General features: G+C 42.1%; 2 protein-coding genes across 5 annotated transcripts; both read right to left on the bottom strand.

The window, feature by feature from the left end:
- Positions 1 to 26,845: 26,845 nt before the first annotated feature.
- Positions 26,846 to 53,039, bottom strand: MAPK9 (mitogen-activated protein kinase 9). Of its 4 annotated transcripts, none has more exons than XM_040077876.1 (12): positions 52,948 to 53,039; positions 48,985 to 49,159; positions 45,328 to 45,457; positions 44,101 to 44,159; positions 43,050 to 43,188; positions 42,656 to 42,821; positions 41,603 to 41,674; positions 37,335 to 37,517; positions 36,719 to 36,843; positions 36,133 to 36,196; positions 34,532 to 34,603; positions 26,846 to 33,791 (listed from the first exon to the last, which is right to left on the bottom strand). In XM_040077876.1, exons 2-12 carry the CDS (start codon positions 49,104 to 49,106, stop codon positions 33,649 to 33,651), a joined length of 1,275 nt encoding a protein of 424 aa, XP_039933810.1. In that variant the 5' UTR covers positions 49,107 to 49,159; positions 52,948 to 53,039; the 3' UTR covers positions 26,846 to 33,648. The 4 variants fall into 4 exon arrangements, with proteins under 4 accessions (XP_039933810.1, XP_039933811.1, XP_039933809.1 ...); XM_040077877.1 differs by lacking the exon at positions 41,603 to 41,674 and adding an exon at positions 41,309 to 41,380 and having other exon boundaries at positions 26,846 to 33,796; XM_040077875.1 differs by lacking the exon at positions 41,603 to 41,674 and adding an exon at positions 41,309 to 41,380.
- Positions 53,040 to 54,460: 1,421 nt separating this feature from the next.
- GFPT2 (glutamine-fructose-6-phosphate transaminase 2) lies at positions 54,461 to 71,247 on the bottom strand. The gene is made up of 19 exons (XM_040078501.1): positions 71,150 to 71,247; positions 66,751 to 66,858; positions 66,032 to 66,130; positions 65,223 to 65,348; positions 64,592 to 64,650; positions 63,955 to 64,089; positions 62,456 to 62,517; positions 61,151 to 61,230; positions 60,751 to 60,868; positions 59,909 to 60,072; positions 59,290 to 59,385; positions 59,087 to 59,184; positions 58,627 to 58,747; positions 58,299 to 58,456; positions 58,047 to 58,161; positions 57,314 to 57,441; positions 56,500 to 56,667; positions 55,922 to 56,083; positions 54,461 to 55,319 (listed from the first exon to the last, which is right to left on the bottom strand). The coding sequence occupies exons 1-19, from the start codon at positions 71,154 to 71,156 to the stop codon at positions 55,275 to 55,277; spliced, it is 2,049 nt and encodes a 682-aa protein (XP_039934435.1). The 5' UTR covers positions 71,157 to 71,247; the 3' UTR covers positions 54,461 to 55,274.
- Positions 71,248 to 71,679: the final 432 nt, after the last annotated feature.

Genomic DNA, 71,679 nt, shown 5'->3' with positions numbered 1-71,679 from the left:
AGGTCTTGGGTTTAAGAACAGACCAAACTGTTCTATCCAGGGTAGAAAAATTTAATATGCTGGAAATAAATATAAAAATAGACTGGGGTCTGCAGTCCAAACAGAGCATATATTTAGTAGTTGTGAATGGGAAAGAGCAGAACATTCCTGGAAACCATTCAAAAAGCATCCAAGCAAGATTACAAGATTTCCAAGCAGAGATTCTGAAGGCAGGTTGCTATGGATGCTGGGACGGGTGTTAGTCTCTGACCCTCATAACAAAATATATTTCCCAAGAGTCATTTCTTCCAGGAACCGCAAGGAGGACTTTTAATTCTGGAAACCTCCGAAAAAACCAAGTAGTTTGGAACACAGCACCCTGACACAGCACAGGACCTTCAGCACTGGTGACAAATAACCCTGGGAAGGACCAGGAGAAGTGACCTAACCTTTTCATTGGGCTGTCAGGGAAAACACTTCTGACTAAACTTATCCAGCTGTTCTTAAGAGTTTCTGGAAATGGAGAATCTCCCATATAACCAAAGAAATCAAGTCCCTGCCTACACTTCTAATGCCCAAAACATGCTCCAGGTGCTACAGCTGAACTCCCCTGTTCCCTGCCTCTCCCACCAAGGGTAAGAAAACCAACATACATCTAGTAGGTAAAATGGATTTTTTTTTCAGGATTACAGCAGCAGGAGACTAATCTCCTGTGAAAATGACACCAGTAAGGATAATAATTTCCTTGCAATTTTTTCCCTGTCTCACATGTCCTAAGAAGATCAAGTTTTGTAGCACCTGCTGCTTTGACAGCTCCTGGGCTGCTGAAGACAGGACCTGTGAGAGAAAGGCCTAGCAAGTCTCAGAGCCTATCAAAACCTGTTGGTGTCCAGGCTCTTGCCTATACAGACAAAGTTTCCTGTGACATAGAATTACAGAACAGTTTGGGTTGGAAGAAACCTTCAAGATCACCTTGGGCTCAGGACATGCTGCCATGAGCAATGATACTTTTCTCTAGACTAGGTTGATCAAACCCCTGTCCAACCATTTCAGGAATAAACAACCTGCTGATGTGTGCCCCAGCTGAGAAGTCCAAGAGGTGTTTGCAGAAATGAGTACTGCAATATTAAAAGATTAGTGACAAAAATGTTGGTGGCAGGCCACGTGTCACTCTGGGCTGCACGAGAACAAGTAAATGCATGGCAAGTTTGCTGCTTTATCCCAGGCAGTGCCTGGGCACTGGTGGCACTTGCTGTAGAGCTGTTTGAGCTCTTCATGCTCCATCAAGCTTGGATCTGAGATAAAACTGGCATGACAAGAAAACTTCTGTGTTGCAACCAAAGAAAATTAGACATTAAGGACAACATTCTTGGGGAGAAAGCATGAATTTATTGTCATGAAGTGATCCTCTGTGGTAAATGTTTCATGAACAGGAATACCTGTTACACCAAGTACCCCAGAAAACAGCTTATAGGCAGAGAGGCAAAATAAAGTTTTGTTCTTATAGCCCAAGGAGTGAAAAATCAGCCACTACAGGAAGCAGCCCAAAGCTGATGTTTATAGAAGTGCATGTGCCTTTTTGACCAGAGTGCTCCCACAGGAATTCGTCCTGGATGTAAAAGCAATGATCACTGTCACCTGGTTTAGGGGTTTAGACTATTTGTAATTTAATAGAACCTCACAGAGATTTCTGGCTGATTGATTTTGCCTAATGGAACAAGCTCGTTTCCTAGAGGCACTGTGTGCGTACTCCACTCTGCACAATGCAGGGCGGGAGAGCACCTCCACCCCTGTTCTAGTAGGCTATCAGCATTTAATTAATCCAGGAGCTGCAGGGCAAATTCTTAGTGCAAAATAAAAAAAGAAGCAAAGACAAAACATCAATTTATGCTCTGAATGCCCCTGTGCATTATGATTGTACTCTTGGAGCATTTTTTACTGGAGGCTACAAGGCCGGACTGCTTGTAGCACTTGAGTGCCTGTCAGATTTCCCCTCTCTAAGGCCTCTGCCAGATACTCTTTATCCTTTATAACATCAAATGGTTTCAGTAGGAGGCTCTCTTTGATGCTGATTCTCTCTCTGATTCTCCAGGCATGGATAAATGAAGGTTTCCTTTATATTTGGAAGCGTAATGAAAGCCCTTGGCATTTCACTACCTGCATTCACACAGAGCACAACAGAGCTGAGCAGGTTCTTTGGGAGCATCCCATTGCACACCAGTGGATCAGCCCCGTATATCAGCACCCTGTGGATACACAGTTGTCATCCCTGAGCACAAACACAACCTGTGTGGGTGAGCTGGTGCAGAAGATCATGAACATCTCTTTTGGATTAACGCACATTTTTCCCTGCCTGTGAGATCACTGACCAGTTGTATCATCTGCCCATCTTCTTTTAGCATCTTTGAAGTTAAGTTTACAATACTAACCTCTAAAAATTACTTATGCTTTGGTTTTGGTTCAAGGTTTCACTCCCTGTCATACTACACACTGTCAACTGCTCTGCCACTCCTGTCTTCCTCCTTTTCTTCCCAGCCCTGAAAATAAGTCCTGTCCACGTGGATGCCACTGGTAAACACTTGTTTGGTTCTCTGCAGGTCAGCCAGATAAAACGCATTTTTTAAAAGAAAATATTTTATAAGCTGTAATAGCTTATCCAAGCCAGAGCAAAGCCAGCGCCTCCATACACTGCCAGGAAACCACGTAGATCAGGCCAGTGTTCTGCAAACTGTCCAGCAATTTGAGGTCCTTGGGAGCTCCCTCACAGATGCACAGAGCTCTTGGCAAGGAGTGTCAGCCAACAGAATGGCAAAAACCCTGTCAGGGACACTGTGCTGCTTTCTGTCAGTCTGAGCACAGGGTATACGGAAAACAGCAGACAACCACCTTTGGCAAGGAATTAACCAAAAGGGGAAAAAGCCCTGTCCATACAGTTGTGGTTTCAGTCTCCAAGACTTGACAAGGCATATATAATTAAGGGCCACGTCCAGGAAACAAGTGATTTTGCAGCCTGACATGGCATACTCCAAGTTTAGGTGACAACGAGCCTTTTCTGGCACAAAACACAGACCAGAATTTGACACCAGTAGTTGACTCACTGTGAAAAATGGGCATTGATTGCCTTGGCTTCTTCCAAACACACTGCTAACCAGAGATTAAAGAATACATGGTGAGGATGTACAAAAACTGCTGAATTTTATGGGAGCACCTCTCAGCTGCCAAGCAACAAAACTAAAATCACTGCCTTTAGTGTTTTCAAACTTGTACGCGCATTTCTAGACTTTCAGAAATCAGGAGGCTGGGAAGGGGTTAGGGGTTTTTTTTAAGTGTGAAAGCAAATCCTAACCCTGCATGGTTGCAGGGAGTTCAAAAGATGGTTGCTTTGGTATATCTGCAAGCTGAATTCTCCTTTTTCTGGGACTCTGTCATCTCTGCACATTCACCCACAGAAAATCTTCATCCTTCTTTGGCATTGGATGAAATAGGGCAGAATGGGGACTCACATACAGGAAAAGGCAGAAACCCAACACTCAAGTACAGTCTGTGCCATTAAGAAAATTTGGGGTTCAAGACTTGTGTTTGTTTTCCTTGCTGTTTAGGGAGAAGCTTAATGGGACTGTAAGGGCTTACTTGGGCTAAATCCTCAGCCTAAGCGGTGACTGATGGACAGTGAGAGAACCATGCTAGGGTCACCAATTGCCATTAATTGTTGCTATATTATGTGAGCTTTTGTGAGATGTTTACAGCTCTGCAGCTGAATTCTCACTACATGTACTGTAAACATCATGTTTTTCACATTCCCTTCTGATGAGAGTCAACTGATTGACTTCTAGCCTGGCCAGTGGGATGGAGAGGTGGTAACCTTGTTCTCCAATCCCTGGTCATTCTTCAAAACCTATAAAAGTGAGGTATTTGTAAATAATAAAATCTTCTTCAGCCTTCATCTCTTGGAGTCAGAGAGTGTGTATCATTTTCTATGTGTTCTCTAGCAACAATTAATAGCTCCTCTGTGGGAGCTCAAGGATGATCAAACTACTCCTCCAAAGGTTAGTTTGTGTTGTGCCTCTTTTAAATGCTTGTGTCCACAAAATACTGACCTTGACCAGGAGGCAAAAAAGATCTTGAACATCATGGGAGAATGAGCCAGGATCTTTGTCTCCTGACCACTGGTTTGGGACAGGCTGCTTCCCTTTCTGCCCTGTTTGATGAAACAGCAAGAACCTGCACACTCCAGAGAAGCAGATGGACAACTGAGACACCTCAGCCAGAGCAGACACGATGCCCAACAGGGCTGCCACCATCCCAGTTAAAATATCACAAAGCAGCAAGGAGTTCCTGGTGTACCCAAACCCCTCCTGCTCTATAACCCCTGCTGCCCATCACCAGAACTGGTGGAATGGTTAAAACAGAGTATTGGGTGCCTGATCCTTAGTTTTACATTAAAAGTGGATGCAGCAAGGGAGGAAGTGTGTAGGAAAGTGCCCCACCCTAAGCAAGTTCTTTGCCATCCATCTGCCTTCCCACGAGTTAAATCCCAGAGACACCACCAGCGTGCAGATAACTGGCTATTGGACAGGAGCCAGCCCTACACAAGTAAAGGCACATTCAGGCCCAAGATGTTTTCTGGCATCAGTATCAAGCTTCCTTTCTAGCAACCAAAGATGCTTAAAGGGCGTTAAAATAGCTGCCTGAATATCAGAGACCCTCCCATCACTGTTTGATTTCCTTGTGCAATAATAACTCGTGGTCAGATTCACACAAGGTTTGCAAAGGATCAGATCTGCTCTTTTCAAAGACAGCTGGGAATACCCCTGGAAAAATGTGAAAAACACAGCATGTGTTGGGACCGGTGCCTCTCCCTCATTATTCCATGTAAATACAAGCAATCTGACCCCTCTAAAGAGACTTTGCATTTCTCAGAAAATGACCATCTGTCAGGCAACAAAGGGCGCTCATTATTTAAATTAAGAATCTATTCCCTGCTGCCATTTTCACTCACTTCTCATTACAGCAGTCTCAAACACCCCATTCCCTTAGCTCAGGGAGCTGAGATCACAACTTACCCCCCCTTCTTCAGCAGCCATCACCCATAAACACCCAGCTAAAGGATACCACGGTCTGTTGGCCAAGAGAGCCCCGGATTTGCCATCCAGAGGAGTCATGCAAATCAGAAAATATACACAAAGGGCACCATAAACTGACAGTAACAGTGACTTTTAAGCACATTATTATGAAAATCTTATTTTCCTTGAGTGGTGGGACCATAGAGATCCATCCTCAGGCTGGTTATGGCAGGGGCTGCTCCTCAACATTCCCAAATAACCTGCACTGTGCCGGGGAAAGGAGTAAGGCCACAAAAATATTGCATCTTTAAATCATCATGTGTGACCCACAGCAACACCTGCCATGGAGCTGCAGGAACAGAGATGGAGGAAGCTCAGCAGAGCCCCAGCTCTCCTGCACAGCTTTCTTGCTTTTGCCAGTATTTGCTGATGAAGAAAAGAGCTTTTCTTGCTAGTTCTTGTTAATCAAGAGGCTTCCTCCTCCCCACCCCCTCCCATCAAGCCAGAAGAATCATATCAACAAATTCTCAGTTTGACATGATTTGCTAAATGTCACTTGTCACAGGGACTCACAACTCAGGGAAACGCGAGCAAGAAGTCGGAGCAGGGATGAGCCCACAGGGCCAGCGCACTTCCGTGGCTTTCTGCCTCTCTTGAGCAGCCCCCTCCTCTCTCTGGGCCTCAATCCCCAGCTGGACAAGAGCAAACATGGAAAAACCTCCTGTCCTGTGGTCTGGGGGAGGTAAGCAAATGAACAGCTATGACATACACGGATACTTCTGTGGTGTAAATAAATGAGGCTGCTCTTGGAAATACCCAAAACCTGCTTGGTTTGCGGAGTAGCTCCAGCTTCTAATGGGCTGCTGTCCCCATCAGGAAATTCCCGGAGAGTCAGTGGGTATGGAAACGTCTGACTTCCCCACGGCTCGAGCAGCAGCAGGGCCAGCTCGTGCCAGCTGCGATTAGAGCGCGCTGGGCTGGGCTTGACAACTGCACATGGTCGGGAGGTGCTTTGTGAATTAACAACTCTCTTTGCTGGAGGCAACTCGCATGGCCAGACACCAGAAAGGATCGTGGAGTACTCATATTCTCTGCTGGAAAGAGCCTTGGGAGTGCAAGCTATTTATTAAACAATAAAACCCATCAAACTGCTTTTAATATTTTATGTGAGGGGAAATGCATTTCTGTTATTTGTAATAAGGCAAGGTTTAAACATCTTTGGAGGAAAAGGAAAGGATCTATTCAAAATAAGGGTAGATTCTCCACAAACAATCCCAGCCTGTGTTTATTACGGTTATTGTCACATTTCAAGATGCAAAAATAAGACCCAACAAAGCACAGCCTGTTGTGTCAAATTGCTTTATAATCTTTTAAAAAAAGCGAAAAGGGAGGGAAAGCTTTAGGAATGATGCAATGACATCAGTTCTTCTCCTGATCAAAATCAAGACTGAACAAGTAGAAGTATGCAATCTTTCCCAGGGCTGGATCCTAGTGACCCCATACCAGGAAATTCTGAGAGCTTGGACTCTGAGTGTCCTAGACTGAGCCTGACATCTCCCAAGGATACACAAACATTCAGAGACCGTATGGAGGTTGGCTGGAGCCAGTAAAAGGTGACCATGAATGCTGGTCGAACTCCAGCATTGCTGAGCAGCTCAAAAGCATGGGAAGAAATCCCATTAAATGTGACTAATCAAAGATTTGGAGGGAATGGTCTAGCAGTGCCTGTTGTTTGCCTCCAGCTTGTTTTTTTCATGCTGCTGGATGCTTTTGAAGATCTGTAGCCTGGTCATTTGTGTGTTCAGTGTCTGGCCACAAAAGCACCCTCTGCATGAGCTTGCTCCTGCTGCTGCCAGCTACCTTCTGGGGGAAAACAAGCAAGCAAACAAAAAAACCCTCTGGTACAAATTCAGATCTGGACAAAAATAAATCACCGAGCTCATCTCTGGAGAAGTCTTCAAAAGAAATTAGTTGAAAGTAAATCAAAGGTTCTCATCCAAAAACAGCAATGGAAAAATGTTATAGAGACACAACTCAAGCAGTTGCTTCAAGAGATGGGCAAATATTGGCAGGAGAATATGGCACTGTGTGCCTTCCCTCTGGAAGGCTTTGTTTCTGTCACAAGATGCTTTGCCCCAGGGCCTGCCTCTAGGAACCAGCTGTGGAAGATTCCCAAAAGCCCCAACTGCACACACAAACAAGGTTTGCTTCTCAACAGCCCAGACTGCCCCCACCAGCAATGTCGCAGATGAAGCTCTGCTGAAAACATGGGCTTTCTATTGCCAGAACATAACCTTCCCAAAGGGATCTTCCTTCTGCTTTGCACTGGAAGAAGCTCAGCTCAGTTACTGTGTCCAGCTGGGCATGACACAGCAAAGCCCAATCAGGTCCAGGGGAAAACAAAACCTTCCTGAAAAACTCATGGAAAAAAGAGTGACCAAAATGGGATCATTTAGGTGGGGGGAAAAAAGAGCAACCAAGGAACATGTTTCAAATGCTTCCCTGCTAAGATGGAAAATAGGACCTAATTTCCAGGTTTAAATTGCTAAGGAACATTTAATAGAACAATGGAATGATTTGGGCTGGGAGGGACTTAAAGCTCATCCATTTCCAACCCACTGCCATGGGCAGGGACACCTTCCACTAGACCAGGTTGCTCCAAGCCCCATCCAGCCTGGCCTTGAACATTTCCAGGGATGAGACACTTTGCAGCTTCTCTGGGCACCCTGTGCCAGTGTCTCAGCACTCTCACAGAAGGAATTTCTTCAGCTTAAAGCCCTTCCCCTTTGTATCCACATTTTCCCATGTAAATCTGCGCTTTTCCAGAAAATGCTGGAAAGCTGAAGAGTAAGATGTGCAAAAGGGATCGGATGTGACAGAGTGGGGGCTCAGCAGCGTCCACCCTGCAGCTCACAAGACCAGGGGACATCCACAGTCACACACAGCCCTGCAAGGAGCTGTGCCCAGCCTCTGGCACCAGTGTCACTGTGCAGGGGACAAGGGAGCTTTGACATCTTACAGCACAAGAACTGCTTCCACCCATCTCATGGCCACCATCTGCTGGGCACAGCTCCTATTTCCCCATGGGAGTGGAGCGGAATGTCTGGGCCAATCCATATCTGTGTCTCTCGAGGACTTGCAGGTTTCTCCTACTTCTCTTTCCAGCTCACATTTGAAGCAGCAACACATCTCCCAGCTCAGCACAGCACCTTCACTACCGAATTGGTGGTTAAATGAAAATTCAAAGGAACATTTAAAAATTTCATCAATGCCACTTGGACATATGCCTTCAGGTTGTTTATCTTTAAATGAGATGTCACATGTAATTTAGTGGCTATATTAAGTATTGTTTTTCACTTTTAGCTGCATTGCTGTGGGCAGCCGTGTATCAGTGCACACCTTCATTCTTCATTAGGGGAGATAAATGAAAATGGCACCATTTTTCTGAATTAAAGTCCAAATACCTGACATGTCAATACCATCTAATGGAACAAAGCACTACAGATTCCTAGAGCAGGTGTTTGATTTGCATGTTATTACTGACAAGCAAGATTAATGCTTTGCTAAATACTTACGCTGCAGTAACCAGAAAAGCAGAGGGAGGCTATACTTAAAACTGCAAACAAGGACAAAACATTGTCTCTCCAAGTTATTCAGCCTTTATAACAAAATTATAGCTTTGTATTTGTTTCTACCTCCGTGGTGCATATTGTGCATTTGTGGGTTGTGCCACCCAGAAGTGTCACAAGTTCTCCCTACAAGCCAAAGCTATGGAACGGCAGCGATGCTCTCAGTGGGAGCAGGGATGCTACCTGCTGCTCCTCTGCCCCATCCCTTCCTTCAGGGAAGGGCTTGGGAGAACTTGTGAAGAAACTGAGTTTAAACCTTATCCCAGAGACACTGAGGCCCCCAGGACATTTCTTTTTGCACCATACGCTTGTTCTTGCCAGACTGTTGCCTATTTATGCATTTAATAGCAGAACAGCACAGGAGTCCAAGTTGCTTCTGGAATAATAACAATAAAAAAAAAATCAGAACTTTAATTAAATTACAGCTCAGGGCCATTTGCTGCACAGGAACTCTTTGCTCTGCAAAGACTTGCTGTTAAGATTCATCTTGTTATGAGTAACACCATGTGAAATTGGAGCCTCTGCCACTCTTCTGGAGAGATATTCTGAATTTGCCCTACCATCACTGTTCTGACAAGGATAGTGGGAACTTGCTTTCAATTTTTAAATTTTACACTAGAAATTTCAAATTTGTTTAAGTTTATACGTGTTGTGTACCCAGATCCTTTTTACCCCTGACCAAGCTAGAAGATTTATGCAACATCAGATGTGGGAAATCCTACAGGACAGGGCTTGTGTTGAAAATCTGCCATTTTACAGTGAACACAGCATTTATCAACCAAACCATACAGCACCCCCAGGTAATCAGTGCACAAAGAAAGTGGGAATTTCTCAAACACCAACCCAGCTACGTCCTGTCCTAGAGCAAACCCAAAAGAGTCGGTCAGACTCTTGCCTTGACACAGGCAAAGCTCTGCTGTCTTCAGCTGGGATTAAGAGCAGGTCCTTGGTTTCTCAGTGCCTCACCACAGTGCTCCTGCGGGAGTTTAATAACCTGATCCATTCATTTTCCAGAAAAGAATGTCTACTGTTTTGAAAACAACAAAATAAAGGCTACTGCTCACTGGCTGTCAGGTTAATGGCTCAGAACAGGTCTGCACGCATTGAAAAAAACCAAGAGTTCAAGGCACAAACCAGCATTAATTGCAAATAAAAAAAGCAAGAGTGATGTTCACATCCATCAGCTGCTCTGTCAATAGTGCAGTGATATTTCAGCACGGCTGGGAACCATCACCCCCACCAAGCAAGTCCAGCCCAGCAGGCTGGCACACAGCACACCTGACAGGGCTCACAGGGGGACACCAACCAAGCTCTACCCCAAAAATGAGACACAAGGGAACAAAGCAGCAGGGCCTGATGGACCTCAGCACAGAGAGGGAGGCTCTGAGCTGCCACCTGCAACAGAGTCCTTCCAAGGTTTCTGAAAGCCTGTGACAGCAACAGCATCATTTGGCCACTTCCCCCCTTTCCCGTGCCAAATAGTTCCAAAAAGCACCCAACCCCTCAGCTCCATGGCGGCTTCAAGCTTTAGGGAAGGCTCCCAAACTTTCAGAATATGCCAGCACTTCCCCCAGAGCTGGCGCCAGCTCCCTCAGAGCAGTCACTTGCAGCAGAGCAAACCACACACAGCGAACCCCTCCAAGAGCTCTCCCTGAGGATATGGGACAGGGAATGCTGTCAGGACACCGGGGCAGGGATCAGGGGCTGCTGAGGACACCACTCCTTACAGCTGTCCCCAGGACACATCCTGTGTGCATCCCACTCTGAATGTTTCACCATGTGGCCACCAGCCCAGGGGGACTCTGGGCCCCCACCTGAGCCATCATTCTCACAAGGGAGATGCTCACCCCACACACGAGCCTGCACAAGACTCATTTAAATGAGTGAGGCATTTAAATACCTGTAGCTCCTCTGTAGTTCCTTTGTTAAAAACCTTCATTTCTCTTACCTGGCATTTCCTTTTAGGCAGCTTAAGGGTCCAACTCAGCAGCTCCACAGTCCTTCCAAACTTGCAGTCAAGACAAAAATCTTTACTTGCACGTCACAAACTCAGCACACCTCCAACTACAGCCACACTGCAAACCTTGGAGTTCAAGGGCTGTCCCTTATTTATACCCACCCCAGGGCCATCAGGTGGAGTGCGAAATTGTAGCAAGCTCATCCCTGTTTCTGGGCAACTAATGGCAAATTGGGCAAAGGATTTATTGGCCCTGAAGTGATTAATGCAGCTGAGAGCGCTCCTGGGCCAGAGGGTGCAGAGAAGATCCAGCCCCACCTGTCCCTAATGTGTTCCATGGAAGGCTGCTCGAGGGAAGGCGTCCCTGTTAGCACCACCTTACCCCATGGTTAGCATTCTGTCAAAACCTCCTAGTCCTGGGAAGAAGATTCAGTCAAAAACCAACTCCTTCAGCTCCTTCAGCTGCTGCTCTGCCACAGCCACTGCCTCGCAGCCCGAGGGCTGGCAGGGAGCTGCTGCATTCACAGTCATTAAATAAAGTAGAAACCTGTGTTCCTGGGCTCCTGCTGCATTGCATACCAGAGAAAAAACAGTAAGAAAAGCACTACATTAATGGCTGTTGGCTTAAATAAACGTGTTTCTGTCTCCTGATGGCAGCAGCCAGTGGCCGGTGGCACGGGTGCCCCTTCTCAGGAGCTGCTCCAGCAGAGCTTCCCAGGGGCTCAGCAGAACCTGGAGACAAATGGGGCATTCCAGCCTCTCAGCCCTAATGAAAACAGCTCATTACCGTGATCAAAAACTCCAGCGTCTTCAGCCTGTTCCTATCCTGAACGTGTGCTTTCAGTGATTGCTTTAATGTTTGGGAAAGTGAAGAAGGATTTTACTAAAAGCCCGTCTGGGTTGTGGCACCGATTTCTCCCTGGAGCTCCCGTGTCAGGGCGCTGGTGGCTGAAGGAAGCACTGTTGCCATCAGTCATTTACACTGTTTTATTATCCTGGAGGAGCAAAAATAGCATGGTAACTAATTCTGCTGCTTCAGTTGTGGTTTTGCTTTTATTTTATTTATACGTAATTACAGACTGAGAAAAATGAAAGATAGCACGTGGACTCTATCTAAATAACTCCTTTGCCCATCACTGCACCCATGCTATAATCTGCAGGCCTGTCTGCCCTCTCAGTAAACTCTTTAAAGATTTAATCAAACAAATTAATCCCCTAACTCGCCTGTTTCCTCATAGCTGTCATTCAGGAGGCAGCTTATTTTCTGATTTCTAAGAGCCTGATTTCTGCCAAGTGCAATTTTAAATGACACAGTCCTTAAAAAATGCCCAGATAAAAGATTTGCTCTGAAACCCCCAGTTTATATCCTGGAGTTTGCTGTAAATGAAATTGAGCTCCATTTAAATTCCACCCCATGCCCCTGAGCTCTTTGAAAGGCAGGGGCTGCTCAGAGCTGTGGGAGGAGGTGATGGGATTTAGCAGGACTGGATCTCCTCCCAGCCCCACTGCCGGCTGCTCTGACCTTGGCCAAATCATTTAAACTCTCTACGCTGTTTAGTCATCTGTAAAATTAGTATATTCCTATTTACCTACCTCCAAGAGATAAAGTGAAGGTCACCATTTGTGAAATACTTGGAGACCTTTGGGGGAACAGAGCTCAGGTTGTGTCTGCTGGTTCCCACACAGCACCCTGAGCCAAACCCTGCAAACCCGGGGTCTGTGGCTGATCTGAGCCAAGAGATCCCAGTGCCACGGGGTGAGCAGCGTCTGGGAGAGGGCCAGCAGCTGGGATGGGTGTTTGTCAGGCCTAGCACCAAATTGTTTCTTTCCTGTTAGTTCAGGACACTAACCTGGATCAGGTCTGCAAAGAGCGCTAAGGTTTAAATCATGAATCCAACTATTTTCACTTGAAATGACAAAATAAACAGTTCAGTGCCTGCTGAAACTCTGCAGTGCTCATCATCCAAACAGGAATGAGCCTGGAAAACCTTTAATTGGTTCTGCTAGCCATTTTCCCTGGAAACATGTCCCATCCTACAGACTGCACAGGCACTGCTTGAATCTCTGATGAAAATGACCTTGGAATCTGATGTACCTGGTGGCTGCTGAGCCATGTCATAGCTTCACCTTTTTACCCAGATGTTAAGGATGCAAAGAGATGCTAATACCTGCTAATAGGCAACTTTATATAGGAAATGTAAATTTAAATCTTCATGCTTCAGTGTCTTTCAGCCTTTTCTTCATAGCTGCACCCAAAAGTGATGCTCAAAGAGATGAGCTGGAGTCAGATGCCTTGGGTCTAATGCTGTGCCCAGGTCAGTCCTCTTAAACAGTTTTTTACCAGTGTTGAGGTGAAGTTTTTGTCAGACAAGTAAGGACTCTTCTGGATCAGATTTAGGGGCTGGAGTGCTGGGTTGGGATTGAACCAAATAGAAACAAACACATGGCATATGATAAATAAAAGAAAAAACACCCTCATGCTGCACTGATGGGCACTGCAGTGAGCCCAGCCTGCCGAGGACTCTCCGTTATCTCCAGAGGGCATGGATGGAGAACAAGCTCCTGGAGAGGGAGGTGAACTGAGGCACTGCTGGTTTCACATCTCTGGCCCTTTCTTCCAGGCTTTGCAGTCCTGTCCTTGAGTCCCCTGGGTATCTACAGGAAGAGCATTGCACCAGTACAGTACATTGTCCATCCAGCCTCTCCGGAAGCTGGGCGAGAATGAGCAGACTTCCTAGGTCCAGAAATCCTGAGAATACCGTTAAAAGCAAGCCCAGTGACAGAGGCACCTGCACACACAGAGCCCTCTGTGTCCAGCTCCGTGGGGCTTTAGCAGGAGCTGCTCTATCGGACACACGGAGCTTCCCTCAGAAATCGCTATATCATTAACCTGAGCTTGGCTTTGAACCAGGGCTCTGAGAGTTTATACAAGCAGTAGCTAAAAGGCATTTAATAGTGCACTACAGACAGTAAGCAATGAATTATTTAGAATATTTTACTAAGAATGATTGCTGTTTTTAAAGAGATTTTTTTCCCCCCACATCTTCCCTGGGGCCTGGAAATGCTTTCATGGTAGTAATAGCAAGTAAGAAAAAAAATCCCCAAAATACAAAGCCACCTAATAGAGACTGCCTGGGATCAGCTAAACCATGATGCAGAGGAGGAAGAGTATCTCAAATGTGGTTTCAGCATTTGTTTCTTAATTAAAGTAAATGCACAACCACAGACAATAAAGCAGAGTGCCAAGAGCCAGGCTCACAGCCCAGCCAGTTCAGACAGGACTGTGTACACTCTCACACACTTAGAGTCATTGTAACTCCCCTAAAATGCTAAGACAAAATAAATCTTGCTGAGATCCTCACACTCAGCCTGAGATCCAGTGGGTTCTCCCCAGCACAAAGCCGTGAGCAGTCTCTGCCCTGCCCTGGCACAGCTTCACCTCGGCAGAGCCACGACACCCCTGTCCCTAAACACACTTGCTGCATTCTGCCTTCATTTTAGCTCACAGAACTGTCAAAAATAAGCAAAATAATTGGATTTTTGGCAGTTAATGGTGTACTTTCCTCGCTGCCAATCTATAGCTGCTCTTTACAGTGGTGGGCTGGGGGTTCTGGAGCTGAGTTTTGGCACAGAGCAATTTCCCAATGGTCAGGGAGGAGCAGCCAAAGGCCACAGCACCAACCCTGCCCTGGATGGTGCCATGAGCTGGGGATGGCATGGTGCCACAGCCTGGGGACAGCTGGGGGGACAAGGCTTTTTCCTGGGGTCCAATGCAGGTTACTGGAATTACATGGAAGCCAAGGTTGGTGCTCACCAACTTGGCTCTGGTCCTGCCCAGGCCAGGGCTGAGGCTTCCAGCAGCACTTGGAGAAGGCTCTGCCTGCCCAGAGCCCCCTCTCCGGGAAATCCATCAGCTGCTGTTGCAAAAACAACAGAAACGTTTGTTATTTGTGTGCTACACCAGGCTGTGAGTGGCACTGGGGAAAGGGTGCAAGAGAGGAGGATCAGAGGCTCACTGCCCAGAGATTTGAGAGGGGTCAAGTTCAAGCAGAGCTGTCTCTGGCTTTTGTTCCCGTGTTTTGGAAAGTCGTCCTTTCCCATAATTCCAGGTGAGAAAACTCTTTCTTCAGAACACAGGTGGGAAGGAGACCCTTCACTCAGGACACTGAGGAGTCAGAAGTGAGAGGGAAAACAAACCCACCTCCAAAAACTCAGTTAAAAGAAAAATCTGAGGATTTTCCACATGCCAGTCATTTCCCGTGGACTGCAAATGCTTCCTCTAATTAATAGTGCTCTGTTCTGTAAGTGTCTGCTAATGATAAGCTCCAAGCAAAAGACCCAGAGCAGAGAGCTCTCCATTGATCCTGGTATTGATTTTTTTATCTTTTTCCCTGTTGTAATTGTACATGCAAATGGCTGGTAATGACTCAACATTACGACCACTCTCTTCAAGTTACATTTAGGAAAAAATGATTGAATCAGAGGGTCTAATATGCTGCTGTCCCTCTCTGTCCCCTGTGCTGGCCCCCCCTGGCAGCATCAGAGCAGGGCAGGGCTCACTCACTCTGAGTTATCTTTATTCTCACAAAAATGTTGCCCTCATGTGGGCTGAACCAGGCACCCTGGTTCCTCATGCTCTCCTCCAGCCATGAAAACCCTCCACGGATGGGGAGTGAGGTGAGAGGAAGGGTCTGACCCACCCTCAGCATCCCCGACCCTGCAGGCAGGGTCCCGAGCTGAGGGGAGATTTTGACTCTGCAATGAAGCACAAAACTTCAGCCCTGGGTGCAGAGAAGTGCAAAGTCATGCTCACAGGGCAGTGATTACACAGGAGCCACTTTCAGTCATGTGCCTTCAAACCACTAAATTGTCAGGGCTTCTTGGGGCCATGATTTTAAGCCCCCTAAAGAGCTCACTCCCAGTATTTTTAATATGCATTTTACTTATCAGTTTGAATAAGAACATGGATTTATTCCTCCCACTGTTTTCTGCTACTTGCTTGCTTTGCCTAGGAAAAATAACACATTAAGTGACACATTTCTTTCCTTCCATCTTTCTTCAGTACCTTTGCTTGGGACTAGTGAATTTTGTGCTGTATTTTCCAAAAATGGTAGCAAAGAACTGCTAGTTTGCCATAAGCCTCACCGTTTTCTTGCTGCCTTTTTCCCTGTAACATGCGAACAATGAAGCTGTGTATCCAGCCCAACATGTTCCTGTCAACACAAACCAGAAGACTAAAAAACCCAGGAGCACCAAATGAATTTTGTTGAATCTTGTTAAAAGAAGAAACCTTTGAGAAGTGCCAGGTCTGGGTGTTGGAGGAGAGGCAGGACACCTGCAGTCTCTGGTGCTCCTCCATCCCAGACAGCTCTAGAGTCCAGCTGGAAAGTCAAAAACTACAGATACTCTTGAGAAATTCCTGACATTTTCTCCCTCTGGATGAGCCAGAAGTTATCGTGAAAGCAGACTTTCCTCTGATGTTTTGGTATTTCTTTTTTGGGAACCTCCTCAGTGCAGGCAGAGCCAAGTTTTCCGGTGGCATCCATCGCCCACAGCTCAGCTGGTCACAAGGGATGGCAGAAAACGCACTTAAATCCCTGGCTTTGCACTCAGCACTGGGGTTTTTCCCCCCAAATTTTGTCATGTTTTACAAATTGAATCCTGCAACTGGTAGATGATTTATTCTTGCCCCAAAGAGCAGCCTGGCTCAGGAGGTGGTGGGGACACTTGACTCAGAAATGGTCCCTGGCAGAATGAGCTGCCCCATCTTGGGGTATCCCAGCACAGCAGTTTTTGGAGCAGATGGAAGAGCAGTTTGTGGCTGGAGAAAATGTTTTGGGTGGGGTCATGTGAACGTGATACGCAGAGCAATCACACGAGAGATGAGAAGTTTCGCAGGGCAGAGACTTTCTCCGATCCCGCTCAAGCTGAGTCAGGGCGGAGAGAGAGCCTCCTTGTTTATTTCTTACTTTTTATACATTTATGGGTCTGGCTAAAGATTGGCTTCTGGGGTTAAACACTCTTCAGCCTCAGTGGCCAGACCAACTGTCAGTTACAATTGTTTTCAGGTTAGAAATATGCAAACAAAGGACAGAGAATGAAAAACAAAGGATTTGTTTATGTTACATCCGTGAGAAAAAGGTAGAAACTGCTTCTAATATTGTACAGTAGCTAAAAGGTCTGACTCCATTTTATGAAAATTCAAAAGGCTTTTAGAAACTCAGAAAAACCAGGGTGACAGGGTCAGACCTTGGCTTTGTTCCTTCACCACCCTGAGGAAAGGCCGGGCACGCTGGAGGTGTCCGACCTCCTGACGGCGTCCCCGCAGCTCCCACAGCCTCAGCCCTTCCCACGGCCACAGCGCTCGGCCAAAACGAAGCCACCACAGCCCTGCCCAACCCGGGAGCGTTTGCAAAAACCCCCGAGGTCTGGGCAAAGTGGCAGCGAGGTTAATGACACTAAAAGAAACTCCTCCTCACATGCTGTGCCTCACTGGAGAGGTGTCCCCTGGCACGCCGAGCCAGGCAGGAGAGAAGGCAGGAGGTGAGAAGAGGGACAGGGGACAGCAGGAGCCCTGAGGAGCTGTGCCGATCCCGATCCCGGGAGGAAAGCTCCTTTCCCAGCTGCCTTGAAGACACGCAGAGCTGTAAATGCCTCACGCACATCACATTAGTCTGATGACTCTCTGAGATGTCTAGACTGCTGTTGGAGCTGATAGCGAGCTGGCATCATCCGAGCTCTTCGAGCCTTTCTTGGGGTTGTTTTTTTTTTTTTTTTTTTTTTTTCTTTTTTTTTTTTTTTTTAACTGGTAATAAGATTCTTTTCATATTATGCACTGCTGGAAAGTCCCGTTCGCATGCAGACAGCTGCTGTGTTTATAGACACCATCCAAAATGCAGCTAAACACGACAGCTCGCTTCCAGCCGAGCAGCAGGCATTTGTTACAGCGATCATTTCCAGAGGGATCGCGGGAGCTCTCAGCATTTCCCCTATTTTAAAGTCAAAGCCTCGCCCTTATGCAAAGAAGAAAGTCCCACATGGAAACACGCCTTGGGAAGAACCTGAAAGGGAAGTAAAAATCCTTAAAACTGAATGACAGGCTGAACACCAGCAGCTCCCATTAGTGTTTAGCAGAAGTACAAATGCTGAACTAAACAGGCTGTTCCCTGTGAGGGTTTGAGGGTCATTCTGAGAGCACAAGAAAGTCTCGAGCTTGCCTTCAGTGCTGAACAAACCCAACACTTGAAATCCTTCCTTGCAGATCTGTAGAACTAAAATAAAACTAAAGTAGGGAATTGCATGAAAAGTGACTCCCTGAAAAGCCAAGTCCATGAGATATGCAGTTTGGGAGGGTTCCTTCCAAGCAATTTCCCCCCCATCATAACACAACAGGAGTTATTTTACAGGAGAAAACAATGGATAAGAGAGTTAATTTGAATACATATTTCCAGTGAAACTCCATTTCCCCCAGATGGAAACCCTGCATTAAAGCAAAGAGGTAAATCATGGTTACGATACACAATACAAAGCAATACATACAATAGTTGCTGAGGGAGAAAAGCATCCCAAATTAAAGGTATTTGCATTTGTTTGGTGAGGATGCTTTCGTTGCAGAGTGATGCAGGTGCTGCCCCTGATGAAGCCTTGTTTCCCACCTCCCCACGCTGGCTTTGCCTTCATCCCAGCCCAGTCCCCAGCAGCCCCTGTAACCCAGGTGCAGAGCAGGTTTAACCCAAACCAGCGCGGTGCGGGAAGAGGAGCGGGAGCTTTGTCCTCGGAGCTTTTGCCCGCGGCACGGGGCTGGTCACACCTCAGGGGCAGTGGGTTCCTGCTCCGCGGCTGCCCAGCTTTCCACCTAAAATGCACTCATCCCGCCTGCCTTCCCTCGGATATAGCCAAGTACACAGTGCCCTCTCCTGCCAGGAGCCCGCGCTTTTGCAAATATTCCCCCACACTCAGGGTTTTTTTCCCCCTTTTTAAGGAACGTAAATAATTTTGTGGCTTGTTTTTATAAGATGCTGGTTACAAACTGTCACAGAGCTTGAAAAAAGGATGGGATTTTTCCTCTCCGGGCGTTTTGTCTCCAGCAGCCCCAGCCGTGACATCTAGCGGGAGACGGGCTGAGCGCTGCTGCGGGCTGAGCGCTGCTCCTCTGCGGAGAGAACAGAGCAAAGGTCATTTTGGCACACATCCCCGGCAGTGTGACGGCTGTCCCGGCCCCACGGAGCCGGCACCGGGGCGGGATGAGGGCGATGCCACCCTCGGCTCCAGCCTGCAGCGAGCAGAGGAGCTGAAACGTGCTCAGGGCTCTGTGCTGGGGTCACAGGAAGGAGACCCCAGCTCTATTTTTCAAGCAGCCTCCAGCTGCCCAAAGGCAAGCACCCGTATTTTCTGTGATGCTGCCTGGCTGCAGCCCCAGACCTTTATTTATGCACAAAATCATTCTGTTATGCAGATGGGCAATATCCAACATTCCTGATAAGCCCCAGAGCTTAAAGAGCTCAGGTCCTTATGGCATCAAGCCACACACACCTGTTCCTCCTCTACTGGAATGTGGCAGCATATTTGTATAGGAACGTGCACCGTAAAAAGGCAAACTGAGATTCAAATTGTAATCAGATTTCAAAATCAAGGTGGGAACTTTTGCTTTTTATTGTTTTGTTTCTGTTTCTTTTTGTAAAAATACTGCTAACAAACAATACAAGATTGCTGCCAGGAGTTTAACAGAGGTCAGACCCGGGACATGGGCAGGTGCCTGGGTCCAGAGCCTGTCCCAGCCAGGGCTGGTCCACCCTGATTCCCTTTCTGCAGGTGCACAGAGATAATTTTCTTTGTTTCTATTTATTTACCATATTTACCACAACAAATAATTTGTTTAGTGTTAAACCCCAAGTGGGATATGGAGGGAAAAAAAAAAAAAAAAAAAAAAAAAAAAAGGCAAGAACAAAACTTTCAATTCATTAATGGTAAACCAAGAGCGCATTAAAGTCATTCATTCCACACACAGCTCTGACTGCATCCTGCAGAAGAGGGCAGCAGTGTTTCCCCATACCAGGACATGTTCTCCACCCCAGTTGCACAAGGGGCTCATGGAGAACAGGCTGATTTGGATGCACAGTGGTGGGTTCAGGTCATGCCAAGCTCTGCCACTCCGGTGCACACCTGGGAGAGCACTTTGAGCAGCTCTTGGCTACCTGCACAAACCACATGGCTACTCTAACAAACTGGAAGGGCTGAGCCTGGCACAAGGAGGTGCCCTGCCAGCTGTGTGCACTTCTCTCTGCTTTCTCCCTTGCTGGCAGATGAGCTCAGCTCTAGCCCCACGCTGAAGACAAGAAAATGCTGATTTACGCAGTTTACAACACTCTAATGGTGTGGCTGAGTGGGACTTGGACAACAGCAGGTGCTAACTGGACAAGAGGGAATGGCTTCAAACTGGCAAAGGGTGGGCAGATTTTACATATTAGGAAGAAATTCTTCCCTGTGAGGGTGGTGAGGCCCTGGCAAAGGTTGCCCAGAGAAGCTGTGGCTGCCCCATGCCTGGAAGTGTTTAAAGCCAGGCTGAACCAAGCTTGGATCAACCTGGGATAGTGGAAGGTGCCTCTGCCCATGGCAGGGGTTGAAACTGGAATACCTTCGAATCCCAGCTGTTCCATGACTCTCTAACTCTGTCATCAGTTTTTGTGTGAAGGAAGTTGTGAGCTTTTATCCAGACAGTGACCTCACACATGCACAGTCCTGGCGCTGATCGACGTCCCTTTTGGAACAGCCACATCTCCTCTCTGTGTGCAGTGCAAATGACACCCACAAAAGGCAAAGCCAGGGGACTCTGGTCTCTCTTCTAGAGCTCAGAAGCAATTCCAGGGAACAGGCAGCTGGCACAGGGCCAGAACCGAGGGAGGCTGGGTCCCACAGCTCGCCTGGAGGAACTATTTCAAGCATGTTAAATTTTAACCACACATGGCAGCATCTCTGCGCTCCAGGGAGAGGTCACAGCAGAGAATCACAAGCTCCATCCCAAGTCAGTCCAAAATAAGAAACAATTTTTCAAAACATCCCAGCTCTTTGCAAGCTGAGAGTCTGGAACAGAGCTCTTCCTCTGCCTCAGGGCGAAAAAACCCAAACCCACAGCTCTTTTCATTGCTGACCTTTACATTGTCAGGAAACTAGTACAAGCTTCTTGGAGAAACCATAGGGAAGGTGAACGGAGAACATGGCATATGAATAAATGCAAATCCAGAGGGGTGTGGGGGAGGAAATCAACATTGTATGGTGTTGTGCCTCATCAAGATCCTAACTGGGAGAGGAAGCAGAGAGTAGATGAGATCCCAGCTGTGACGCACCATGGATGTTGCTCTGGGGTACTTCGAGTTCCTAACCCAGAGCTCGGCAGCCATCCTGTCAAAGAGGCACAGGACTAAGTGTTGCTTGTCCCCAGGTCCCAGCCTCCTGTGCTGCAAACCTGCTGCCTCCAATGGCTCTCCCCATGTGACGCAGTTCCAGTCATACACGGGCTCGGGGACCAAGAGCAGAGGTCAGCTCTCCGAATTTCCCATTGAACTCCCTGATTTCACCCACATCTTGTTTTAACGTGTGACTGCAATGGGGACCATGAGGCCAGACTGCTCCCAGTGCCTCAGCTCTCGAATGGGGACCCCTTGTCTGCCCTGCATCTCCATCCTGCCCTGGCAGGGACTCCAGGTCACCTCCCTCCCAGCCGGGATCGCTCCTCGCCAGGCAGGCAGATGTGGAAATCAGGTCTGTGCAGGAGACTGGAAATCAGCTGGTCGGCACAGCTGTGCCTGTCCTTTGGGGCAGGGAGAAAACAGATTAATCAATGAAACCAAATCCAGTTCATCAGAAACTACAGCCATCTGTCAGCTTATTAATAGGCACAGAACTCCTCTAAAGCACTGCCATTAATGCTCCGGGAAGATCTTTGTTTGGAGGAAAAAGTTTAGCTTGCAGCAACTGCAGCATTGGTTGGGGAAGGGTGGTTGACGGTGGAATTTAAACCAGTTTATTATTTCACTTCTGCAAAATCAAATTAGTGGATTTCTCCCCACCTCCCTCCAGTACAGCATTTTCCCCCTCACACAGCTAAAGCCTTACTTACTGGGTTTTTACATATTACACCCCAGGCCTTCTTTAGATTCCCAAAACACTCACATGCCTGCTCATTTCTAAGGACTCTCCCTACTGAAGGGAGTGCAGGTTAAGATGGGAAAACATCTCAATAACCTCCCAGACCCAGTTTCTGCTAGGAACATATCCCAGCTTTGTCAGGTGGGCAGAGGGAAACCTGAAGAGGTAAAACACTCGCAGAGACACAGCAGTACTTAGAACAGCTCATTTTAATTTCTTATGAGACTGAACATGTGGGGATGAAGGAAACATGTTTCCAGATTATTTTAAACCATCTCCATTATTTCTGACACATGCATTTAAACTGCAAGGGTTGCTCTTCCTCTAGTTAGAACGGAGTTATTTTTGTGCTGTGCTTGATTCTCTTGTGAGAACAGGCAGCTAAAATAAACACTCTGTATCTATTCACATCAAAGTTTTTACCAGAGGAATTGAAATATCGCTGATGTGGCCTATTTTTCCTTAACCTCCAGCTTCTTGTCCTTGAAGCATCGTGACCGGAGGAGTCTCCTCCCTTGCTCCACCGCTGCGATTTGCTCGCTCTGAAGCCGACGCAGTGGATGCTCCAGGGATGAGCAGCAGGAGCCATTTCACAGCCGTGCCATTTTTCCCTGCCTCACAGGCTGGATACAGCACAGCCAAAACACACGTTACAGGTCTCACTCCTGAAGTGTGGGGAGAGGAATGCAAGGAGCTGTGTCCCTGATGCCTGCAAAAGGGGGGTCCCTGCTCCCCCCCAGCGCAGCCCTGGGATTGGGACAGTGCTGCAGAATTCCCCTGCCAGCCAGGGAATTGAACCATTTAAGGGTGCTCAGCTCTCAAATGTGCCACTTGTGGGTGTCAGACAACCTAGAGCCAAAAGAGCTGGAGCAGGAAAGCAGCAGGAGCTCCTGGAGGTGACAATAAAGCAGCCATGGTGACAATGGGAGCAGGCAGCAAATGGGTACAGCGGCTCAAAGACCTCAACCTGCTGTGCACAAAAAGCAAAGCTGGAGGCTGAGATAAGATCCCAGCTCTGGCAAAATGGACCCTTTCCAAGTACTTGAAAAGCTCCAAACAGCTGTGGGGAGGAAGAAAACTCTCAGGACCTGTGGCAAGGTAGAGCAAGGCACACACAAAATTCCCTCTTGAGCCTAAGAGGCACCGAGCGGGTGACAGCACTGGAGGGCCTGGGGACAGCAAGATGGGCAGCTCACAGGCTCCTTCCTGAGGAACCACAACTGAGGAAAACTCTCAGGATATCTGATAAAGCTTGCCTGGCCAGAAGACTCCCAAGAAACCAAGACAGCTCTAAGTCATGGTTTGTGGGATCAGAGGCAGACAGGACAGGTCCCAGGGGATGGCAGTGACAGCTTCGCTTGCCCTGGGGAATTGCCAGCAAACCCTCACAGCACCACCTGGCAGCTCTGAGGATGCTGATGCCAGACAAAAGGCTGAGTACGAGTCTGTCATTGCAAGTACAGGATTTTAAATGCTATGAGGCTTCAGGGAAGGCATCCCTTCCCTCTGTGTGTAACCAGGAGCAGGGTCTGGGGTGCCGCTGCAGTCAATGCCTCCCTGTACCATGGCAATGCCACCAGGAGCCAGCATTACAGCATTAGGTAGGCAATTATTCAGTCATCCAAACTCATTTTCATGTAAGGTGCTTGAGGAACTCCAGAGCATCTAAAAGATTTTTTGCAGGGCTGCACAGAGCTCTTGAAAGGCCTCTGGTCTATTGTGTATTTTTCCCTTTTTGCCTTAATCCAATATCAAGCATTTCTCCAGGGAATAATGTGCAGGCTGCTCAGCAGCATTAGCAGTAAGTCATTATTCTTTACAAATTGCAAGTCATGAATTTTAACAGCTCTGAGGAAAGTGTTCATTAGTATTTTCCCAATTTCTATGATTAGAAATTGAATGGAGATTTACCCATAGCTTGTTATCAAAGCCAAAAGGCTGCAACATTTCCAGGCTTCACTTTCCAAAGAGTGCTGCTCTGCTATTGTGTAGTTAAAAGGAATCAATGTTTTAAATATAACATTGTTAATTAGTTAAAAGTTACAAGTATGTCACCCAAATTGACATAAACCAGAAAATACCTCAACATGCTGCATTTCAACAGATGGCAAGTGGGAAATGTCAAATTACACTTTGCCTCATGTAAAGAAAAAGATCAATTTAATCTTTAATTTCTTGAAGTAGTCCTCAATTTCTTCATAGCAAAGGAACTATTTGTAGGATTTTATCTGCTTTTTTTTTTTTTTTTAAATATCTTAGCTGTAGTCTTCTATTTTCCCCTGCAACACAAGGGAACTGCAATTTAAGCAGAATCACCAGTGTCTCCTAAAATACGTTGCATTGCCATTTGCTGTTACACTACTGGAGTATTCCACTACGAAAACAAAACCCTAAAAAAACCCAATCAACCCACAAACTGACTCCTTTGGCCATATGGTTATTTATACTTATTAGAAATTAGGATATCTAAAAATTGCAGCTTTTAATGTATAACACCAAAGACTGGAAATGTATCAGGGGTGCCAATACTTGTATTTATGGGAACATATGTTTAAAAAGGCTAACTTTAAAAGACTAGAGCTTTTCTAAGGGGGAAAATTAATCTTGTGCTTTACAGTATTTGTGTTTCTACCAGCCTGGAGCAGAACAGAGTGCTGCAGTTGGGGTTTCAGGGGATGCTTTGGAAACTGGGCCAGCAGCCTAAGTGGTACAGGCTGGGGAAGATGGGGATGAGAAACGCAGAGAGAGCAAAGAAGATGCAGAGAGAAGAAATGAAATGCTCAGAAATGAAATTTCTCAGAAAGAGAAACTGAGTTTTTGGAACCTTTGGAGAAATGCACAGGTGGAAACAAACAGGAGTGTGTCACTTGGAAGTGGAGGTAGGCTCAGGGAAAAAGGCAGTCACAGGGTCAGCACATGCTCCTGTTGAGATCAAAGAGGAAACCTTGGCTGTTAATTGTGCAGTGAGCAATTGTTACAAACACGATGTGAGCCCCAGCTTTGTACTACCCTGCTAATGCCAGGGACACCTTCTCTAACCACTGGAAAAATCTTTGGGACTTTTGGCACTCCCCCCTCCCAAGCCAGCCTGTGCAGTGCACTGGAGCAGCACTCTGGTGTTTTTTGGTTGGCCTCGAGTGATGCTCTAAATGCTCAAGTGGTTTTAATCTCAGTGTGTCTCACCTGCTGGAGTGTTTCAGCAGCCATCCCAGGGGTGCCATAGGTATCCCCTGGGCTTTAGGAGAGAGCTGAGCTCCTACTGCATCCCAAAGCAGCTGTTTGAGATAGAGACAAACACAGAAACAAGGAGCCAGCACTGCACCTCCCTACAGCTCCCACCTGCACTGTGCCAGGGATCACAGCTGCTGTCCCTCTCACTGAAGGGATATTCTTCATTCATGGAGAGCAAGGAGGTCTCTTACAAAGCCATTTGCTCCTCTGGATTATAATCAGCTTCCCTAAAGCACTCCCATAAGAAGTCTTAAGAAATACAGTAACTATCTTCAACACACACAGTTAAGTATCAACAAAATGACCACTGTTCCTTTAACCCACTGCACAACTTTCACATAAACAAATACCATGCTACTGACACCTGTACCAATTTAAAACTATACTTTGCACCATAAAAACGTGGTTTGTTATCTGCTCCTCCAGCCAGATTAAAAGCAAGAATGGCCACCTACCTGAGAGCTGAGTGTCACCAAGGCTCAAAGTGATGGTGTGTCAGCAGGAACCACACAGATGTTTTTCTTCTTCCCCAGAGAAGAGCAAGCAGATTGTTTTAAGATCAAATATGAATGACTCAAAACCCCAGAGTCTTACCCCACAAGGCTCATGGAATGAGACAGCCCTGCTCTGTTCCAAGCCCCAAGGCAGCATTGCAGCTCTCCCTTCCCAAGTGCCTCCTGGCCAACCCCTTGCACACGCTCATGTGAGTGCATCACTGAACAAGAGCCTGTTTCATTGCCATCTTCACCAAGCAATCACAAATGAACAGGTTTTTAATTTGAATCCCAGCACTTGCATTCTTTTTTCTACTCTCTTTTTTAGATCTCATTAGTATAAGAAAAATCAGCTTCTGAAGGCCCTCTTTCCTCAAAAAATATTTGACTTTTGTTTAATCACATCACTCCTTCCTTACTTTTTAAAAACTGTCCTGCCAGCCAAGAACTTGCAGGAAATATAAAGAAAAGGTATTGCATAAGTGAGGAATGTTCTTGGGTAATGTTTTGCAAAGCACTTCCCTGCTCACACATCATCATCCTGCCTAATATTTTTGTTGCTGTTGGTGTGTACTTAATGGATTTGATCTTCCTTGTAGATCAAACAGCAACCTGAAAACATCCCATCATCTAATACAGGGACGCTTCAGGATGTACTGGGCATCCCTGCTTTATCCAGATACTCTGCTGCAAAGCCTTGTAGATAAGAGGTTAAACTTCCGTGCTCTCCACACAAGAAAGAAACATCGCTGTAAAAATAATTTCAGACTGTCCCAGGTGAAGCTTTCACAACATCAAATGCTGGCTGAGAGCCCTCAGCCTGGATCTGGGAAGGCAGCTGTTAATCCTCCCTTTAATATCAGAAACCCTTCATTAAATCCCATAGATCAAAGCAGCAGTTCAGTTTTACTTCCCATTCCCTGGGGTCACAGCAGACAGCTCTGCAAGGTGCCTGGAAACCTCATCAGTGTCTGCAAAAATACTCACATTGTCTCAAAAGAAGCACAGTGGAACTATTTTTCTCAAGCTTCTGTAATTAAACAACACCCCCTCCGCCCCCCCCAAATAAGTTTCAAAACACACTTGGTAGTAAAACCAAGTGCTGTTAATGTGTCCAAATGTTCCAGTTGTTCAGGAAGAAGCTGCTCCAATCAATTTCTAAAGGTTTTTTTCATTCATTTTTCATGCCAACACCTATGTTTCAGTTAACTGGAAGCTAAAGCGGTAACTGAAAATTCATGTTTTGAAAGAAGTAATCTATACATCAAGCACTGGTTACAAAAAACATTATACTTCAACAGAGGAAGAACCAACAAAAAATACAGTAAATACGACAGACTGCTCAAATCTTTTATGTATACATATTTATTTGTAATTTTACAGTGGCTTTAGTACTGTTTTACGATAACGTTTTTGGAAAGAAAAAAAAACAAACAAACAACCAAAAAGCTTCAGAACAAGGCTTTAACTAGAACCACAGAACTAGTTATTGACAGTTTTCCTTATGAAATTCTATTTTCCTAAAGAGTATCAGTCCAAAAAACCAACAAAGCGTGACTGCTGTCCAGTAAAAAAAAAACAAAAACAAACAAACCCAAGAAAACTTTCTAGTCATCCTGAAACCAAAGTCCAGCATCAGACAAAATAGCCACTGCATTGAGAGGAATATGTTCCTATTGCACAAGCATCGAGAATGAGATATGACAATCAAAGCCTAATTCCATAGGCAGAAGAGGCCACATGTATCTATAGTTAGACTTCAAAGCACATCTTTCTTCTGAAATTATAAACCAGACTATAACTAATGTTAAGGCCATAAAACCAGAACACTGTAACAAGTGATAGGGCTTGATGCTACTTTTGGTGACATTTGGTCAACAGAAGGTGGGAAAGAGGACCAAACATACAAAGGATTCTGAGGGGAGTTAAACTTGAAGGCATTCAAAAGAAATTCTCAAAGAACTACATTTTGCAGGGGGTTTGAGTCATTGGATAAAACTGGATTTCATAACTAATCACTCAATGAGCCTATTACACTGTTTAATAGCCCGTGTTCTGTAATACATTAAACAATATATTTTCTGGAATTTACATTTAATTTATACAAAAACAGTTAATTATTTCTGCTTGTTATTCCCTCTTTAAAATAGATGAAGATTTGTATAAGCTTTATAAATTACCTTAACAACCAAGTAAGGCTTCAATGTACTGAGTTAACTGCACACAGGTATCTCTAATTTGCTCTTAATTAGGCATCTCGATCACACTAAACTGCTAAAACCACCTGGGGGACCACGTTGTGATTTAAAGAAAGGGATAGTTAGGTATTGCTGCCCTAATTGTGTTCATTTGATTAGTGTATAAAACACCTGAAGGCAATGGCTCCAAAAGAAGCAGTAACTACCATGGAAGTTTAAACATTTTACTTTAGGAAAATCTGGGAATCTGGTGAAGCTGAAAATGCACATTAGTCAATTTATAAAGTTTGGCTTGCTACCAGTTAAGAAAATATAGGTATCAAAACCAGACAAATACAGTGCTAACCATCTGTTACATTTTCTTTTAAAAAATTAGCACCAATTTAAGCATCTGAATTAATAGAAAAGCTTGTGACACACTTGGATTTTCAAAAAAATGTTTCCCCCATTAGAACACAAGACAACAGCACATGCTCAGGGGTATAAGGAGCTTTGTGATCAGCAACAAACACAATCCCTGCTCCAGGCAGTGAGCACCAAATGCTCTTCAAATGAACCTGACTCCTTTCTCCTCTGCTTTTGTTATCCTAAGGAGCCTGTGGAGTGCTGAGCTACTGCCCAGCTGGGGAAAGAAACACAGGGAGCTGCTCAGGGACACCCCACAAATACCAGGGCTTTGGTATTTGGAGCATTGCAGAGCAGGGACAGTGTCTCCCCGTGACAGTCACAGAGCATCTGCTGCAGGGAGTCCCACAAAGCAGCTGTCCTGGCTGTCCTAGCACAGCACATACAACTTGATGATGCATAGCCAGGAGTTAAGAAAAGTTCATTTGTTTAAAAAAAGAATCCCAGTGCTCACAGTGAGCTGCCCTTGCTACAGGAACAGACATTGCTGGGTCTTTATCCAATAGATGGCCAGGTAGTCACATTGCCAATCAAGTCACCCCCTCAGAAGGTACTTCTCAAATCATCTCTTACCATGTGTTAAATTTCAGCCTCCAAAAGGTTTCTAATTTCTAATCTCTGAAAATAGGTTTAAAGAAACATGGTGATCAAATCTATCAGTCTAGCAAAGGCTACAACCAAAATTTAAGCACATTAAGCATGTTATGTCATTCCTTTTCACACCATATATGATTGTATTCATAAGAATCCTAAAGTGCTTCAAACCCAGCAATTAATAAAATTGATTTCTTTTGTGCAAAACTGCAAGCACCTTTAAAAAAAATAAGCAGCAGCATCAAGGAATAAACTTAAACAGTTAAATGTATTTTCTCTATTTTGTTTTGAATTCTTGGACCAAAATTATTTGCCATGTTTTCAGTAACAAATTGCAGAAGAGTGCATTTTATTAGTTTAATTTTATACTGGACTTGTTACACATATGTTTGAAATAGCGGACCCAGGAAATTTATATCCACAAAGCAACACTGTGAGATTGAAATCCAACTGAAATTTTAGCTGCAAAAATAATCATTTTATAAAACACAAACAGAAAAACATGGTTATGTCTCCATTTTCCTCCAAAGCTAGTATGAGAAAAGGTGGTTGACTTAAAACATGATTTTAGCTCCAGACATTATTTTAGCATGCAGAGCGGGCAAAAACCAAAACTGATTTGACAACTTGTGTAAGAAGCTTTTCGAACATCACTCATGTACCAAGACAATCTAAAATATGTAAAATAATGAGCCAGAATACACTTTTTTTGTCATATTTCAACACGTTAAAAAAAATAATTCAAGACACTCTGGAAAAGCAAAAGAAATCAGGAGATTCATTATAGAGCTCACGTCCAAATTCTGCATCTGGATGCAGGTGTCCCTGGCTCAAAATCAGTTTTGAGCAGGAATGACACAACACACATCCCAGGCAAGAACCTGGCTCCCAGTATATGGTCTCACTACGTTTAGCATCAAGCCCTGCTGGAATCCATGACACAGGTAGAAGAGGCAGAGAAATGCAGTTCAGCATTTACCCCAAACACTCTGTGCTGCTGCAAGGCTCAACCCACGCTCCCCAACCACCACAAAGGTTTGTCTGCACCTGGAGCTGTGACCTCCCAGCTGGAGGGTGGCCCCTGTGACAACACAAGGCTCACCCATCCAGTCCTTGGAGACTCTGTGCATCAGCTGTGTTTGGAATAGCTAAACCCTACTTCATTCATAAAATTATAATTTTAAGGAAAGCGATTTAGTATTTAAGGTCCTTCCTTTAAGAAAGAAAAATTAAACATATGGAATCGCTTTTTTTCTTTTAATTAATTTGGAATAAACACATACGCTCTGTTAGGATGTAAAAAAATACAAAACCTCAAGAGCCCTCTGGTTCCTAACAGCTTCTGAAACTCTCCAACCAACTAGTTAATTTCTAGTCAAGGTTGAGTTTTTCATTATTTTGACAAGAAAATGTAAGCCCTTGCTGGAAACGTTACAAAACTTCAAAGGCTGTTTGCAGACTGTAGTTTCCAGTCCTAAGACTAGTTTAGTTTGTATGATCCATGCAGACAAAGCCTTAATTTTGACATTCGTTTCTCATCTTTTTCCATAAAGACCTAGACTTGTCATATCACAGTATTTCCTCAAAGTATGCTTACAGGCTGCTTACCCAGATTGCAAAATGCCAAGCTTCTCTTTCTAAGGCTTGAGGAAAAATGCTATGAGCACAGATGAAATGAACTATTTAAAACATACTCCATTTCTGCAATGCCATTCAGCTACTCAGTGTTCAGATGTTTAACAAGTTTCTTGTAAAGTATCTATTGACAGCCAAAGATCCCTTTCTTTTTCAGGTGAGCAGTTAACATTACAGATTGTGTCTACGTTCACCACCATTTATTTTAGTCATAGTTCATAAATTGTCTATTTATGCTGCAGTAGTGTTAACACTATACAAAGTCTCTCAAAGGAAAGTAACATTCACGTTTACAAAACTGAGCTGTTTTCTTCATATATATGTTCGCACACACATATTCCTAATCTTTAAATACATATAAATATTTATAAAGGCCAAAGTGCAAAAAAAATGGTCAATTGCATCACTTTACAGACATAATTTTAGTATTAGGAATAAAAGTGATTATATTGCACACCACACTCTCCTAACTTTTAAACCCCTGTCAAGTTACATTGGATTTTGTTTTCCACCAGCGAGGAGGTTCTCGTGGCACTGATAACCGTGTCACAAACCCAGCACTGAATTCCCCCTGCAGTCAGGAGCAGTGGGATGGGGAGAAGCTGCATGCAGTGCATTGAGAGCCTCCACGCTGGTTCAGCCTGGGACCTGCAGCATGCACCTGGCTGGGTTTGGTGGGTATGGTCTGCGTATGTGCCCTCTGCAGATCCATATGCATTTGCACTATGGTTTTGAATTAAACTGGAGTCAAAGTCCACAATAATCACAGACATTTCATGCATGCTCTGAAGGTGTTCTGTAATTAAGCTTCAGTGTATGCCATAGCAAGAAGACATCAAAAAAATTAGGTATGAGACAGCTTTTCCTACAAGATTTACAAATAAACTCATTTAATCTCAAGGTTGGGGGTTCTTTTCTTGTTCCAAGAGTGTATGTTCAAGCTAACAGTATGCAGTAGGAGAAGGTCAGATACCAGTTCAAGTCCTGTCTTCATGACAGTTTTGTTCAAAAAATTAAAAGACAATTTGAATCACAAAAAAAATTTAGGTTGGAATAGACCTGGAGGTCATCTGGTCCAACCCTCCGTTGTGCTGAGCAGCCCAAGTCCAACAGAAAAAATTCAACTCCGCGAGTATTCAAATCACATGGGGAAAAAGAAATAAATCTTAAAGTCTTCTAAAGCAGAAACTGTTAAAATGAACACAGCACAGTGCAACTTCAGCTGAAAAATTTAAAAGTCTTAAAAAATGAAATTCAGCAGATGACTTTCATAATGAATCACTAATTGCTCATACAGTGAATAGGTGTCTTCAGCTACTTTAACATACACAAATAACATGGACTAAAAAAAGCAGAAGAACAGCAAAGTGTACTGTTCTGCTATATGGCGAATAAGTATTTTTAAATGTTTTTCCAGTGACAAGAATGCACTAAAAGCATCTCACATATACCGTCAGTATCCAAAGATAAAAGTAACTTATCCATTGGTTGAAAACCAAACAATAACAAAAAACACAAGCCCCAAATATTTTGCAATTCAATTAAACTGAATTTTAAAAATCAGAGATGCCAGAATACAATTCAAGTTAACATTAACTACTTTGGTAATTTTTTTTTTAATCTTCTGGGACACTAAAATCTTGGTATTTTTATCATAGCAAATTAAGCTATTAAAAAGGGCCAAAATCTTAATATAAAAGCAATGTTTGCATAAGGAGAAAGCGTTGCTTTTCGAATCATAAGGTCTGGAACAATGGACAATTGTGTTTTACAAGAGAAGTATGTCAGTAATGCAGTGGCTGTCTGGGTCAGTATATTTTACAGGTTCTATTTATATATTCAAGACAAGAGTATCTGATCAACAGCTAAATACAGTGCCCTTAAGAAAGTGGTGTTTTATCTCATCTTGTACACATCAATTACTCTTACAGTTCTATAGTTCAGTCACACACATGCACACATGAGATCCTTTAGCAAAATTTCACACCTGAGCAGTCCAAAGTGAACATGCACGAAGTCACAAGTGTATGTTATAAAGCAACTTAAGCCCTACTCTACTGCAAATGCATTTTCAAATTCAACAGATTGTGCAATGTAACAGGTAATTTTGTATTATCTGATTCTGAAAACTGTATTGATAAATCTGTATGGAAACAGCAAATAACGTCCTCCTCTTTTCTGACGCTGCATTTAGAAAATTTGTATTAAATCTGTTTTACTTCTCACTACCAATAGAGAGACTTTCCTAAGGTGAGAATAGAGCTAAGCTCTGTTAACTAAATGCTTAATTTACAAGTGACTCAGAACTACTGTACTTTTATTTCTTTAATTACTCACTAGATAGAGTGGACCCATTAAAAAAAATGGAAAATATTTATGCAGCTTTTTGAGTCTGCAAGTATCTCCAAGCCATCTCTCCTTTTATCAGAGTTTGCAGTGAATGAAGAGCATCACAGATAAAACTTCTTTTTCTGTTTACGTTTGTTAAAGGATGAGTATCAGGAGCTAGAAAATACAGAACATTTTAGTACGCTCTCCTCTTCTAACCAGGCACTGCTTCACAGAAAAGTCACTCATCCTTCCTCAAGATTTATTTAAGCCACTGTATCTTTCATCCACATTTAAAAGACTGAAAAAGTTAGAGACACTCAGTAAAATACAATACAAAGTAATGGATTTATGCTTTAAACTACACATTTATCTCTTCTACAAGAAGAGAGAATTGCTGAAAAGTGAAGATAGAAAGGGTTTGATTGAAAAAAATAGAAAAAAAAGTGCTGTGTGGAAGAAAAACTGCCCTTTAAACACAGTACTGAGAGCGTTCCACATGTGAGCTCACACTTACACACAACACTCTGGTCGTTAAATAAAGCAAACCGCCACAGTCACACAGTAAAACAAACTTCATAGGGACTATACATTCAAAAACCTACTAATGAGCAATACTGTACTCAAATGTAAACAACCACTGTGTCACAGAAGCCTGCCAGCTGGGACTGGAGATTGATGAACCCACTTAAGAGGAGTTATTGGCTAAAAGTCTATTATAACTGCTCACCTGAAATAGGCTGAAACAAAGAAAAGCCTATAATAGTGTCTAAATTGATTTTTTTTTTTTCTTTAGACATTGATTTGTTTCCATTCTACAACATTAAGCAGGCAATTTCATAACAACTGAGTAAAAAAAACAACAGGCATTACTTTAGCAGAACATGCAGAACATGGAGTTTTTCTACTTGGTTCCATTAACTTACAAGCAATTCAGGCCCAATGGAAACAAGAGTTCTTTTCCAAAGTCAAGTCTGCAATCATGGCTGATCATCGACATCCTTCGAGGGGTCCTGTCAAGGCATCCAGGCTGCTGTCTGTGTCTGAGGCCAATGTTTGCTCTGTTGACATGGATGAAATGTCATTGATAGATGATGACTGGGAAGGACTGGTGTTGCTATTCACTGCTGCATCTGTGCTAAGAAAACCAAACATAATAAAATCTGAGGCGAGACAATATTACAGTCACAAATAGACAAGCTTCTGGGCTGTGAGCAGCACTTTCTCCACAGAAATCCTTAGAAAATCAAGGAATTAATAAAAAAGGAGAAAAGCGAGCACTAAGGGGCCTAGCACTCAAAAGCCAGGGTGACCTTTTAAGTGATTTTTATTTTTCTCCCTCTCTGTGGAGGAAAGGAAGGAAAAAATAACAGTGCATAGTGTGAATAGTGACTTGAGTGTCAAGATATCTAACAGATATAGTTAACAGAAGACAGTACAATATTCTGATTACTGAGCTGTGAGAACAGCAGCAAACACAAGGATTCCATCATGGGCACAAAGAGTTAGCACTGTTAAGTATCCTGAGGGAGCCCTAATCAGTTTAACCCTGAGGAAAGGGGTCCATGCTGAGCCTCAGAACAGCACTCAGCACAGTTACCTGAGCACCAGGTGAGGTTACCTGGTGCCGATCATTCCATTTGATGACTGAGCCCTTTGGGGACAGGGCAGGTCAGGGCGTGGGACACACAAGACCAGTGAAGTTTTTCTACAAGTTCAGAAGGATTTAAAACAGAGCACATGGATCTCCAAAGGCAGATCAGTCTCACGAGTTCCAGACAAGAAAAGCTCTGCCTACCTGGATTATTGAGCAGATTTCTTCATTCACAGCACTACATGTGACAGTTACAGAACTACTGAAACAATGACTAACCTGAGGGCTGATCTTTTACCACACCATTCTTGTTCCTTTCTTCCCAATCCATTACTTCTTTGTATATTAATTCTTATGAGAAAACAGTGGGACAAAAGAAAAAAAGAGACAGAAAAAGCACTGTAAGACCACAGAGAATTTGTATACAATTCACATTTGTATCAAGGTACAAGGAAATGCTTAAAAGGGTCAGTCTGGAAGTAGAACTGTAGAGGTATTTATTTGCCCTCTTTCCAGCCCTATGGCACTGATAAGAGAATTATACAGATTTTCTCAAGCATCACAGAAGGACATTAGCACCTGTACCAAAATCAACATATCATATAAATAGCATAGCTGTCCACTTAAAAGTAACAAATATCCCACCACAAAATTTTATGTATACCTACAATGCACTAAAAAAAAAAAAATAAAAAAATAAAAAAATAAAAAAAATAAAAAAAAACACCACAGATTTGGATTCGAAATCTGATTTTATGTAAACCTCCTGGGAAATTTCACTTTGATAACAGAATTATACACAAATATTTATTCTTGAAGAAGCACCTCCATGGGTGTATTGAGGAAAGTCTGGATATTTTGAAGAAAGGTTAACAGTTAAAATATTGTATGAAAACCCTCATTTACTAATCAAGGACAAATTAGGATACAGTCACCTGAACAACACCTAGAAAAATCCAGAGCTGTAGCTTAAATCACAGAAGCTTGTCTCTGTACCCACAGTCTTAATGTACCTCAGACAGCAGTATCTAAATAGATTAAGGACTCTTCAATTCTGAGTAACAATGTTTACAAATGCATTCAATTACATTTAGCAGACCCATTTTATTTTTCCACCTTGCAGTAATCAAAGATGATTTGAAGCCTACCTGTGCAGGCATGCCCGACGGATAATGTATGTACAGATCAGCCAGAATCAATATCTGAAATTTATAAAGCTGTTCTACAAAAGCAAGCAGCTTTCAAAGTAGTCATAAAAGATGTCTATTACCCTTGGTCTTGTGATGGCAGATGTAAAAATTTTAACTGCCTCACCATTCAATGGTTTTGACTAAAGCTGTAAGGTGGAATTGATTTTAATACCAGAGTGCTGTTTATTCTTTTGTTTAAGTCAACAGTTAAATCTATTTGGTCAATAAATAAGCAATGAGATTAGAAGAAAAAAAAAATACACCAAAGGACTCTCCTGCTATTTAAGGTTTCTATAACAAATGAACTAGTAAATATTGTCAAGAGATATGGCTTAAATAATGCACACTGAGAAGAGGCATGTTTCTTTTTCAGAGAACTCTCTATCAAGGAAAAAACTATGCAGGTTACAAGCACTTAACAAAAAGAGAAGGAAAAAAAGAAAACTGCAGCACTTTGTTGAACAGACTTCAGAATGCTCCATGTATGTATGAGCATTCACACACGTAGGTATGTATTCACTCCACACACAACGTGTTTCCATCACTGATTTCTTTTCCTGTTGCCACAGGCAGCACTGCTTATTTGGAATAGTGAGTTCCAGTCTGTCCCACAATCCAGCACACCCTGCAAACACTCATTAATAACACAAGATACTGCAATAAATGTAATTTGTCATGCTCACTTCTTACCTTTCCATTCTTCAATTGCATGTTCTCTTTCTTCCAATTGTGCATCATAGATTTGAGGTGGAGGCTACAAAGAAAAGAAAAGTCTATAGTGCCTGCGAATTCTGGTTAACACGCCCAATCTTAACTAAAAAAGCTAAAAATCGCAACTTTTTTAGCATTTTTAACCTTCATTGCTAGCAGTTTATTCCCTAGATCTCAAAGACACATTCATTGTACAATTCTAGAATCTGCTTTTAAGTCCTGCCTCACACTGAAAGGCTGTTTAAAAGCATCAACCAAAATTAAATTCTTTATAAGGCTTTAGAGGGCCTTAGACCAAGTCCCTGTTTCAAAAAGCCCAGGATTGCCACCAAACAGGTACCTCTTTCTGTAAGTAAAATGAAATATTAACAACCACTTCCAAAATTATATCAACTCCCCACCAGCAGCTGTTCTTCAGGTGATTTTTCCCCTAATGTTCATCTGAAGGTTTCCTGTGTGACTCCTGTTAGCCAGTGAGTTCAAAGCATGCTCTTGACTAAAATTAAAGGTATTTTTACAGTTATTAAATTGGAATCTTAACAATTTATTTTAATTGCAAACTTACAGCTTCTGCTTCAGCTGGATCATACCAGACAGTAATATAAGGATGACGTAAGGCTTCATCTACAGAAATTCTCTTGTCTGGATCTACTACAAGCATTTTTGACAATAAATCTCTAGCTTGGCTGGCTAGAAAGTAAAGGTGAAAAGAACAGACATGTAAAAGAGCTGTAGAGTTTAATATCTGACTCAGGAAATAAATACTAGGAACAAAGAACTGCAAAGTTTCACTTCGGTTCTACAGAATATAATAAGGTGGTTTGTTGGTTTTGGGGTTTTTTTTTATTTTCTCAGTAATTATCTAAAGATAAAGTATAACCCACGTGCTGTATGCACTTAGAAAAAGATGATCAGCAAAAATCTCAATAAAAAAGTATTACTTTTGGAGAACATTAAGTGAGAGACATTATTCAATGGATTAAAATTAAGAGAATTAAACAGAACCCTGGGACAGGGGAAGAGTACATATTAAGTAACTACTACTATGATCTGAGAACTTGTCGTAAATGAAAGAAACAGAAGGCATGCAGCTTTTAATGTTGATACCTACTACAATAAATATTTTTATTAGGTTTTAAATTAACAAAACAGGAAAAAAGAGAGAAAAAAACCCGCCTTACTTTTTAACTTGTCACGATCAGATTCTGATGGAAATATCCAGTCTGGGAAGAGCTCTTCAAATTTAATACCGGGATATTTTGGCCTGTTTTCTACATAATTCCTCACGGTAGGCTGCAGTTTCTTCATGAAGTCTGCTGATGGTGTTCCTAATTGTTCAATAACTTTATTCCATTGATCAATATCTGCAGCGTATCTTTAGGAAAATCAGCTGAAGAATTTGAAGACTGCACTCTACAAAAATATCACTTGCAAAATCTGAGAAGTTAACAGAAACTTGAACAGAGGACACAAAGATGAACTGCACTGTAGCATCAGCAGTATTCTGAGCTGCCATGCAAAAAGCTACACTGACACAAAAAAAAGACTCAGATTTTGTATTCTGAAGGACAGGCTGGAAGTGCTGCACAATGCATTATGCTTAAGTATCTTTTCCTAATTATAATACTTTTTTAGAATCCAAAAGAAGCTTTATTTAGCAGTTGTATCCATAGCAAAACAACTCTAAGGTCAGAAAAGAAAGGCTGCTGTGGAATCTTCTGAAGTGCAATGTAACATCAGGATCACTGAAGATTCTTGAAGGTAGAGAAAAATACACAAAAAGCCCTAAAGCACAAATGCATCCCACCCAAAGGAAGGAATTTTGTACCTGTCTCGTAAGGAAATCCAACTCTGAGTTGGAGCATTTTGCAGGGGTGTAGTCAGATAGCTGAGGGCTTTTTTGGCTGGTGTTTAGGTGGGCTTGGCTTCTTTTCCTTTTACAACTTCAGAAAAGGTCCAGAGAAGTTCTGAACAGGAAATCCATATTCCAGAAGGTTCTTTAGCAGGTTCTTTTGTTTAAGTCTATCAATCATGGTAATACTCACAGATAATTCTGTTCTTATAATTTAAAATTTAAATATTTTATAAGTTTAGTATTTACAAGTCACAAATTGAAATTGGACCTCATGTTATCTCAGGACTGTCCCTTCTCCCTCTCTCAAGTGAAGGCACCATGATGTTACAGAGATACCAGAGCCTGCTCTGTACCAGGCCAGCTGGGAAAACAAAGCTCAGTTTATCACACTCAGGAGACACTGCATTAATATCCCTGATAATTAAGTCAACTCACATCTACACTTTCCAGTTTTCCCTGATAAAAAAGAATGTTCAATTCCAGCAGAGCCTATCCATTGACCTTGCAAACATTCATAGCTAAATTCACCATCTAGCACTTCAACCTATCCATTCTCATAGACTATGCAACTAAACAAATATGCTGTACTTTGAATTAAGATGTATTTAAAAAACACTGAGGTGCTTCTATTGCAGTTAGTGTGTCAAAAGTACAGTTATGAATGTATGTATAGTCACCGCTCCATGCTAAGACTTTAGACTTCTGATACAAAGATTGAAAATTTTATTTGCTTATTGAATGCACTCCAATAGAAAAGCTGTATTAAAATCAAAATTAAGAACTGAGTATTGTTAACTGTCATGCTAAAACAAAGCACAGACAAAGAGAAAATTAACATACATCAGGAAATTTTGTTCCTAGCTGAGAAACTGATTTGAGATCTCCACCAATCTAGATTCAAGAAGATGCTTTTCCTTTGAGTAATAACAGCCTGGTTAGTCAGAAAATCAAATTAAGAGTCTGGTTTATTGAGGCCTCAGAAGACTGCAGGGAAGGGCAGAAAATGTCCCATCAGAGGTAAAAATGGGCAAAAAAACAATATCTCAGTTTCAAAGCGCTTTACAGATGGTAAAAGTTGAAAAAAAAAAAATCTCAATATAGGATGGACTTAAAATAAGCCTCTTATCAGAAACCCAAGAGGGATTTCAGTATAAAGCAGGCAGAGTAAGCTCTGAGACTGACCTGGCAGCCTTGACACAAAGCCACTCTCCCCTTTCTAGAGAGTTCAGGGTCAGAGGGAACCAGGCATTTAATCCATGCCAAGTCTAGTGCCTTTTGGGACTCTGGAAGAAGAGAAGTTGAAAACAGAGTCCCACCAAGCATGACTTTTCCCAAGAAAGCACAAATACCCCTCGTGCTTTTTGCATTGGTCAGACAATGAGTTTCCTTCTCCATATGGGCAGAAAGAACATCAAAAACAAGTGGCTGCTGCCAAGCTTTTCCACTATTTCACCTTGGGTGTCTACATTCCCTGGATTTTCTCCATTTCTCATTTCCAACAGAGTAACTCAGGCCTCCCCAGCACAGCCAGGAGCAGGTTCTGTGCATCCATCACCCTGGCAATGCAGAGCATCTCATTCCACCCACAGCACTGCTGCAAGTATCCCAGAAATTCCCATCCACCACTGAGGCAAATACAAATTACTGAATCTAAGAGCAGGTTTCCTTGAAGATAGTCAAGGGCAAGCACTGGGCAATACGCTGAACTTGGCTCCCTCCTCCAAAAGCTCAAATAGTAAGACATTTTAAAATTTAATTTTAAAAAAGCCAACCAAACAAAAGAATCCATAAACACAATCAACACGAGGAAAGCTTCATGACCATGCACAGCAGCACTGCCCATAAAGCACCCTGCCAAGACAACCCTGCAGCTGAAGGTGACAACCTGACCCACGCAGTGATCACTCAGGAAAAGCCTCAACAACACAAACAGCTGTCAGTATCTCACATTGAAGAGAACTGAAACTCTTAGGAGAAGCAAAAATCCCTGTAAGCACAGATATGCACTTCTCTGTCAGGGGAGAAGACTCCTTGAAACACAGACTGGTAGAGCTTCAGTGGCCCTGAGAGAATCACAAATGGTAACTTGTATATTCAACAAGTAGGAACAAAATTTCTTTCATTTATTCATGAATAAATCAAAATAGCCCATGCTAACAACATGCAGGTGAAAGACACGTAACATCCATGAAGAATTGTGTTAGGTTGGTCTGAAGGCTTCAAAAGGTAAAATAATAAATATAGAAACGAAGAAAAAAGAAAAGAGACTTATTTAATGTTTAATCATTTTATATTAAATAATGTATGATCAACTGTTGAAGATTAGTGTCATGAAATTTAGCATTAAGACTGGAAATCCTCCTCTATAAGATACACAGGTATTTGTGAACAAGCACCTGATGTTTTAGTGGTGGTTGCTCCTTGCTGATGAGCAAAAATATTATATTGGCTTCAAAAACTTGGGAGCACAATTATGAAGACAGGCTGCTCAGAGAAGCTGTGACTGCCCCATGGAAGGGTTCAAGGCCAGGTTGGATGGGGTTTGAAGCAATCTGGGCTGGTGGAAGGTGTCCCTGCCCTTGGCAAGGGACAAGAACAAGGAACAAGATGGTTTTTAAGGCCCCTTCCAACCCAAACCGTTCTGAGATTATGGTTCTATGAAATCTTGGTAAAAACATTTTGGAGGGAGAAATGGAAAGATAATAATCTTATAGAAAAAGTACGTCCAAAATCAAATTTTCATAAAATGTGAAAAAAAAGGAATCTCCAGGAAGTTTTTCTTTTTATGGTAAATCGTAGTAATAAAAGATCTCATGCAGTGTGCTTGCCATTAGGCCACCTTTGCCCGGCAAGCGCTAATAAACAAGAAAAAAAAATCTGATTAAAACTCAAAAAACTGTGCAATTAAAAAAATCAGTCTATTGTTAAAACAAGTAATAAGCAAAATCCATGCATAGTTAAGAAGTAACTTCGTAGGCTTTTGCTTAAAACACTTATCTACAAAGAACAAGAATAAAAAAGCAGATTTTTTCTATTTTTCAAACCTAGCAGTATCTGTCTTTTAAACTACAAAAGCTCGTAACACGTTGGATTCAACCACTATAAATTACATGAAATGTAGTCTACTAAGAAAATAAAATGGAAAGCTCAACAATTTCGTTAATGACACTAATTTCAAAGAGTACAGTGGATCTAGTAAAACATATTATTGAAAATATTGTTTATGCTTTTATACAGATCTAAGTAATTGTGTTTCTGTTGGAAGTGGAACGGCATTCAAGGATGACTAGGGAAGGATACGATCAGTGCCTTGGAATATCACACAACCTTTCACCAATTCTCCCATGATGCACCCAACTGACCAGATATCAACTGAAAATAAAAGTGAAATGATCAAATTATGAAGTATCATGAACAAATGTGAGGAAAACAAACAAAACCATCTGCATCTACAGTAAAACACAACAATGTGGAAAACCAAACTGCTCACACGAATTTTCAATCATATCAACACCAACTGACTGTTCGTGAATTTTGTATTTTGTGAAACATAGTCAGTGTTTACACTTGTGAAATGACCATGAAGAAGGATACAATCTCTTCCTGGGAACAGGACTTTATGGAGGACCATTTCTGCCATAATGCACCCAACAGACCAGATATCCACTATCATATGTTAGGTGCAATAAGGACAAAAGATTAAAGAGATTTTTTTTTAAATACCACAATTATTTATTTGAAAGCTCACACTGTATTCCCACAGTCCTGCAGATAATTCATTTTTGTCCCAACCAGAACAATCTCTGCTGAAGTTCTGATCCACATCAGCACTCACTGCACAACAAGCTGCCTTCTGCTCTAAATAAAGTATTTTTTTTTTATTATCAAGAGCCCACCAAGGTCCCACAAGTTCCTTGTTTCACACAGCCAGAATTACAGATATACAAAACCACGGCATCCACAAGCCCTTGTGATAAAGCAAAGAGCACACAAGTCCAGTGCTAGCAAAAAGCAGCAGGTAAAACCCCCAATATAATGCAAGGACAACTTCCTTGGCAGCAATTTTGTTGGCTGAATGTTGAATATGTTACAGCTGTGTTGGTTTTAATACTGTAACACCCAGCCTCTTTGAGCACTATGCAGACTTAAGAGAATATAAAATATGGATTATGGTAGGGATCTGCAGCATAATTTAATAATCAGAGAGGAAAAAGGGGACACACTGTCAAAAGAAGATGTTTCAGACTAAAATTACAGGGATTAAAGGGTTTATTATTTATATATTGATCTTTTGGGTTGGGTTTTTCTTAATACCAACCAGCATCAGTGTCTCAACAGTTTTTTTGAGAATAAAAAACATGGCCAAAAAGATAACAGGTGAATATAAGATAAGATATAACTATAGCAGGGGAGAGGGAGCAGTTACTGATAAATGGAGAAAAGCACACAGAACACAAGATTATTATATTCTCAACAACAACAAAAAAAATTACACTGTAATAATTTTCATTTCCAATACCATGATTAGAATACTTTAATAACAAACTTCATGGGGGAAAACAGCCCTCATTCCTCTTTTTAAAGTAGTTATGTTCCAAGAGAGACATACTTTAGACAGAAGATTAAAGCATTACTCCAGTAACTTACCATTCTCTTTATATCCCATTCCCAGGATAACCTCTGGTGCTCTGTAATACCGTGTTACTACATATGGAGTCATCATGAAGTTCGTACATGCTGTTCTCGCCAGTCCAAAATCAAGGATTTTTAGCGTGCAATCTGATTTTACTACTATGTTGCTGGGTTTCAAATCCTAACAAGAAATTACTTCAGTTAAGGAAGGATTAACATACAGGATAATACCCACACCCCCCCCCCCCCCCCCCCCCCCCCAGTCAGGATAAGCAAAAATTTCACTTTACTAACGACTGCATTTTCTTGCCCTGGTGTGTGTGCTTATTTATACAACCCCCTCCCTTCCTCCCTGTTTCATAACAACTGTGTTCACAAAGAGTATTGTTAATGATCTACTACTACCTACTCTGTGGATGATACCAGCTGAGTGCAGATGCTTGATCCCACATAGCATTTGGTAAAGAAGATAAGACATTCTTTCATGATCCAATTCCATATGAATAACCTGGCACAAATTTGCATCCATCAGCTCCATAACCAAATATCTACAGCACAAAAAAGAAAGCATTAAGAAAACTCAAGTCTTACTTCTTATATGAGGTTTAAGCTTAGCATAAGAGATATTTAAGAAAAATCACCTCCTTTGCTAACAAAATGTCAAAAAGCCAATGATAAAACCCCCCCCATTCACGATCACTGTTACAAAGTAAAATTATCTACTCAAAAAGTCCTACTACTAAAAATGTTTAATATTCCATCAGAAAATATTAAAATTCCACTATTTTTATAAACATTAATACGGAGAATAATTCTATCTTTTTGCATCATGAAAAACTAAGACTGAGTGAAGTTGATGCAGAGATTGCATATATTGCAACATAAATGCTCTCTTTTACTGTATTTTACTCTAAAATTAAGAAAATTCAGATAATCACAGTGAAAACTAATAATCATAAAATAATTTTCAGTTGTCATCTACTTACCCTCTTCAGACATAAACACTCCCTCATTTACTCAAGCAGCCTATTCACAAACCACAACAGCACATTCACTGGAACCTAGGGACATCCCACCAACCAAATAGCCATGAATCCTTTCTAGAACCATTGATAATGCTTGAATAAAAAAGAAATATATTCAGTTCTAAACTGAGGCCAAAATACTGTTGTGTTGATGTGACTGGTACAGTAAAAAATTGCTCTCACATGATCCAGACCAAGTTATTATCCTGAGGTGATCCATGGAGCTGAACAACCATGCACACAAACCAGATGCATGTCAAAGCAAAGTATGGCAAACTGAAGAATAAAAGGTAAATACCCCCTTTTCACTGCCCACTTTAGCTTTCAGCTGCTCTTGATTTTCAAAGCGTGAAGTCTGTAGGATACTGGAAATCCATCTCTAGGACTCGGGCCAGTATTTGTCAGAGAAAGTGAAAAAAAAAATCTAATACTTACACATCCTGAAATTCTTCTAGTGACTTCTGTGGTGTAAATACATTTAATAAACTAATAATCTATAAAATAAAGACAAACATTAGAAGAAACTTCTGCATTAATTCACATAAAACTCCACTAGTGCAGAAGTTACGATGTAAAATAAAGTGCATACTGTTACTATATACACATTTTGAACATTACTTGGCTGCACTTAATTCACATATGCTGAAAAACTGCCAATTCAGAAATAGTTCCAAACTGCAGCATGTGTGCCAAGGGAACCAAGACAAAACAAAATAATTTGGGGGTTTTTTTAAGTTATATGACACCTCCTGTCTCCCTCCCCAGTGTCTGAAATATATCCCATTTTCCCCCATAAATAATAATCTCTTATTTTAAATCACATGCTGTGCAAGGAATTTTAACCAAGGCTGTCCAACACCACGTGCACAGAGGTGCCCCACGCCATCCCATTAAACTTAGACTATGATGTACTATTTCCAGAACTGCTAAAATTGCTGTATTGCCATCTTTAATAACCACCTTGCTTTTATTCTGCTACATCTGGGCCTCACCAAAAGCTTACTCAAAAAGCAACCCTGTAAGGCTAATTGACTGCAGGAAGTTTGAGATGACTGCACAACTTCAACAACCAGCAATGTTTCTCGTTCATGCTACCACCAGCACCCAGCAGTCACATGAACCTGATATTCTTGTATTTGAACGATGAAGTATTGACATCAAGGCTCACTTCAGAGAGTTTAAAGATTTCAAAATTCACAAGTATTGTCCATAGCATTTCACTTTTGTAGTCAGTGCTGCAACTCTGAAAACCTCACCAGTTAAAGACTGTATTTAATGAAAATCTTGCCTAAGCTCAGAAGATCTAAATACAGTGAAGTTACAATGGTCAAACCCACAAACTATTCCAGGGCCAAACAGGCTTTTGCTGCACATGGCTTAAAAAGGGCAAATGCAACAGAGCAAGCCCTGGTCTCTAACACTGACACTGATGGCAGCCCTGTACCAACAACACAGCAAAAACCTCCTCCCCTTGGTACCTCAGACCCCAAGCAGCTCACCCAAAAACTGAGCTATACATTCTGGAGAACTGCACTGCCCACGGCAAATCCTTCTAGCCTCTCACTACTTCCATTCCTATGGTTACTAACAGCACGTGAGAGAGCAAATCCCAAGCTTTTTTGATAACTGAGAGTAACGAGAGGAACACAAAGCCCGACTCACATTTTTGTGATTGACGCACTTTAAAAGAACGAGCTCTCTGTAGGCCCTTTTGGCGTGGGTTTGGTTCTGAAAAGGACGACTCAGCTTCTTCACAGCCACATTGATTCCCAGCACTGTATCAAACGCAGCACTAGAAGTGTTCAAAGACAAACAAGTTGAAGTCTGCTTGAGGGAGAGGAGGGGGCAAAAGGGAGGCAGGAAAGAAATCGAGATGTAAAACAATGTATATCCACTAACCTGTTGGTACTACACCTAATTTAATTCAGAGAAGAGAGACCGTTTAAAAACTACACAACCTTCAATAAATATAAGTAAGTCAAACGAAGCACTGACATTCAGAGGTCTTCCTGCTCTCCTTTTTGTCTTTACACCGAAACTGCTGACTCAAGACTCACACCCAAAATTGCAAGATCTGAAAATATTTTAGAGTTGTTTAAAATCAAGAAGCACTGCAGCTGCCTGCAGTATATTTGGAATATTTTTTAGACATTTTTGCTGACTGACAATCGTTTAGTATTTGCAGCAGAAATTTCTCTGCTAAAGGAGACTTACAACGTCTCCACAATCCCTTCTGCAGGGATCAATATTCTCCTGTACATGGATAGTTTGCAATGATAAAAAAATGTAGCACTTAGCAGAAAATTACATTCATCATCTGCTTCTGGGTGGAAAAAAATGCACTAAATTAAGAAATAAGGAAAAACTCAGACTGAAGGGAGGAATACAAGAGTTTAAAAGTGACCACGACCATTAAATTTACCCTGTTTTTCATTTGTTCCTTCCCTCTGCAGTTTGAGGTCAAAGTTTAAACTTCCTCTAATAGTTGTAAGAATCTAAAGGTAAAGTATCAGTATAAACAAAACAAGACTGAAGTGGGAATAGTCCTCATTAGTAACACAGACTATTTGGCAAAATATACGTGAATTCCTAGCACATGCTACTCAGGAGTTCCAATCTTTAAACAGTTTCAGTTTTAAATAAGGATTCCCACATTACTCTGTGTCCATTTAAAGTTACTTTCATAGGGTAGGAAAGAATTCTCATTCACAATTTTTCCAAGCACATTTAAGCTCTTTGTGAGCTCCTTTCCTCTCTCATCAAGTTATATGTGACACCAGACTGAAAAGGGCCATCACACTACAGTATTCTAACAAAAGGTACAGCTTTCCTGTGAAAACAATACTCAAATTATATCAAGTGTCCTAGCATAAAGTCACTGCTGTTCCCCCTGGAAAAAGGCACCACCACCACAAAGCAGGGCTCACCCAGGAGATGTGTTTTCTTGGGACACGCTTCCAATTTGAACCAATGTGCCACTTACACTAAAGCCTTGTTAGTATTTATTTCAGCTAAGTTCTGTGAAATGCACAAGTTATCACTGGATGTTACAATCAGTCTCTGATTTAAAGCCTTTCTGCCTGTGCAAAAGGAAACACAGAGTGGGAGGAAAGCCACTGACCAGACAGTTGGAGAAATTATTTTCCTCCCAAACATGAAAGCACTAATATTTCAGTATTCAAGGACAAGAAAGGAAAAAAAGAGATTATCAGGAAGTTAACAACAAAAGTAATTTTGATTCAGTCCTAAATAGATTACCAGACTTCAGATGTATTAATACTTAGGAACAAAGAAGTGTAGTAAGTTAAATACATGTGCTTTGCACATAAAACACAAAAAGTATATCCGGTTTCTGTCCTAACCTTTGTCCAGTGTGAGCTAGAAATATCCTCTACATGACAACTGAGTTACTTTTTCATCTTCCTCCAGCTCTCATTTACCATTTTTCCTAAGTATATATATTTAAAACTACTTATTTTCCTACATTTTAATAGCAAAGTTAAAACTACATGGAGCAATACCAACGGAGTTTCCCATCAACATCATGAGAAAAAAAGTGCAAATTTAGACCTCTCCTAACTAAAGTGACACAGGTGGTATTAAAAATTTCTCACTGAAGAAAAGAAATCCAGACAGAAAACTCAAGAAAAACTTTTCCTACACAGGATGATAAAAAACCCATCACATCTGTGTGTTACCCTAATGACAATTTTTTCAGCCTAACATAGCAGGATAGCACTCATCTTACACTGAGCTTTCCACATTTTACTTCCTATGTTTTTGTATCTTTCCCTTGCATACAGATTTTAGGAGAAACTAAGACGTTGCACCTTGTTCAACTTGAGCTATTTCACAGGAAGACGAAAATTTATGCAATGTTTCACTCTGTTGTTCCATAAATCCAGCAGATTCAAAACAAGTCAATAAATCAAACCCTTCCTTCTTCCTCCCAACATGTTGACCTTAACACTACCTACACTTCATTCTGAAGCAGAGATCCAGTCAAGGTAATTTGGCTTAAAAATGCTCTGTTTCTAATGAAAGGAGAAACACATTCAAGCAGCCCAAATTCCTGCAGGCCATCTAAACCAACTCTGAGAACACCAACTCCTGGAAAATGTCAGTACTATGCTAAATCTTTCCCAAATCCTAGTGACCAAGATCTAGGCCCCCCCCAACACTCAACCCACTGAAGAAGAATGAAATATGGTTTTCTCATTTTGATTGTTTGTCACTTATCAACAGGGCAAGAGGGGTAACTAAAAATGTTAAAATAAAGGCTTGGTCTCACGGAAATGCACTCTTTCCCTGCTTATATAACTGATTATGGTTATGGAAAGGCCAAGAAGACATGGGCAGGTGCTGTTAAGGACCTGTTCACAGTACATGAGTCATCACACTTATTCTGCAGATTTTCTAGATGAAGACAAACTGCAGGCTGGATTCAGAGCACGAACAGCCCACCATGTGTTGTGATGAAGTTAGTATCACAGAGTTCCTGAGTACATCTGTTTGCTTCCCTGTTCATGGAATGAAAACCCACATCAATAAACATTTCTGCTGTTACCAAGTTAAGTTTTGCCCAACAAAATGCGGGCTGGCACTGAGCTGTGCAGAACGGATTGCTGCAGTCTAAAAAACATTTGAAAGTGTTTACCTTTAGCTGGCCCAGAGGTGTGGTGCCATACAAGAGACTAAGGTTCAGGATCAGCCTAAGGACTCCCATGTCCTGGGCCAGTGGAGGCTGGACACAAAGCTGGGGTGACACACCAAGGGAGAGCCGGCCAGCCCAGCCCCTCACACAGCATCCCTTTCTGGTTAATCCATGGAGTGACAATGACACTGATTTGCCTCATCCTGCCAGTTAATGGCAAGGCACTGCATTGATGGCTCCTAGAAATGGACAGGAGTGATTGGGAATAAAAGAGGGGGAAGAAAGGGGGCCATGATGAAGAAACGAGTAAAACCCAGAATCTCTCACCATTGTCATACCTTACACTGCAATATCACAACTACAAGGGCAATGGGAGAACTAGAAACAGAAACATAAAGTAGTTACTGAGAAAGGAAAAAATTTGTTGGCCATTCTAATTTATGCAAGTATCCAAATAATAATTTTCCCTAAAAACAGAACAAAAAAAAATAGGTTTGCCCATGAACCATAGCAAGCAATTGGTTTAGAATTTATTTAGTCCATAACCCTGTAACAAGAGAATTTATTATCAGTGTTTTATGTTCTGGTATCTCTATCAGAAATACATGCAAACTCTGCTTTGTATTTATAGCTTTTCATATTTAAATAAAGTATTTATTACTCACCAAACAATGCCCTGTGCCCCTGATCCTATGGGCTTCAATTGCTGGTAACGTTTTAGCACAGTAAATGTTGAATCTGCAACTTGAACACTGTAAAACTGACTATCACATTTACTGTCAGTCATGGTGTAGTGTCATGTAGTTTTCTCTCTCAGGGACCTGGCAAAGTTTTCAAGATCTTCAGGAAAAAGAAAGAAAACAAATGTTCAATATCTCACTAATTTCAAGCAGACAAGATGAGAAATATTATACATATTTTAATACATATGAATTTTTCAACAGCACACCATTAAACAAACATTCTTTCAGTTTTGTGCATTACCACTGCTAATGAAAAATACTTGCAGACAGACAGTAATTACAGCTTTAAGGGAATGCATGGTCCTACTCCAACGCCTGAAACAAAAAGCATCTAAGTAAACAACTCTAAAAACAAAACCATGCAAATGCATCTCTTTACTCCTTGAAGGCTACTCCATAACTTAAAACTACTGCTATATGCTAGGACTCTCCTAATTTCTCTATTACAGAAAAAAAAAATCCCAAAAAATTATGTTATTCAAACACAGAGAACACAGATAAAAGTGACAGACATCCACGGAGTCCATGGACAGAAGGAAACATGGTTATACTGAAAGACTTGATTGAAACAGCCAAACAAGTTTAAAACAAAACCGCCCCCAAATCCCTGTGGCTACTTCAATTTCTCAAACATCCCCTTGAGCCCTGTTCACTAGGAAATTTCAAGGAGGGCTCTGCCTTCTCACCTCTGCCAGGCAACCCTTCCCTGATCCAGACCTATGGCAACGTATTCTTCTTCCCACTTTATACACTCAACAACACCCTACAGTATCAGTCAGTGTCCTTGTAGTACTACAGAATAAGACTTTTGTGCTACAGTTTAGAAGAGATTTTCCTGCCACAAGAGAGAGTAAGTTAAATTCATCTGTCAAGAATGAATTAGAGCTAAGTAACTACATCAGAGAGCACAGTAATGGACTCAACCTCTTTAGCTCTTCAGTGCTACAGTAAGGAGAGCACAGACCAACAGTTTTCCTGGGTGTCCATCCCTTTCCAAACCTTACAAGAAAATTACCTCAGTAATTACTGAAGAGCTCTCTAACATACTCTCCCCTTCATAATTTTGCATTCACTATGACAGATAGTGCCATTAGAGCCCAGAGTGATTTGCACAGGCAAATCACTTGAAACTTGTTCCTTAAAACAGGAAATGCAAGCAGCCCCTTCCCCCAGAGCAGCTGTGCTCTGTGCTGTCTGCTTTGGTTCCAGAAAGAACAGCTCGTCTCTCTCTTCACTGGCACCGCTGAATATCTGTGAGCCAACACAAAACAGAAAAGCCTCAAGAGCAACCCAGACACCCACCCTAGAAGGGCACAAAGCCACACAAATAATTTTTAGTTGCTTCAAGAATTAGAATTTGGATTTCTCTCTTCCTCAGTGCATGTAGGAGGGAGCAGCATCTTTTCCATGTTTTAAGTCAGCAGACGAACTCAAGGAATCTGCAGTGAAACAGGTGGAAGACCTCGAAGCCCTAGTAAAGAGTTTAAACCAAACTGTAATAGTCTTAAGAGATTCTCAAGAAATGTCTAGAGTCCCTTTTACCCTCTGGTTTCTCAAAATCTATGCAGCTTTTTAAAAGGCAGACATTCAACTGGGTCATCTCCAGCAGCAATTTAGACAGCCAGTTTACTTGACATTTCCTCTTAGAAGCTTTAGAAAAAATGTCGGCTACCAACTTTCTGCCTCTGTCACAGGGAGGAGAAGAAAGAAAACGTTATCTCCTACACAATTAACATTAGAGGCAGCCAAATGCAGTTCCACAGCCAGCTAGCACTAATGTGAGACCAAAAGATGCTTCAAGGGCAGCTCCCAGACTCTCCTAGTACATCCCTCTCTCCTTTCCAACCCTTTTCATTATGCCAAAGCTATGCACTCTGAGGTACCAAGTGTTTTGATGAACAGTGTTTTGTTCCTGAGCAGCTATGGTATTTTCACTGAATCTTCTATATTGGAAGAAAGGAAGAGCTGGAAGGTCAAGATCCTGCCTCTGCAAGGACTTAGAGACAAACCCAAAAAAAGTACAGGTTTTGCATAAACTGCTTATCAAGTAACAGGATATCAACTTGTTAGCTACACATGAACTATGCTGAACCTCATCAGTAGTTAATGAAACACCCCTCTGTAACAGGGATAAAGAAATATGGGAAAATGAAATTATCCTGATCCTGAAAAACTCCTCCCTTTTAGAGTCGTTGTCTACATGAAGCCAAAAAACACTTAGAGATGAAGATAAGCTCTTTAGAAAAGCCCCAAAGAGAGACATGGGGCATCAGAACACACGTTTTATGTATTTCAATGCACCTGCAATTCTGTGTGCAAAGCACCTCTCCATGACTCCTGACTTCCACTCAGGCTTCAAGCTGCTTGAATGCATCAGGACATACATTACTTCAGACATACACATAAATGTAAAACTAGGTGCCATGGGATTGTAGCTGTTCACAAGACTTCAGACAATCCATTCTGGGGGCAAGAGCCCCCAAATAAAAATAGATTTCCTGTTGTGCAAGTAAGAATTATAACTGTCAAATAAGTTTCTTAGTACTTACCTGTTATTCTCCTACTAGAAAAATAACCAACACACCAAACCTGCCAGTAGCAAGCTTATACATAATTCCAGTGAGAAATCTTCAGAAGACAACAGCAACTGCACTATAGAATACATCCTGCATTAAACAGTCACCCCCCTAAAATACATTTATTAAAATGGCAACTTATTATTAACCAGATCTGTTCTCTGGATATCTTCAAGTCAAAAGCTTATGAAACAGGCTGGGGACACATTCCCAGGGTTGTTTTGGTTACAGAAATGTTATTACTGACAACGAAATACAAGAACAAGGTGAAGCCTGGCTTGAATTTTAAGCCTTAAGCTAAAATCTAGTGCTGACAATATTAGCAGTGAAAGTGTATATATATAAACACATGCATTTATGAAAATACGTGGGAATTCCATGCAGAAAATCTCCCCCTATTCTCTCATTCACCTTTGCAAAAGCATTTCTAATTCAGGTGTGCCCTCTTAAGAATTATCATCCAATAGTGTCAAGGGCTTTTTTTTTTTTTTTTAGTCTTTACAGCAGTATTTATTAAAAGATAAGATTCCAACTACAAAATCACAGTGAGTTACGCCTCACTCCTCTACTCGTAACCTTTAGAACGAAAGCGTAACAAAGCACTAGCTGAGTAATGCCGAAGGATGACAGCAGTTTAGAGGTAGTTTGCAATGGAAATTCTTGGAAAGTAGTCCTTTTTCTTTAAGCAGCCCACATTACTACTGCCCAAAGGAAGATTTCACCACTACCTGTTATAGTATCATTCAGCTGTTACACACAGACACAAACACTGAAAGGATCTGAGAACTCTGCCAGAGCCAGCTGGTGCAAAGAGAGAAAAAGTTTAAACATACATGTGCTGTAAGCAATTTCGCTGTTTATGCAGGAACCTAGCAAAACGCGCCTTGTCACATCTCTCTTAAAACTTGTGCTAAGAAATCGCTTGGGCTCCGGAGAGCCCGGCTCGCCGCGGCCGCACCGCGCGGGACCCTGCCGGGACGGGGCTCTGCGGGCCGAGCGCGGGCCGGCCGCACACGGGCACCGGCGGAGCCGGCACGGAGCGAGAGGGGAGCAGGACGAGCGGAGGCGGCTCTCGCGGGGCCAGCACTGCGGCACGGGCAGGGCCAGCGGCTCGGCCAGAGGAGGAAGGGCCCGGCCTTGCCGCTCCCCCGCGTCCCTCCGGCGCGGCCGGGCCCGGGCAGCGGCCCGCGAGGCGACCCGGCTCTGCCCACGCCGCGGGACGAGCGGAACGCTCCGTCCGGCCCGGGGCTCGTCCCGCCCCGGTTCCAGCCCCGCCGCCCCAGCACGCCCCTCGCGGCCGCCCCCTCACCTGGGTCGGACGCGGCGGGACCGGCCGCGGCCACCGCCTCCCGCTGCCCCAGCCACAATGGCCTCCCGGCGCTCCGCACGGCCCGCCCCTGACTGACAGCCGCCCCCGCCAATCGCAGTCCCCGTCGGGGGAGCGCAGCCCATCGGGCTCGGGGGCGGGACCTGCTGGCCGCTATATAAGGGAGGGCGCCGAAGGCCCGCAGTGACGGGGCAGTGCTTCTCCCGCCCCCTGTCAGTGTATGACGCCATCGTGTCACGATAGTCGTGATGTCATCGCATGACGTCAAGCCACCACGGGAATTATGTCATTGCCTGACGTCAGCCTGTCACGACAGTCGTGATGTCACCTCACGGCGGTACCGTGTCACGGCCGGCTGTGGCACCAATCCTGCTGTGGGCTCCCCACAGCTCCAGCAGGCCGGGAGAAGCCCCGGGTGACACAAACACCTGCCCTGGACAAGAAGCCCCCAGAGTGGCACGGTGACATCACACGGTGGCAGCCTGTCACCACGTCACTGCACACCACAGCAGGCCCTGACCCGCTGCTTCTGCCGTAGCCCCTGGAGAACGAACTTCCCGCAGCTTTTCCAGAGGGATGGCTCGGAAGCAAAGGGATTTATTCCCTCCCTGAGCTATTTTCAACTCAAAAAATCATAAGCCTTCTATCCATTACATACCCCCTGCCTTGACATGAGGACTGCTTGTTTTTAAAACAGGTGCAGCCTAAAAATAAACTCAATTTTCCACCTCTCCTAGGACTGATGAGTGCTTTCATTTACGTTCTCACAGATTATTTTAGAAAAACACACCTGTAATTTTTTTTTAATAAATCAATTAAATGCCATATATAGACTAGATTACATCAATATGCTCTGATAGTTCCACTTTTTAATATGAAGAGAATACTAATTCTAGATAGAGCGTAAAAGGGACCTTTTCATCACTTACCAAAACATGTTAGATACAGAGTTACATATTCTTGGCATTTAGGTCCGATTAGTACTGTATTTTTCATTATGATTTTGGTTCTATTATGTGCTTATAAAAAGTACTAGGCCAGTTTACAGTAAGTAGCTCCTATTAGAACAATCTGGTGTAACACTTTCAAGCTCTTAACCTAAGTAAACATTCAAACACCTCCATTTAGAATCAAGCCTGCAGAGGACTATCATAAAAAAAATTTCTCTAGTGAAATATTTAGTTCATAAAATGCAGAAATATGAAATACTATGCTTTCTGGTCACTTGGAAATAGAAAGCAAACAAATGAGCAGAGAACTTCTTGTGTGTATCTACTTTTTTTTTTTTTTTCAAGTTTACAGGGGCTTCCCTACTGCAAGTTGGTTCACAACTAGCAAAGAGTGCTTTTGCAAATATATATGATACTAAAATAGGACTTTCTTCAGATCAGAGATAAAAGTTTAAAAAAACCCAAACAAACAAACAAAAAAACTCCAACAAAAATGAAACAAATAAAAACCCAAACACACACACACAAAAAACCAAACCACAAAATAAGATTCATATAATCTTTTAATTGCATTGTCATTTCATTGTACCCTCTTCAAACAAAATTGTTTCTTGAAAGACATCCAGTTCCCTTATTCTGGTGCACTATACATGTTATGCAAATAAGAGCTGGGGTGGCATACAAAACAAATGTCATTCTGGCTTTTCAAAACAGTTGAAAGAAGCAGAAATTTAAAACATAGCTGGGAATTTACAGTCACAGAAGAACTTTGCAAATAACTGGTTAAACAAGAAACACAGACTCAATGAGGGAAGGGAAGCTGGGAAAGAAGAGGGGACAACAAATTTCCAGTTTGAGGCTGAAGAAAGAAAATCCCTAACAACTGTACAGAAGTATCAACAAGCTCAGTATTTACATTCTGAGCATTACCAATGTTATAGATAAGCAATGTACTAAAAAAAATAACTTAAAAAAAGCTATACAAAATGTACTTATAAATATTATATCTTTGAAACTAGTTATGTAGTGTAGGCTAAAAAAATGTTCACAGTTACTCTGGAGAGAGCTGTATATATATATATATATATTGCACAGTAAAAAAGTTCATTCAGTATACCATGTGTAAACAATTTTTATCTTTGGCAATTTCAGGACTTAGAGGAGTATTTGCTGTGAGCAAAAGCACTTGGGTACAAGGCACATCAAAAGCTGTTAAAGCTGCAAGATAAATCCTTTTTCCAGTTAGCTCTGTCATTCTCTTTAAAAAACCAAAACATTTACCTATCAATTCAGAACAACACATTCTGCAAGTATAACTCAGAGAGGTCTGGTGACAAAGACATCAGCTGTTCTTGGCTGTTATTCTACAGTAACTGATTTGGCCAAATTTCTTGGAAAGTCCACCTAGAATGAAGAGACAAGCTTTCAGTATGACAGAGTAATACGACATTCTGCATTTGACAGTTCATTTAGTGTGCTTTTTCAGACTTCCTAATGAGTTCTGCTTTATTCTAGACACATTAACACACACACACCAGGCTATAGAGCTGCAGATAATGACTTGCAGCTGAATTCATCTGTGCTTCCAAAACCCTCCTAACAAATATATATTTGGGTACATTTCCAAAACAGCCATCATTACCAAACTGACACACTGACACATCAACAAACCAAGCTGTACAAAGCACTGACCTATTTTAAGTTAAAGTACAATATCACATTTCAAGATTAGGTTCTCTGAAAAAGTCCCATTTGCACTGTTAACTAATGAGGCTAAGCAAAAGAGCTTTATAATTTTTTTTAGAAGGACACTAATTAAAAAATACAAAACTGAAGAATTGGCACTGAAATGCCACCTCTATAATCACACTCTCTATGAGATTCACTGGGTATTTTCGTAGCTAGTGAATCTTAGATATGCCATATAACTGGGTCTCTCACTTCACACTGGTAGGAGGAAGCTCAAAACTGCACTAAAAGGAGTGTTAAATATAGAAAACACTTACATCATATCCTCTGAGAACAGCCAGGTGGAATGAAAGCAACTGAAGAGGAATGACACTCAACACTCCTTGAAGGCAGTCAACTGTATGAGGCAGCTCAATGGTTTTGTAGGCAAATTTTGAGCTTTCGGTGTCTTCTTTAGAGCACAGAATGATTGGACGACCCTGAAAATAAAATTTTACATCGTTAAGCAAAGAGCTAGCCTAGAACTGCTTTGAAATACTGTTCACAGCATGCCTGTATGTGTTTGAAGACACTCCAAGCTGCTAACAAAGGCAATGCCAGACTTGCGTAATGGCTCTTGACTTTCACTATATTGTAAGATCTGAATGTTTTCACCCTGTAGAGTTTTAACATTATTCCATTTGCTTCAAAACAGAAAAACCCCCAAACAAACAAACAAGCCATATGAAAGCAGCTTTCACTGCTGATGTTAACCTGTAATAAGGTGCTGCAGATGCAGCACCTTATTCATAACTTAACAATTACATCCCTTTCCAGGTGTGCAGTCAGCAGCAATGCAGTGTGTACAATCTCTTTTCCTAAGACACAGTAGGAGTTAATTAGTTAAACACCGTACCTGCCGAGCAGTGACCTGTTGCAGAGCATTCTGGCACTTGGTGAAACAAGGATCCTTCATGATCACCATGATAACAGGCATTTGTTTATCTATTAGGGCTAAGGGCCCATGTTTCAGCTCACCAGCCAGGATACCTTCCGAGTGCATATAGGTGATTTCTTTTATTTTCTTAAAAAAAAGGAAATTCCTCAAGTAAGTACTAAATCAGCTAAAAAAAAACAGCCACAAGAAGCAAAACACCAAGGCTGTACCTCTGCCACTTAAATACATGTACCCAGTATCAAGTATTAGTGAAAACACACAGGTGGCTGCTGGGATTTACAGCAGGCTGTGGGCAGCAGCAGAGCTCGCCCATGCACATGTAGTAACAACAGGAACTTTAGGAACCAAACACCCAGCACAACCTTGGTTACTGCAGTCTACTTTTAACACAAACTCCTCTGAGAGATGGATATGTGTCCATTTTACCGCAATGTTCATAACATAATTCATGACTTTCCTCCATGAGCATCTCTTCTCGACATCAGCACACTGTGTTTCTGATGCTGTTTTCAAATGGGTAAGCAACTTAAATTCTTGGTTTCTTGTTTTTAAATAGACTCATTAAATACTGTGTTTATTATGTGAAAGAAACAGGAAACTAGTATCATATCCAGGTTCCCCTTATGTACATGTTTAATTAAATAGTCGTAGTTACAGACAGCAGTTCTACTGCAGAAGAATTAAATTGTAATGGAATACTATAAATAAACTATCTTGCAGAAATTAAAAAAAATATTTTAAATAATGTTAAACAATATTGAGAAGTTCCTACCAAAGCTCCTTCCAGACAAGTGGCGTAATTATACCCACGACCCATAACCAGCAATGACCTTTGTTTGTACAGCTCAAGAGCCAAATCATGTATCTTCTCATCCAAGGACAAGACTTCTTTAATCATTTCTATGGAGGCACAGAAAAAAAAAACAACAATTTTTTTAACTGGAAAAAATAGTCTGCTTGTAGCAGAATGTTCTAATTATCTAATAGAATAAATACACTTAATACAATTCAGCCACTAACTTAGCAACTTTGACTGGAGTTTAAGGATATTTTCTCCAGCCTTACTTATAGTAATAAATTTAAAGTAACTATTGGTTTAAGCAGTGGTCACACATCTCCATTTGAATTTCTAAGGGAAGTTGTGAAACATCCATTTAAAAGTCCCCTTGAATTAGTTTCCTTCCCTCTATCCTAATTTAAAGTGGGAAGCTTTAAAAATTTCAAACTATGAATTTAGGAGATAAGGTAATATTTCTCATATGAAACTACCTTACTGTAATTAGAAAACCCAACCTGTGAAAATTCTGATCTTCCTGCCAAGTTTCTTGGAAGGGCACTGGTAAAATTGGCAAATAGTGCAGAAACAACCAGTCCATTTTTCTCGTATTGTCTGCCTTTAAGTTTGAGGGGGACAGTGAAACTTAAATGAGAAAAAAATATCCCTGAGTGGTATTTTACAGTGCCAACGTCCCCTATGCTTCCTCAAACCCAAAACATCAATATACCTGGCAATGATTTTAGTCCACTAATGATTTCCTGTCTCCTTTTCTGCAAGGAAATCCTGTCTTCAGACATCATTAGGCCAAACATTACAAGAGACACAAATTGGCTGGTGTAAGCCTGCAGAAAAACCAGAAACATTTAGCAGCTAATTCTGCAAAGAGTGAATATGATCTCAGTTTGAAGTGCTGCAATTAAAATTTGAATTGTATTCCACAGGGCTGAAGGGTGAAAGTCAAACACTCAACAGCAATTACCTTTGTGCTTGCCACACCTATCTCAGGCCCTGCATTGATGTGCACACCACAGTCAGTCTCCCTGGATATTGAACTTCCAACTGTGTTTGTGATGCCAACTGTCAGAGCACGGCGTTCTTTACAGTACCGCAGGGCCATGAGTGTATCTGCAGTTTCACCTGGAAAACATCCACACCTTGACTTCAGGATGGCAGAGGATAATAATGATTCCTGAAAAGCATCAAATTCTACACAAGCGTGTTCTAAATATCCATACCCATACTGACATGATGCAGAGTGCAATGGGAAGCAATCTTAGAGCACTCACACAACAGCAAACACAGCTCACCTGACTGGCTTATAAAAAAGCACACATCATCCCTGAATACAGGTGTGTTTCTATCCAGGAAATCACTGGCAAGTTCCACCATCACTGGTAATTCAGTTAATTCTTCCAGGACTTGTCGAGTCTGTATTCAAGCAGAACACAGTGTTTGTTAATATTGCCACCCACTAACATTTGGACATTTTACAAGTCAGAAAAAATCTAAGTTGATTCTTATTAGAAAAGCTGGTAATTACAGCTCACCAGAGCTTTAAAAAAAACACGACGGAAAAAGTTAACTTCTAGCATGGTAATTAATGGCATTGGAGCATTAATAAAGAATGTGGCACTAAGGAAAGCCAGATAAAAGTGTGAGACCCCTCAATGAAAAAGTCTGAGACAGAAGAAAAAGCAGATGGAAAGATGTTGTCTGAAACCACAGCAATGAGTTATAAGTGCATTTCAGCCAAGGCTGGGAACATACAGCCACTGCAGCGTGGTAACTGGTCCCACAGCCAATAATGATCAGTCTTCGGCATCTTCTGATTTCTTTCAAATGATCCTTCAGCCCCCCCAGCAGAACTGCAAACAAATAAATACACATATATCAATGGTGGTTTTCATTTTCTAGATAGCATATTTACAAATTTCAAACTTTGTGCAGTTTGAAGGGCTGTTCTTCATTACCTGTGCTGCTCTCAAAATTCACCCTGCCTCTCATTGTGTTGACAACTGATTCTGGTTGTTCAAAAATTTCCTTTTGCATGAAGGCACTGAAGTTACCTGTTTACAAAAATATGACATGGCAATGCTTAGGCTTGTTATTTTAAGTCTATTCCAGTTACAAAGAGAACTTTTAAGATTAACTCAACTGTGTTAGCCTAAATAAAAGCTTAGAATAGGCAAGAGGAAAAGAGAGATGGGTAGGTCACTCTATTTGCTTGGTTCCATTTCCAAGTATTGACAAGGTAAATAAATTCCTTCATAAGGAAATATCTGTGTTCCCCTTCAATTCTTAATTTACAGTCAAACTTTGCAATCAACTACAACATGTTAACATTAGTTACTTTTTCACTAGATACTGAAATGAATAGAAGTATCTATGACTTTTCCAAGGCTAAATATAGTTAGAGTCCCAGACTGCCCATTCTCTCTTGGTCTCAAAACTTGGAATTGTCAGCTCCAGTACAAACAGCCTGAATAAAAGGTAATTGTTACAACAAATGAGCAGTTTTCTGCCTCATCCACTACACAAACAGTAAGCATCCATCTTTGAAGATACTCATTTACAGATGTTTCAACCCACCCTTCATGATTTGCTGTAATTCCATCTGCAGGGTCTGGATGGCCCGGGAAGGATCATCACTAGCTGAACGCTTCAGGCGGTGAATCGAGAGCTTCCCATCAGTTACAGCTGCAATGTCATCATCTTCTAAGAAAATCACTCTGTTGGTGTGCTCAATGATAGCACTATAGGGAAAAAAACAGAAGACAAACCTGACACGTCAGAGCTGGTAATAGCAAAGCAATTAAATATGCCACAAGAGCACTTGCAGCCCTGCTCCTGTCTTCATTTTGGACATAACTGCAGACAGAGCCATCCTAAAGGCAATGGCTCCATCTGCTGCTCCTCCTGCACTCTCACAGCAACCCACAGCAGGAGGCTCAGGAATCACTGCATCCATTCCTGCTGGTCTGAAGCTGCCTCCTGGTGTCCTTGATGGATCCTGCTAAGGTCACACTTTTGTTTCCAAGATAAGTGTGTGCCTGATGTCAGGTTCCTGCCCAGCTTGGAACCACACCACTATTCTCCTCCTCTAATACGTGAATTGAAAACATCACAACCCCAAGAAACCTCAAATCTGCCCAAATGCTCAGCTGATGAGTGTCCATTTGTACCCAAATTACTTTCCTACACTGGATGGATTTCATGCAGAGGTCAGCAACTGACAGATATTGCACTTGAGAAAGTTTGTCAGCAGCATTTGAACTGCATTTTTCAAACACCTGAGCCTGGGGTTACCTGGATTAAAAGCTCTTCTTTCAAAAAGCCATTATACAAGAGCAAGGCAACTTAGATTTCCAGAACTAGCACACTTTTAAACAAAAAACCCAGTATTTTCAGCAAAGCTGAAGCGCTGTTAGTACCTTGCATCTGAAGCAAAGAAGAATTCTACTGCTTTATCCCCGACAGCATGAAGGCAGGTTGAGCTGTCCAGTCTTTTCATCTGGGAGTTGCAGATGTTCTTCACATTCTCAATGTTGCCTGTTAAAGAAATGGGGACATTCTAAATGCTAAACCAGTTCTGTTCAAGTTAAGATTACAGAGTAAACAGGTTTAGGGTATTACAGTTACAGAGGTAGGTTGGGGCATGGGACTTTCACATGAACTACACATTCAGCAGTACAAAAACATCCCCAGCCAAGAAGCTATTTGGGGCATCAGCTGGTAGTTTTATGGTACAAAAAGCAATTAACCTAAATTCTAATCATAAAGTAACCGTAATTTTAGTTCTTAAAAATATTGGGTTTTGATTTATCAACTTACATGTTCTATACAAAACTGGAATCTGTTCTGTGGAGAGCTTGTACTTGCTCCTAACCCCAATGAGCAAAGGACTCCCTCTCCTATAGAAAGGAAAACACTCAAGTTTATAAAAAGAAATGTGCATACAAAGAAGTTACCAGACATTGGTGAAGCTGAAGAGACAATATCCCATCTAGCTTCTTAAACAGGAAGAGCCTCCTTCAACCTTGATCTTAAGGCCATTACATTTCAGGTGTTATATAAACTTGGTTCTTCTGCAAGTTTCACCAAATATTATTATATAAGGAATTACCATGTGTGTTGGTGATTCTTTACCCATAAACTACATCCAGGTAGAGGAAAATGTATATGAAAAAGCTGTTTTCTTTCAAGTTATCAGAAAACAGCTTAGTATGGGGACCAATTTGAACCAAAGCTTACTTTGCCTCTAAAGTGAGAAAACAACAAGCTCCCATGCTTTTTAGAATTGAAATACTATTACACTGTTTAGCCTTTCAAACTCAGAAACATCAACCATTCCTACTGCACGACTGAAACTGTGAAATATTAAGACCATTTCTTAATTATATGGGTTAGATGTCACTGAAGACCTCACTAAAAAAAAAAAAAAAAAATCACATGAATAAAAGAACAAGTCACACTCAGATTACAAGATTAGCTTCTCTTAAATCCCTCAGCCCTAAAAACCTAAACCTGAACCACATATAGAATAGTTAATTTCAGAAGATGTTCTCCATTTGGAGTGATGGTACAGCTGGTTTTTTTCAAAATTTTAATGTAGTCTTATTTTAGACCACCGAAGCAATGGGCTCTTGGGCTCTAATATAAAACAGTCTTTATTCCCATCACTTGCTATTTTAATCACTTGCTATGTCACTTGCTATTTTAATATCTTTACATTTCCTGAAAGTTGTTTTTCAAGTCATAAATAAAAGTAGAACTTACACCAAAAGACACCATAAATGCTATGACAGCTACAGAACACTATTTGTATAACCTGTTATTATGATGGTATTTCAGCCAACATGAATATACTTATCTCAGTCTTTACTCAATGGGAACTAAAACTGAACACTATTCCTTCCCTCTCCCCTTTGTGATACAGGAAAAATGTTACCATGCACTTAATACAAATTTAGAAACACTAGATACAGTGAGATTCTTTATTGACTCACTGATTTTGGTTAATTAAGCACTTTAAACATGAATATTTTAGTATCTTTAAGAGAGGCTGCCTTTTTTTTTTTTTTTTTTTTTTTACCTAATAAAAAGCATGCATTATTTATAAAATGGGCTTTCACTAACCTGGTAGCAACAGCTTCACCTGGGTAATGGATGCTCTTGAAAACCAATGCAAAAGCACCTTCCTGGAAACCATGAACACAAAGGAGAAAAAAAAAAAAATTCCTAAACAACTTATCTCAAATAGTTGCATCTCATTAAACTGGGGCCCCTCTCTGAAGAGGCACTGAAGGAACTGCTATCAGGAATCTCTTCCTGGAGGGCAGACTGCACCTTTAAAGGAATTGGCCATGGAGCAGAACAAGCTGACATGCACATTAACGGTGCAACAGCTGAAAGATCAGGAAGTGAGCACTTTAGCCTCTCTTTATAAATAAAAACAATAAACTCTAATGTAAAGGTTATGAAAATGTCAGAATATCAAAATGTCAAAATCAACATGAAGACCGCTAGACATTTACTTTCAGTAAGACTATCAATCAGAATTTGCATGTAGTGCATTACCACGCAGTTTCAACTAAAAACCTGCTTGAACTTTCTAGTTCAAGCAGCAATTTCTCATTAATGTATTTCAAAAACAAAACACACAAAAAATACACAACACCAGGGAAAAAAAAAATAAAAAAAAACCAACAGAAACAACTCTACAGTACTAACACAGCCGCAAACTCCTGGAGGAGGATTCCCAAAGCAGGAGCCAAGCCAAGCCTCCCACCCTGCCAGCAGGACAGAGATGGTGACATTCCCTCCTCTCCCAGGGCTCCACTCAGGGCACTCTGCCCCTGTTCTGGGGTCAGGTGAAGCCTCCCTTCCCCTCAGCTCTGTGGCTGCTCCCTCTTCACCCACACAGGCCTTGACCTGGTGGATTCCAGCCCTGCTCCAAGGAATCCTACAGAGCTGCTTTAAAGAGGAGATGGGGAGGTGAAAGCAGTGTTAGAAACTGCAGGAAGGGGAGGGAAAACATCTGCCCGGAGACTGGGGGAGGAAACAAAGCCAGCTTTCTCCAAGTTTGCAGTGCATCTATCAAAGTTTTTAAGCCTTCACATTCTGAGTAACAGTAGATTCCCACTTCACAGTTTGGAAACTAGTCCAGCTTGTTAGATCTATTTCCAAATAGGAGAGCCAAGGCATTGGCCAAACTTGAATCACAGCAGTGTTTCAACACGATCAGAATAACCTTTAGGAACACACTGCCATTTATGAGAGACTTTAATCCCCAGAGGCTCCTATTACTTTTTTTAATTAAACTGCTTCATTAAAAAGCTGTGCTTTTTGCTAAAAAAAAAAAAAAAAATACCAAGACCAAAAAAACCCAAACTCAACAGACAAAACCTGCTGCTAGTGCAGTTTAAAGATTTAACAGTGAAAAGCCTTTGAAGTCTCCAAAATTTTAATCTCATTTCTTGGTCTATTAAGCATTATTTAGAAGCCTAAACGTGTTATTTGCACCATCTTCTAAGAACTCCTGCAGAGGATCTAAATGCACAAGGCAGAATGCTAAGGAGCCCCACAAACATCTTACACTGTTGTACAGGGAAAAAAAGAAGTAATTTCCCACTTACCAACTGTTGAATAACTCTCTCTACCAAGGCTGAAAAACTGGTGTCTTCACTCTCTCTGTTGTCATACATGTATTTGATCAATTTGGGGATTGTTTCTGTGTCTGTTTCAGATTCAAATTCATATCCTTTGCTCTCCTGAAATATATAGAAGAGTAAAAATTGTGTCCATCCTCAGGCAAGAAACACTGAAGAGCCTCTCAGCTGCCTCCCACCACAAACTGCAGTCAGAGCTCGGAGCACTACATTGGACCAGTGCATATAAATCACTATAGATAAAATATAAGGATTAATCATGTCATAGATGCTCTTTGGGAAATACTGGAATGAGACACATAGTAAGATTTGTTTAGAATCTGTCAATGCACCAAGAGACAGGAGGGAGCCCACTCCACACAGCCTCTAAGAGAATCTCAGCACAAACTGCTACTCGACTCATAAACACTTTGCATTTAGGATTACAGGAACATATTGCACTCCACCAGCTCCTAAGTATTAGGCAGACTCTTTCACACAGCTTTTTTTTATAGATGATATCAAGAAACTTGAATTCATGATCCACCAAAGTCATGAAAGATCTGTTGATAGTTTGGGGGAGTATTAACTTTCTAGTTTTAGAATTGAGTTGCCACAGACTCACCAGGAATTTTCTCAGGTCCTTATAGTTTGTGATGATTCCATTATGGATGACAACAAATTCTAAGAGGAAAAAAAAAAAAGGTTTTATATATATATATATATATATATATATATATATATATATTTTCATGAAAAAAAATATATTTAATGCAGAACACAAAATTACAAGGCAGAAAAAAACTTAGAACTACACTTGAAGCCATCTGCTATAGCTTTCACACCTACAGATTATCACAACATGGACAACTGAAAGCAGAAGCTTACAATTATTGAGAGAGTTCTAAACTACACCTAATAGAGTACCAAGCCATCTCAAATAAAGAATGATATGAAATCTCCCTTTTCTGGACCAGGCAATATTTACACATTCATATTTTCAGTCTCACCTTTCAAAACAAGAATGTCGTACTTCGATTAACTTGCAATTTTCAAAGGACACATCTCATTAATTTTTAGTGTTACCTTAGCCTGAGAAGAGGCTATTTCATTTTAAAAGTGTCTGGGCTAAATGGAATGGCAACAGCTAGGCCTAGTATAAAAAATTGATACCATAACAACAGTAAGAACATATGTGCTCTGTGGATTGAATAATTTCAGATTCATGCGGTTCAGGTGCTGCAGAGATTACGTACCATTCCTTTTATCTGATCTCTGAGGGTGACTGTTTATTGCACTTGGTACTCCGTGGGTCGCCCAGCGAGTGTGAGCAATTCCAAAATGTGTTTCAAAATCTGTTTTTGAATCCAGGTCATCTTGTTCTGAACAGGAGAAATTCAGTTTAGTGAATAATTAATATTGCCTCTCTCCCTCTTTCTCACATACAATTAGTAAAACACAAAGACAATTCCTTCAGCCAAAAATCTAAAAGCTATCTTCTGAGGTTTTTTTAAAGCATTTGCTTTCTTGACATTACGCTTCAGAAAGTTCAGGCAACTGTGATTAAAACCTTGTTTGCCCAGCCATGAGCATTTTTAGCCAATACTAAGAGCCAGGCTAACAGACCCCATTACTACAAATTATAATGTAAATGTATTAAAGCACAACTTCAGCCTTTCACAGATGGAAGCACTGCATAAAGAAGATTGTGATGACAGCCAGCTGCTTAAATGGTCGTAAATTCTGTCAGTGTGCATGTTTCAGCATTTCAGCCATGCAACACAGAAATCACATGAGTAAAGTACCAAAGGAGCCCAGGTTTTGAACAAAGGAACAACCAGAAGAAGGGAGTATAGGCTGGCAATTTCACAGTGCTAGATCTGAAGGTCAGCTTGCTTTTTAAGTGCTGATTTGAGGGGCGCAAAAGATTTCACTGCTTGGATTTCCCAATGCAGTTATTGCTGATGCAAAATCTTAACTGCAATTTTATGGTCTGAATTTCTTCTGAGATGCAGATGGTATCTGACTGGGAGGCCAAAGTAAAGGGGTCATTTTTAACACTTACTGTACAACTCCTCTTCCAGGGCCTTTACTTTTCCTCTTTTCTTAACAAGTTTGATGAATCTTTCTTTATCTTCATTGTTATTTCCATCAATTGCCACTCCTAAAGCACAGGACACATTCATAAGTGTTATTTAAAGCATGAAATACACTAGAATGGGGAAAAGGCTGAGAAAATACACACAGGCACACACACCACCAAAATGAGTATTTTTAAATTATCCTTTAAAGGGATATATTTGAAGTCTGTTGGTAGACCTGTGTGTGTTCAAATGAAACTACATCAAGCCTATATCCACTGCAGAGATTCAAACATACATGAGCCATCTCCAGTCGTATTTGACAACAGACTGAAATATTTTTCCTGATGAAATGAGTCAGCTCAAATTTAAGACAAATTTAGTCTTCCCCATCCTTCCCTAGGATTCACATACACAAAAAAGGCTGAGGCACAAACTACCTGGCCCTGTATAGAGATCTTCCACACCCTGTTTGTTTTGCTTACGTGTACTAACCTCAACCATCTAATTACAGAGCTAAACACTCAATTTTAAGTCCGGAGGAAAGCTGTAGCACTCCAAGAATCAAGCTAATTAGTTCTGATCTGTTAATTTGTAGAATAAAGAAAGAAAAATCCAAGAGGCCAGACACTGAAAGTACCCAAAAAAGTCACGGAGTGAGCTATTGGTTGCTAAAATAAATTCGTTGAGTTGGTTAGCATACCTGCAGAGTCATATCCCCTGTATTCCAGTCTCTGTAATCCTTTTATCAGGGTTTCATATATTTCCTTCCTAGTGCGAGGCACTCTGTAGTTTAGATAAGCAAAAATTCCTGTTTAAAGAGAAAGAGGGAAGGAGGGGGGAAAAGAAGCAGAGGGGTTATTTTAAAAATTTGCATCGCTTCAGACTCAATTTAAAACTCTTTAAAACTAGTACCAGGGAGAAGTCCTAGGGGCATCCAACCTCTCATTTAGTACAAATCTTTCTGATGCATTTTTAAATGGAAAGAATTTAAATACCATCAAGGACTCAGAAGTCTCATTTCAACACACAACACATAAATTTTACCGGCGAGTTTCACTCTCCTCACGTGGCCCACCAAGAGTTAAACAGTTCGGAGAGGTTAAAAAAACTCTACTCTTCACGCAAACCACAGCTGAAAATGGGAACACTGTGATCTATTTCATATCCAGGCATTCAAAGAAGGAATATATTCACCAGTACTAACACAAGGAGACTTTTGTAATCCAAGTCACGGCCTTAAATACCCATGGGTAGGTGCGAGGCACAGCATCTATTTCTGAAAGGCTCCGGCTTAATCCTGCATGCAACAGTCACTCCAGCAGAAAGAGAAAGGAGAGGAAAACATGAGCAAAGGGCAGAAGTCAACAGGGTAGGGCGACAAAGGAAAGAAACAGAAGGTACAAAACAGGGTCACCCAAACCACAAGCGCTGCCCGTGCGCTGCCCCGGCACAATCCCGCCTGCCAACCCCAGGCGGGCACAAAGGCGCTTCACCTGCGAGGGGAAACACCGCGTTCCTTTTCTCTGCCTGCTGCTCTTCCTGGGACTCCGGAGTTTAAAAGGACACATTAGGCCCTTTTATTAACTCTTGCAACCCTAACAAAACAGAAACAACTAATTTCACTGTTTCAATGGTTTCTCCAAGCAAAAAGTCAGGACTGGAGGGAAAATAAACCCACCAGACTTTAAGAGCTCCACGGATAAGCAGTCCAGACAAGTGTTTTAGATAGAGAGAGCCTTTGTTTGAAATGTAACACCCTCTTCCCCTTCAATTAAGGCTTTTGAACTGTAAATGGCCTTAGTAAAGAAGCTGTTGTAATGATTCACCAATAAATCTCCCTTATAATATTACTGTGAATTTGGTTACTCCGCTGGTTTATAAGACATTAATACTGTTGATTTGACAGTGAGACAAACAGTATTACATTTGCCTCTGAATTTATTTTGGAAAGATTAAAGGGTGGATATTACTTTTCTGCTTCAGAAGTGAGATTTACGAGGAGCTCAGCCTAATTATTTGCTAGCGCATCCAACATTAACGGAGACATTAAGACAATTCTTGCATTTAAGGAGGTATTTGGGAATTTGAACTGCTTAATACTGTTCTTCACGGATGCTTTGAAAAATAATGCCTCTGGTTATAAGCAGTCACTTTAGACTGAGAGCCTGTTGATCATTTTTCCAGACAGATATTTACCGTTCTCTGGCACTAACCACGAACCTCAAGAGCAGCATTCTTCAATTTCTTCAATACAAATTTCTCAACATCATTCCAAAACATTGCCACACACCTCATTTCAGATCCAGCTCTACTTTCTAGGCCAGATTTCACAATGAGTTTAAGCCTCAACATCCTTGTATGTTCCATGTGGCATCTCTCACTACACAGAGCTCCAGGAAGAACCTTCCTCTGGGACCATCCTTACAATGCTACCAGTGTGCTGCAACTGTTAAAAAGATCCTTGTTTCCAGGGAATTGGAGCTGCACCTCCACACACGTGCACTAGAAGAGATGCAGAAGTCACCAGAGGCCATCTAAAATGAAAACAATAGCTGCAACCTAACTTCAAAGAACATGCTACAAACTCTTCCAGTTAAGGGAAATAAATCTAACCCTAAGCACTGAGAGTAACACTTTCTCTAATATGTTTCTGTTTCATGATTTATTCACTCACATATTTTTTTCCCTCCTCAGTCATCTTTTTGGCCAGATTTAAAGCACATTACTCAACTCATGTAGAAACAGCTTCTGATAAAGACTCCTTATATCTTAATTCTCTTTGGAAGCACACCAGTATGACTGAATCTCAGTTGAATCATACTTGATAAGAGTTCTGTGATGCTAACAAATTCCTCTATGATGGCCTCCCCAAGGTATCAGATGCCATTTCCAGATCTTGCTTCCCTAAGAAGACTCAAAAACGTAAAATACAGGAAAAGCCCCCAAGAAGTGTTTTACTGGGACGTCGCTCTCTTGATCTGAATGTTAAATCTAATTTATAACTTTCCATAATCACAGTTTGCTTAGAAGGATGAACTAGGTCAGTCATGTATGGCCTACCTTTAGAAGCAGATACTAAAAACAGAAAGGTGCTAAAACATTACTAAAACCAGCTTCAATCACGTGCAGACACTGAAAGCAAGGCTCTTGCTTTACATGCATATCGAGACTTTAGAGCTTCCCTTTTCAGGATTTACCAGCAGAGCATCGAAAGGAGGAAAAGTAAATTGAGTATTTTTTGTGGGAAAATTCCACAAGAACTCTTGCAATTTCAAGACTTCACCAAAATGAAGAAGGGGGCAGCCTATACTTGAAGTTTGAACAAAATTATTTACTTCTTGAAAAATAAAAGGATACCTCTGTTGGGGTAAACACATTTTTGATGCCAGAAACTTAGCTTTGAAAATGTCTCAACTTCATATCCTGATGAAACTAACTTTGATTTAAAAGAGGTCATCAGTTTAAGTGCATTTTGACTATTTTTAAACCCTGAATATTTTAGCTTGAGTAGTTTTGCTATACTGTCTTACATGTGAGAATGATAACATCTCAGCTTTGCTTCCTTACGAGCATGTTTATATAGCAGTATTTATGACCTATATATTTTCAAAACAAAAACCAAGGGCTATAAATCTTCACGTGCTACCTGAAGCCAAAGAAAACACAACAGGGTTTATTATCAGCACTTAAACCTGGAAAGGCATGAAAAAATAAAAACAACAACAAAAAAGTAATTTTGAAACTGCTGGTTGCAGTCTCAAGAACTCCTACACTCCCCACAGAGATTAGCATTGCGGGCTGGAGGATATCTTTCATGAAAACAAATGTAAGATAAAAGCTCTCTAAATGCTGATGGGAAAAAAACCTAACTCTACTCTCGCTTACCCTTCATGAACCGCTGCTCTTTGCCATTTCATACTGAGTCACTCGCTCCACCCCAAGCTGGACGTTTCACCGAACTCCTTGAACACTGTTAACACCGTCACTTCCCAGTCAATACACAGCCCAGACACGCAAAGTTTCTGATATTACCAATACGTGTCTCAGGGCTTCCCGTGAATATTCGAGGGTGGCTCAGGCCCTGAGCCAGGTCTCTCACCTGGAGGGGTTTTGTTTAGAAGGCATCGGGTTTGTCTCATTGATAGTGATCTGTCACGTAGGAGCTCAAACAATAGGAGCTGAAACAATATCACCTCGTGATTCCATTCAAGTGAAAGAGGATTCCTGAGCTCCTTGCTCTTTCTGAGGTTACAATTAAAAAGGATGTGGGGGCAAGGAAAAGGTACCTAATTCAGAAAGTACAGTTTTGGGAGCAGTAACTCAACTCACTTTCAGTCTGCGTCCCACAAAAGAGGTTTTGTTGATGACGACTAAGAAGTACAAGTGCAAATTTTTCTACTTTCATCAGACCTGAGAAGAGATGTCAGGGACAGATGGGCAAAATTCCACTAAACTTTCCTCCATAACTAAATACAATCGCATTAGCAGCTTCTGAACCCGCACCTTGATTTCAATCTCATCCAAAGTATATCTAAGCAATTGCGTACACCCAGCAGGAATTATCTTTACCGTCTCATCTTTATTAAATAAAATGAGGTGCATAAACTCACACAGCTAAGGATTAAGCTCCTTCACTGCCTTTGTTTGAAAACCACAAACTCTCCCTTATCGCCGCAGTTCGGAAGTGAGTCACGATTAATCAATCCCTAGTCCCGCATTAGGAAAGACGGAGCCCAGCGCATCCCGTGCATCAGAGGCAGCGGGACCGTGAGCAAAGGTGAACCACGCACCCCGGACACCCCTGGGGCAGCCGGGCGGTGAGAACGGGACGATTTCCATCCCAAGACCCGGGGACACGCCGCCAGGAACGGCGGGGCTCGGGGACGGAGGAACGGAACGGCGATCGCCGCTCCTTGGGAGAAGGAGAGGGCGGAGGGGCTTCACCTTCACCTGCCAGGCGCTCGCTGTCCCTCCCAGCCCCCAAATGGATGCAGCGGGGCCAGTCCCGAGCGAACCCGCAGCCGCGACGCCGCTGGGCTCGGGGACAAAGCGGCCCTTGTCCCTCGCTGGCCGGGCTCAGCCCGCCGTCCGTCACTCACCGCACATGATGGCAGCTCACGGTCCCTCCTGCTCCCGGCAAACGCCGGCCCGGCCCCGCCGCCCGCGGCTCTTATAGCTCCGGTTCTAGGGCCGGGCCGGGCCGGGCCTGCCTCCCCCCGCCCCCTGCCCGGGGCCCCGCGGGGCAGAGCCCGGCCGGGGGCAGAGCCCCAGAGCCAGGCATGGGCAGAGCCCGGCCGGGGGCAGAGCCCGGCGAGCGACAGAGCCTGGCCATGGGCAGAGCCCGGCCGGGGGCAGAGCCCGGCCATCGACAGAGCCTGGCCATGGGCAGAGCCCGGCAATGGGCAGAGCCCGGCGAGCGACAGAGCCTGGCCATGGGCAGAGCCCGGCCGGGGGCAGAGCCCGGCGAGCGACAGAGCCTGGCCATGGGCAGAGCCCGGCGATCGACAGAGCCTGGCCATGGGCAGAGCCCGGCCGGGGGCAGAGCCCGGCGATCGACAGAGCCTGGCCATGGGCAGAGCCCGGCCGGGGGCAGAGCCCGGCGAGCGACAGAGCCTGGCCGTGGGCAGAG

This window comes from Hirundo rustica, chromosome 14 (assembly GCF_015227805.2).
Source record: "Hirundo rustica isolate bHirRus1 chromosome 14, bHirRus1.pri.v3, whole genome shotgun sequence".
Lineage (NCBI taxonomy): Eukaryota > Metazoa > Chordata > Aves > Passeriformes > Hirundinidae > Hirundo > Hirundo rustica.
The sequence above is the reverse complement of the archived record's forward strand: the minus strand, read 5'-3'. Positions and strand labels throughout refer to the sequence as shown.

Bases quoted from the DNA above. Each gene is read 5' to 3' on its own strand.
- MAPK9 (XM_040077876.1), bottom strand. From the start codon at position 49,106: ATGACTGACAGTAAATGTGATAGTCAGTTTTACAGTGTTCAAGTTGCA. The intron at 42,822-43,049 runs GTAGGTAGTAGT...ATTTCTTGTTAG, and splicing joins CAGCTGGTATCATCCACAGA to GATTTGAAACCCAGCAACAT. The intron at 37,518-41,602 runs GTATCCTTCTTC...GATACGCTGCAG, and splicing joins CCTGTTCCCAGGAAGAGATT to ATATTGATCAATGGAATAAA.
- GFPT2 (XM_040078501.1), bottom strand. The intron at 60,869-61,150 runs GTAAGTTGATAA...TTTCTTTAACAG, and splicing joins TCCAGTTTTGTATAGAACAT to GCAACATTGAGAATGTGAAG. The intron at 60,073-60,750 runs GTACTAACAGCG...TTTTCCCTATAG, and splicing joins TTCTTTGCTTCAGATGCAAG to TGCTATCATTGAGCACACCA.